General features: G+C 43.6%; 1 protein-coding gene across 2 annotated transcripts; it reads right to left on the reverse strand.

Annotated features, from left to right (window-relative positions):
• Nucleotides 1–13,624: 13,624 nt before the first annotated feature.
• Nucleotides 13,625–39,042, reverse strand: BTBD3 (BTB domain containing 3). Of its 2 annotated transcripts, XM_066610106.1 has the most exons (5): nt 38,959–39,042; nt 28,422–28,695; nt 27,876–27,966; nt 27,117–27,235; nt 13,625–21,598 (listed from the first exon to the last, which is right to left on the reverse strand). In XM_066610106.1, exons 2-5 carry the CDS (start codon nt 28,562–28,564, stop codon nt 20,566–20,568), a joined length of 1,386 nt encoding a protein of 461 aa, XP_066466203.1. In that variant the 5' UTR covers nt 28,565–28,695; nt 38,959–39,042; the 3' UTR covers nt 13,625–20,565. The 2 variants fall into 2 exon arrangements, with proteins under 2 accessions (XP_066466203.1, XP_066466197.1); XM_066610100.1 differs by lacking the exon at nt 38,959–39,042 and having other exon boundaries at nt 28,422–28,753.
• Between the last annotated feature and the right edge of the window lie 33,047 nt (nt 39,043–72,089).

Below are 72,089 nucleotides of genomic sequence, written 5' to 3' on the forward strand. Positions count from 1 at the left end.
TGACTTCACTACATATCAAATAACTCTGTAAATTGTTTATCTGTCTTAGGAAAGGATGAGTTAGGTTTACATAGCAGAGTTTGGAAGACATGGTTTGGGAGAGGGGAAGGAGAAAAATAGTTTGACATTGGCAATCTGCATACCTCTTCAGCCTAGAAAAGAACTGCCTGAGCGGGGACATGACTGAGACAAAATTATGCATGGGAAGGATAGAGTGGACAGAGAGATGCTCTTTACACTCTCTCATAACACCAGAACCAGGGGACATCCACTAAAACTGAGTGTTGGGAGAGTTAGAACAGACAAAAGAAAATATTTCTTTACTCAGCGTGTGGTTGGTCTGTGGAACTCATTGCCACAGGATGTGGTGATGGCATCTGGCCTAGATGCCTTTAAAAGGGGATTGGACAAATTTCTGGAGGAAAAATCCATTACGGGTTACAAGACATGATGTGTATGAGCAACCTCCTGATTTTAGAAATGGGCTATGTCAGATGCAAGGGAGGGCACCAGGATGCGGGTCTCTTGTTATCTGGTGTGCTCCCTGGGGCATTTGGTGGGCCTCTGTGAGATACAGGAAGCTGGACTAGATGGGCCTATGGCCTGATCAAGTGGGGCTGTTCTCATACCAAAGAGAGCTTTACTGGAAAAATATGAGGGAAAACCTCACATCCTATCTGGTTAGCTTTCTAGCTATATTGGCCCCTCCTGGTGCAGGATGCTTGTGAAATATATATTTTTTCTATAATCATTATTTTTATTTTAACCAAGCTGATCTTTTACATCTGAGTGTAACCATACTCTCTTTAGAAAACAATGGGCTAGTACGTTTATCAACCCATTTATAGGCATATTTATGCATTAACAAATTAATACCCTTTTAATTTCCCCAGAGGGCCTTCAAAGTGGCTTACAATATAAAATCACTTTAAAAACAATATAAACATTAAAATGTTCTTTAAAAAAAAGTGAGACAATCTTACATATATCCAATTCAGTAAGAAATTCTTGTATTTGGCAACTAACCTACAGTTATGAGAAGCAATATAGAAACCTACATTTTAATTTTATGAGAGGAAAACATAACAATTGTATGAATTGGCTCCCACTCTGATGGTGAAAAGCCAGGAAACATAGAACTCAGTGTGGGATTGGAAATAAGGTGTGCCACTTAGTTGATTTTACTACTCTGAATCCTAAAGACTCCTCCTTTCCATAAGATCCCACGTGGCTTATCATTAGCAACTAGTTCAATGATGAACTCTGAGTGTGCTTTGTGCGTAGCCTCTCTGCTGACTAGGGAACTTGCTTTGCCAGAGTTGTAAATAATGTAGAAGTCTCAAAAGTAGTTAACAAACTCAGGCAAGCTTGGATTTGACATTTCTCCACCTCCTCACCCCCCCCCCCAATCCTGCCACAAGATTAAATGGGATCCTTGGCGAGGCAGAAGACTCCATGACTTCAAAGGCTTATGTCTTAGTTAAAAAGAAACAAGTTGCTTCTCCAACGACTCCTCTCAAGGGAGTAATGCAGGATAAAAACTGGGGGGGTATCTGAGGTAATTTCATCTTTAACTATAAACGTAAGGAGATTCTATGCTCAAATATATATACCAGTACACTCATGTTATTTAAATGGACTGACTTTAAACTGAGACTCTTCCAAGCCGAGGGAATTCTTCGTATTTGATATATTCTAGCAAGATGTGCATTATTCCATAGCATGCATAGAAAAGAGATTACAGAGTTGTTTTGATGAACTTTCTGTCTGTAAGTACTTTGATCCTGATTCTCATTCCTGTTAATTTGCTCAATTTAGTGACAACTCCTGGTGTTGAATATCTTTGATTAACAGACTTGGAGCACATGGGAAAGGGTTGGTGGTTGACTATTGGAACAGACTACCAAAGAATGTGGGTTATTCCCATCATGTTTCTTCTCCACATCAAGGTTATTCAGCACCCTTTCAATAAAATATGCCTTGGCTAAAAAAAAAAAAACTTAGTAGGATTGGTTTGCTAAGAACACAAGAAGATTCAACGCCAACGGGGCTGGCATAATGTAGAGGATGGATTAGTAGAGCTAAAATTGAATATTTGGTCAGCGTATTTGGCAAGATCATAATTGCGTTTTCCCATTTACAATAATCAAGGTCCAAAGGACTACTTAGGCATGATCAAAGGGTTGGGAAGGCCCAGTGAGATTTTTGACTTCTTTCCTTTGAATAGCAGATAACCCAATTTCATGCCACAAACTGCTTTTGAACAAGAACATAAGAAAAGTCCTGCTTGATCATGCCAAGGGGCCCATGTAGTCCAGCTTCCTGTATCTCACAGTGGCCCACCAGATACCTCTGGGAGCACAGATACAACAAGATGCCTGTTATCCTGTTGCCACTCCCTTGCACCTGACATTCAGAGACAGGCTACCTCTGAAACCGAAAGGCTGCGTATAGTCATCATAACTTGTAATCTGTGATGGACTTTTCCTCCCTAAATTTGTCCATTCCCTTTTGAAAGGCATCTAAGGCCAGGTGCCATCACAACATCCTGTGGCCAGGAGTTCCATATATGAATGTATCCTCAGTTTCAAAAGAGGTTTCTTGTATGGCTGGGGGGGGGGGGGCTGCTGTTTGAGAAGCACAATCCCAAAGCCCCCTGATGGTTCTTGGCTATTTTTAATAGAAAGTTTGCAGGAGCTTGGTCATTTACACTTTTCCAGAACACAATTCTTCAGCAATTAAATGTATCTTTAACATTGGAGTGTTCTGTGTATGTACACAGGTTTAAAAAAAAAAAATTCTGAATGTGACGGTCATGCAGCTTACTCACAGAGGATCTCAGGGTTCATTCCTGTCCCCAGCTGATTCTCTGATGCTTTCTCATCTCCAAGTGGTGCTGCTCACTCTTCCCTGCATCCCATCGCTGGTAGGCAGCAGGCAGACATAGCACAGGAAGATGCTCTCACTGTCAGCCAGCTGGAGGTTAAAGAGCAGGCATCTTATGATTTACAAAGCATTGATGGACTGTTGGGCCTACCCGTGGACAAGTGAAACTTGCATTTGAGAGGATGAAAAAATAAAAAAAAAAAGTTCAGAAAACCAGTGCTTTGCATTTGAGACGCAAAGGATACCTTTCTCATGAAAGTGATCAGCACTGTGCCACAGTGGTCTGTGGGCACCAGAGCCAATGTCAGTATCTCTCCTTCAAGTGGACAACAGCTATGGCAGAGTGCTTGCCAGCTTCACCTTCAGATGTGACAGCATCAGCATTAGGTCACAATGGCCATTCTCTTTCTCTCTCCCCCCCCCCCCCAAGCTGGCAACAGAAGCAGTATGTGGGCAAAATCTGTTGCTCAGACAGAAGCAGGAGCATGTGGACACAGTGTCTCACTGAGGTAGGCATTTACAGGATCACACGAGCACATTATCTCTCTCTGTTACTGAAGTTGGCAGAAGCAGTGCTTGAGCACAGCAGCCACGAATGACTCTTTCCCGGAAATTATTATTAATATTAACTTTATTTATATCCTGCCTTTCTCCCCGCAGGGACCCAAGGAGGCTTACAACAAAGGTTAAAAACATAAATTAAAAACATAATTTAAAAACCAAGACAAAACATATTTGCAACACATCTTAAAAACAGAAATGAGCTGCACTATATAAGCAGAGAAGCCAGAAGACTGGCAAGCACCCCAACTCTTACAGAAGAACTTACCTTCTGCTTATAGTGATTGCTTCAAGGTGTCTGGTAACAAAAAAAGATGGAAGGAACTCTGGCAGCACCCCAGATATAACATGGTGACCAATTGGCAGGATTTGCCAGAGTTGGGCACAGCTGGAGAGACAAAGCAGCTTCAGTTGGGCAGAATAATAGCTGCAAGCGGTGTAACATCCCTGGTGCTGTGGGGCTTTGATTTTTCCAGCATGTGCTCCAGAAGGGCAAGATTAGGAGATGGTGACATGATGGCAGCAAGTAAAGCAGCTGCATTGGAGAGAGGCAGGCAGTGTCTGGCTACAGAAGGGCAGCAACTGACTGCAGGTACCTACTGTGAGAAGGCAGATTAGGAGGCAGAGAGATTAAGGGTGCAATTCCAACCCTTTATGTCAGTGCTTTCCAGTGCTGGCATAAGGGCAATGCAGCTCTGGTGTAAGGGAACAAACATTCTCTTACTTTGAGGAGGCCTCCGTGAGTGCAGGATGCAGCACATGTCCCATTGGCACCGCTATGCCAGTGCTGGAGAGCACTGACATAAGGGGTTAGGATTGCGACCTAAGTCATGCTTGGTGAGAACACAAACAGTAAAATATGAGAGAGAAAAAGAAAGAAGAGAGGGAGTTTGGTAGGAGTTAGCCTGCATTTGGAGCAGGATTAGAGGGCTTTTCACCTCCCTGGACCCCTTAGTGGGAGACTCACCTCGTCACAGGACAGTTTGCAAAATTGCAACAGCTAGTTAGGGGATTAGGAAGAGCCAGGGATAGGGATAGGGATAGCCACATAAAAACAGGCTGACTAAGACGAGGAAAAATATTAGAACAAAAACACTGTGAAAAAATCTTCCAGTATACCCGAAATCACTCTTTTAGCACCGGGACCCACATTTTAGAATGAGAATCTATCAGGACCCACTGGGAGTGATGTCATGACCGGAAGTGACATCAAGCAGGAAATTTTTTAACAATTCTAGACTGCAATCCTACCCGCACTTACCCAGGAGTAAATTCCATTAACTATACTTGGTGAAAGCATCTTCATAGTAGCTTGTTAAAAGTACAGGTCTGTAACATTTCCCAAAAATGCAGTCACATATCATGGTAGTATCAAATCTAACATATTAAAAATAAAATATTTAAATGAATGGGGGCCCACCTGAAATTGACTCGCGACCCACCTAGTGGGTCCCGACTCACAGTCTGAGAAATACTCCCCCAGAACACACCTAGATCAAACTGAGAAAGGGATGAGATGTAGAGACAAAATGTGAAGGATCAGTGGACTTGGAATGGAGGAAGGCGATTAGAAATTCAAAAATCTGCCAGGCATTCCACACACAGAATTAGCAGCAGACAGAAGCTCAAAGCAACGCTCTCCTTCACTGACAAAGTGCCTTCCCCTTGAATTCCCTGACTGGATATTACCAAGTTTTGACTCCATCAAACAAAGCCCTTTAGTAGAGTACAGAAGCACATGCACAGAGCTGCCTTGTGAATTTGCAATGCCATTGGCCAGCATGGGTGTTGATCATCATGGTTCTTGATCCACTGATTTTCTTCATTCTCCCTTGCCCCCTCTGGTGTAAATTGCTATGGAGCGTTGCATTGCCACCTCATGGCAGAAAGCAATACAAAAACTAATGGTTCAATCCTGTCTAACTCAGGAGCAGCAGTGTGCAATGCTCACCGTTACATCCTGTGCTGCAACTGAGCAGGTCGGAGGTCTCCTTGGGGGAAGGGGACATTTGTAAAGCCCCAGCCTTCTCAGTAGGGCTTTTCAAATCTGCACCAATTGCTGGAGCAAACTCAAGAAGCCCTGTGTTGGGCTTTCGAGTGAAAGCAGTGAAGGAAGCCCTCATCCCACAGCTCATGCGAGAGGTCAAGCAGTCGCCCGCACACTGAGAGCAGTTGCATTGGGCCAGTGTGCGCCCCAACAAATCTCCGGAGGGCCAGAGGCTCATTTTAGACTAGGGGCTCCCTGAGGGCCGCATTGAGAGGCCTCGAGGGCCGCAAGTGGCCCCAGGGCCGGGGTTCGGGCACCCCTGCCCTATGCCATCTCTCCACCCTCCCCCATCCAAGTATGCCTCACCCCAAACCCTTCTGCCACCCTCCCCATGTCTCTGTGCCACTCTGCACTTACCTCTGCTCCTCAGGTGGCTGGGGTGTCAACTGTGGCATCACTGGGGCAGCACAGGCCTCCCCGCTGGTGCCGTTTACTCGCTGGGGGCACAAAAATGCCCTATGGCACATTTGCAATATCCAACTGTAATCGCAGTGTCAGTGCTAGGGCAGTATTGGATCGGGCTGTAAGCCTGAATGTGATTTGCTTTCTGTTTTGTTTTTGTTAATTATATTTATTTTTCACATTTTTATACTACCCTTCCTCCAAGGAGCTTAGGGTGGTGTACAGGTTCCTCCCCTCCTTTTATCCTCACAACAACCCTGTGAGGCAGGTAAGGCTGAGAGAGAGTGACTGGCCCATGGGCACCCAGGAAGCTCCATGGCTGTGAAGGGATTTGAACCTGAATCTTCCAGGTCTAATTCCTGAACTACTACATCAGGGGTGTCAAACCCATTTCATGTGAAGGGCCACATAGCATTCATGATGCCTACTGAGGGCTGGAAGTGATGTCATTAGGCAAGAAGTGATGTCATTAAACAGGTCATAACCAAAAATAAACATTTTTTTCTCACATAGGAGCTCATTAGCTGCAAATAACAAAAGAGAAAATATACGGATCTTGATCATATTTCAAGATATGGGAGAGCCCAATTTTCATGTGGGATGCCCTTTCAGCAGTAACACCTCAGTACTACTCAGCAGCTGAAAGTCTGAGGGCCATATAAAAAGCTTCTGTGGGCTGCATCTGCCCCCCCCCCAGCCTTATGTTTGACACCCTGCACTACACCATCCTGCTCTCTTAATGCAATCATTAGCATAAATATACATTTCCACTGCCCTTCTAAGATTCTAATGTGAAGGCATGTTGTAAGACTTTCTGTGGCCACTGAGGTGTCAGCTGGCTCAATCAGTGTCACAGCTCAGTGTATCATGAAGTGCTCAACTGACTGCATTTTTGGGCAAACAGCTCCTTGGTCAGAATATACTACTCTTGTTACTAGTACAAATGTTTAGATACTACTTTTAAAAAAAAAGTTGACAAAGCAGCTGATTATTTATGTAAAAGGTGTATGTCCCGCCCTTTCCTCTGAACATCAGGGCTCCTAGGGTGGCTTACAACTAAAAAAGGCATATGTAGTAAGTTTACATAGCAAAATTGGTCATATAGGGAAGCCCACAATGTGGGGGGAAAGCAAGATATAAATGTATTAAGTAAATAAATATAGTGCCTCATGGAGGAGCCAGCCTAGTGTGTGTGTGTGTGTGTGTGTGTGTGTGTGTGTAAAAACATGAACAAAATAGTAAGCAAGGGGTGTTATATAATATGTTTTGCTTGTGTATTGTCACTTGTTGCAAATTTTTGTATCAGCCCTGATCTGGAGAATTGAATGGTTGAAGAAACTTGCTTCAGTACTTCACACCAGTAATCACTTATGCAGCGGGAGACCAGGGAGTTGACTTCTGCTCAGACATTATTGCTTCTCCTCCTTTTTTGACGTAACTGCAAGAGAAAAGGAGAATCAGCAGGAGATGAATGGAAAAAATTGCCTCCTAATTGAGCAAGGCTGTTGCATGAATCCACCTGTATGTGACTGTGAAAGGGGACTTGATTTACTGGTGAATTCTACCTCCCTCGTTTCTGTTTTAGCTGAAATTCTGACTTTGCCCAGTCAACATGACCTCACAGGTTGCTCAGTGTACAATGGAGCCTCTAATGTTTAGTCTTCCAATAGTTCCTTCCTGTAGAAATAACAGTTTCCAGTGTAGTAGGCAGTCAAAAATTACCTTAGGAGAGTCTTTGGATTTTTTTTTGAAGGCTGTAACAAAATATTATAAGCCAGTTTAAAACAAGATAATTCCAACCCAGACAATTGGGCAACGGCCTTCCCATTTATTTTTACTGGCTTACAGAATGAATATTTAGCCCTCTGTTTCCTACCCTTTGCAAACATGTTTTTTTTTTCCACCACTGTAAGCTCAAAAGAGAGAGTGATTTGTGGTCAGGGAATTGGAAATCTGACACAAATTTAATTTGACCACTTGGGGCCAGCACCAAATGACAGAACAGCAGGAAGCAGTTAAAAGCTTCCCCTCTACAATCAAAGCCCTGTAATTTTCTGCCTTTCTCCAATCAAGTGCTGCATTGACAAGACCAGTTCCACTAATGACCTCCGAAAGAGCTCTCATTCTGCCCTTCCTTGGGTAATTTGCTTTTCTAACTAGGGTGTCTTAGCAGGAGCTCAACAAGAGCAGGTGTCACCTGCCCACTCATTCTAACAGCATGACAAACAGCCGAGATTTGCTTTGTTACGTTATAGAGGGGTTTTATTTGGCTGTCCAAATTCCCTTTCTGTTTATGTAAGGGTCCTTATCAGCTCCTGAACATATGGCGAAAGCCCCCCCTCTGGATACATCTCCTATTCTTCTGACTCTCTGTACTGGAACACAGAAATTAGAGGCGTAGAAAACCTATTAATCCATCATTTCTATCCCACTTCGGCATTGTTCCCCAAGGTATCTTTTTCTATATCATTTTTAGCTCTCAAGGTGTAATTACTATCAGTCTCATTCCCATTCCAAGTAATGTGCTCATCATTATTTTGCTTGGAACTTCATTTCGGAGAACTTGATTTGGAAAGGGGGTTTAAAACTAGACTTCACAGATTTCATTTCATGGGCGCATGCACACATCCCTTCTGTGTATATATATTCTCTTCCACACATCCCTCCTTCTAATAGTTACATGCCTTAATGAGAGCTATTCTGACCTATTCTACAAATACAAATGTTTGAGGGCCCAGTCCTGTCCAATTTTCCAATGCTGGTGCAGTTGTGCCAATGGGGCATGCACTGCATCCTGTGGTGGGGAGACAGTCACAGAGAACTCCTTAAGGTATGGGTAAATTTGTTCCCTTACTTGGGGGCTGCATTGTGGCTGCACCAGTGCTGGAAAGTTGAATAGGATTGGCTCTCAGTTTCTTATCTAATTGAGGAATACTTCAGTTCAATGTGCAAGTGGGGAGATGACATTTTTGAATGCCCTACTACATTAAGAAGGCCCTGCAACATAGGAAACCAGTACTGCAGTTGAAAGGGAACATCTTTTACAGTGCAATCCCATTCATGTTTGGATGCATGAATCCATCCTATTCAGACATTGTCCCATTGTGTTCAATTGTGTTACTCCCAGAAAGTGTTATAGGATTGCAGTCTTCGTTTTCTATGGGCAAAGAATATTTCAAAACATAGGTGAGCATTTAGGGGGAAAAAATGTAATTTCCCCCAAATGCACCTTAATTGGTATAGTAAGTTCATTAGAGCTGAGATGCTACTGGAGATTGGCAAAACTGTAGTGCCCTCAAACTATAGATATCTTCGACAATCCCATGGGGTGTTCCCAGAACATGTGAGGGGAGAAGCAGGACTCCATCAACTAGCCCTACCACCTACCAACCTTATGTTCACCTGTGAAAGGGACCTAGATCTGTTCCACAGTACACATGTAGGATAGTTTCATGTGATCAGGAACTATGAGGCAATCAGGATTCCTGATTGAATGGTTCAGGTCCAGGAGGGGGGTGAGGATGGCAAAGGAGGCCTCCACTACATTCTAACCCCCCAGCCTGAAAGCCCTACACGGGGCTACTTGGTTCTGCGCCAGCGATTTTCTGGCACAGCTCCAAGTAGACCTGAAGAGCTTCCATGGGATTTGTTCCCTTTCCTCAAGGAGAACTCCAGCTGCCTTTCTGCCCATGCAGGATACTGCGGCGGCCATTTTGATACCACTTTATCACACCACAGGCAGCCTGGTTAGGACTGGGCTGTAAGACTTCCTGACTTAAAGCATCCACTTACAATGTTGCATGCTTTGGGCACTGGACGGAAAAATCTCCCTATCCAGGGACCAATCTCCCTGTCCAGCTAGGCAAGTTAACCACAATTTTCAGCTTGGCTTGACTGGTATCTTGCAAAGCCCCCCTTACATCTCGCATCATCCACTCACCTTGCTTCCAAGGCTCCATTTGGCATTTGAAAAAGGAAAGTTGTATGTGATATGCGTGATACGTAACCTGGAGTTCTGGTCAGAAGGGAGAATATGTGCAGCTTCTTCCTAGGTCAGCCTTATACAGTATATACTTAGTATATACAGAGCATTGTCCTTTGGAGGGAAAAATGGAGTTTTCTCAGGAGTTTTGGCTCATGACAATAGTGATTTTTCTGTTTCTTTAGCTGTGAAATAATTCAATTTTTATCCGAGGTTTCATTTTTCTGAATTGTGATGGGGGAAAAAAACAAGAGCTGGGATGAATTGGCAGTTGTGTGCATGAGTTTCTTGTTCCGGAGCAGATAATCCCTGTAAACCAAACCCCCCCCCCCCCATCAATGAGCACAGTGCATTACTCAGAGTAAGACGACAGGGCCCTGCCCTGAGGATCTTACAGTTTAAATAGGCAAAGATATCAATTGCTGCAAATTGTGTTCCTCTTGCACATGGGTCTGTTCAGATCCCTCTTCCCATGACAGCCCACAACACTACTGAAAAGCCCCTCCCCCAGTCAGGGGGCCTCTAGAGCAGCACTCCATGTATTCTGCTCATGAGAAGGGAAAAGGCTTGGACTTTGCTCAATACATTTGTTAAGCATTAAACTTATAGTATTTTAACATCTCTTAGAGCTCAAATGCACTTCCCCATTGTATCACATTGGCCTAAATTCAGCTTTAAAACAAAAAAGTTTAATAACTTAAAAAAATTATAGCCTTTCTGTAAATTATGGCTCAAAATAGCTTATAGTGTTAAGATATATTGCAAAAAAACAACAAAAGAACCAATACAGTGGGCTCTTGGTATCCATGGGGGATCCATTCCAGGACACATATACACCCTGTGGATAATGAAATCAGCAGGGAGGGCGGCAGCCACCAGCAATCCGGAAGTGCTTTTCAGAAGCGTCCAGGAAGCCTTTCTGAGGTGTGAGGTTGTGTGTGACCTCCCGACATAAGAACATAAGAACAGCCCCACTGGATCAGGCCAAAGGCCCATCTAGTCCAGCTTCCTGTATCTCACAGCGGCCCACCAAACGCCCCAGGGAGCAAACCAGATAACAAGAGACCTCATCCTGGTGCCCTACCTTGCATCTGGCATTCTGACATAGCCCATTTCTAAAATCAGGAGGTTGCACATACACATCATAGCTTGTAACCGTGTCGAATGACTTCTGAAAGTCCAGATATATAACGTCCACGGGTTCTCCCGCATCCACATGCCTGTTGACCTTTTCAAAGAATTCGATAAGGTTCGTGAGGCAAGACTTACCCTTACAGAAGCCATGCTGACTCTCCCTCAGCAAGGCCTGTTCGTCTATGCGTTTTGAGATTCTATCTTTGATGAGGCATTCCACCATCTTACCCGGTATAGATGTTAGGCTGACCGGCCTACAGTTTCCCTCTTTCCCTTTTTAAAGATAGGCGTGACATTTGGCTATCCTCCAATCTCCTGGCACCATGGCCGTTTTGAGGGACAAGTTGCATACCTTAGTCAAGAGGTCTGCAACTTCATTCTTCAATTCCTTAAGAACTCTTGGGTGGATGCCATCAGGGCCCAGTGACTTATTGATCTTTAATTTATCAATGAGGTCTGAAACATCTTCTCTTTTAACCTCTATCTGACTTAACTCCTCGGTCAGGAGGGGCCGTTCGGGCAGCGGTATCTGCCCGAGGTCTTCTGCCGTGAAGACAGATGCAAAGAACTCATTTAATTTCTCTGCCATCTCTAAGTCTCCTTTTATCTCCCCTTTCCCTCCCTCACCATCCAGAGGGCCAACCGCTTCTCTGGCGGGTTTCCTGCTTCTAACATATTTGAAGAAGCTTTTATTATTCCCCTTAATGTTGCTGGCCATGCGTTCCTCATAGTTTCACTTGGCCTCCCATATCACCTTCTTATATTTCTTTTGCCACAGTTTATGTTCCTTTTTATTCTCCTCATTAGGGCATGACTTCCATTTACGGAAGGAAGCTTCCTTGCCCTTCACAGCCTCTCTGACTTGGCTGGTTAGCCATGCGGGCGCCCTCCTGGATTTAGTGGAACCCTTCTTTCTTTGCGGTATACACCTCTGCTGGGCCTCTATTACTGTTGTTTTAAGCAGCCTCCATGCACTCTGGAGAGATTGGACTCTTTTTACCCTCCCTTTCAACCTCCTAACCAGCCTCCTCATTTGAGGGAAGTCCGCCTGTCGGAAGTCAAGGGTTTTTGTTAGAGATTTGCCTGGTATTCTTCCCCCAACGTGCACGTCAAAACGGATCGCAGCATGATCACTGTTCCCCAATGGCTCAGTAACGTTTACATCTCTAACCAGGTCCTGCGTACCGCACAATATTAAATCCAGAGTCACCTGTCCTCTGGTGGGCTCCGTGACTAGCTGATCTAAGCCACAGTCATTTAGCACGTCAAGAAATCTGGTTTCCTTATCGTGACCAGAACACAAATTGACCCAGTCAATATGAGGATAATTGAAGTCCCCCATGATTACAATCCTGTCCCTCCTTGTCACCTCCCTGATCTGTTTCCTCATTTCAAGGTCCCCATCAGATTTCTGGTCTGGAGGATGATAGCACGCCCCCAGTATTACATCGCTGCACAAGCCTGGTAATTTAACCCACAGAGATTCTACGGTGGAGTCGGACCCACCTTCAATCTCTACTTTGCTGGATTCTATCCCTTCCTTAACATAAACGGCCACCCCACCTCCAACACGCCCCTGCCTGTCTCTCCTGTAGTGTTTATAGCCCGGGATTGCGGTATCCCACTGATTCTCCGCATTCCACCAGGTTTCTGTTTTGCCCACTATGTCAATGTTTTCCCTTGTCACCAGACATTCCAGTTCTCCCACCTTTGCTCGTAGACTTCGGGCATTCACATAAAAGCATTTGTACACAGAATGCCCCAGGATGCGCTGCTTATTCGCTCCTTTGTCCCCGCATCCTCTCATTGTGTCAAACCGTCTAGCACATCCCATCACGGTACCTTTCCCAATTTCTTCTCCTACTCTGCCTTTGTCTTGTTGTTCTCTAACCTCCCCATCCTCATCCCATAGGGATGAGGAGTCCCGAACCGGATGCCCCTCGGCTCCTGTCGGCCTTCCCCCAGGAATCAGTTTAAAAGCTGCTCTGCCACCTTTTTAATGTTATGCACCAGCAGTCTGGTTCCATTCTGATTCAAGTGAAACCCGTCCCTCTTACACTTCCAGCACTTAAAGCACTTCCAGTCATGTCCAGGAGGTCCTCTAGCTGTGGGCTCTGTATCAGCGGATATTCAAATGCATGAATGCCTAGCCCACAGATAAGGAGGGCTCACTGTACTTAAAACAGCAAACCACAACATAAAAGCAATGGATAAAGAAAACAAAACATGAACAGGAGCAGCATCCAGCATTCCCCATTGCAGGGCCATGTGCCTTGTGGATAAATCAAGTCTGAGCAGCTCACTGGGTGGCAGATAATATGGAGGCCAAGAGGGTCTCCAATTGGCAGTTCTGAGGAAACTACACAGAACACCCCTGGTCCTAGTAGATGTACCCTTTGCTTCACTGGATACCAGGTACCTGGAGTAGGGTTTCAGATGTAGAACAAAGTGTACAAGGAGTCACATATTTACTAATGTATTCATTATCCTTCCTTAAGGTGGCACTTCTTTGGAGATTAAAGTATCTTGACCTATCAAAATCCAGCAAAAATTTTGTATAACTGCGTAGATCTAGGAAAAAGGGAAAATGTAGAACAAGAAAACCAAACCTGTTTAAAATTCTTTTTGCCATTTATTCATCAACTTTTCAAGAGCAAACTAGGAAACAAAGTTAAGAACCAGTTTAAGTTTTATTTGTCTTTTAAATGTGATTACACACATTCATATGTCTACTAAAATTCTGCACTGTTACATTAAAGGTACAGTACAATAACATTCAATTTGAGGTACTTCATATCTATATATATTTATATATCTGTCCTTCATAAATAATGCCATCATTTGCTATCGTCAAGCACTGTTCCAAGCCCAACTTGGATGCAATCATGTCTGAAATAATGGAGTTTAACCATTTTTTTTAATTCAGTGCAATAGGTACTGTAGAAATGAGAACATTTACTTAAATACTATGTCAGATATGCTTAAAGTATATTACACCAGAAATCCAGTTTTCCTTCTACCTCCGGCTCACCATGCAATAAGATGTTAGACATATTCAAATGGTACCTATAGCATTTTCTCATTTCTTAGGTTCTGTTCTGTTCCATATAGATATGTGATACTTTAGAACAGGGGTGCCCAAACCCCGGCCCGGGGGCCACTTGTGGCCCTCAGGGATTCCCATGCGGCCTGCGTGAAGCCCCCAGTCTCCAATGAGACTCTGGCCCTCCAGAGACTTGCTGGAGCCCATGCTTGCCCGATGCGAGTGCTCTCTGCATAAGGGTGACGGTACAACCTCTCGCGTGAGCTGTGGGATGAGGGCTCCCTCCACTGCTTGCTGTTTCACATTTGTGATGTAGCAGCAGCAGTGAAGGAAAGGCCGGCCTTGCTTTGTGCAAGGCCTTTTATAGGCCTTGAACTATTACAAGACCATCATTCATTCCATCTCTAATATATTCATTTATGTAAATTTATTCAAATTTTAAACATAAATTAATTCATTTTTCTTCCCAGCCCCCAACACAGTGTCAGAGAGATGATGTGGCCCTCCTGCCAAAATGTTTGGACACCCCTGCTTTAGAAGAATAAACAATATACTCAGTACATACATTGAGGACATCCATGTTCTATTTAGAGTGTGTTTGGGAGCAATTCCATCCAGTTACCCCAGAGTAATATCATACTAGCAGACATAGCTAAACCCACAAACCATTTAAGGCATCATACTTTTCTTTTAAGGACTCCAACCTAGCTTGGGTAGTTATGCTTCACAGGCACCAAATTAAAGGCCCAATTCATTACCAACTGAGCCAAGACTTTTGCTATGGTGGTGGTGGTGGTGTGACCAGCAGCACCTCAGTTGAATGGTACAGTTTAAAAGTGACTTCAGGAACTTAGGCTGCAATCCTAACCACACTTTCCTGAGAGTAAGCCCCATTGAACAAAATAGGACTCACTTCGGAGTAGACCTGGTTAGGATTGTGCCTAGTGCTACATTAACCTATACCTCTAGCAGCAGATTTTGGGCACTACTTAACAGACAGAGGTCTGGGGTGTGATGGGAAGTCCCCTGGCATTCTGGGACACTCCTGAACTGTACTCTGATAGGAAGTGCTCCTTACCTGCCTAGGGATTCCCTACAACTTGAGTAGAGCACTCTCTCAATCACAGAAGAGAACAGGAAGACCTTGCATACACCCATAACCCCTCAGACACGCTGAAATAACAACCCTGTAATTATTTTTAATTTGGTATTTTCCTCTGTTCCACTGGGCACTTTGTTCTATTCAGTCTAAAGTGAATTTTGTCCTCAGACACGAGTCCTGCTCAAACATTACGCTCTGTTTAAAAATCTCAGCCTGGTAAGAGCTTCATGATCCATGCTCTCCCTGCCTTCAACTTCAATCCAGGGGCAGATCGTGGAGCAACAGACATTCTGCATTCAGATAAATGCAGGACAGGCTACTACACATAGCCTTCTCTCAGTATGTGTGCCCAAGATTCTCATTGGGTTGCTCTCCAGAAAATGACCAGTACTTAGATGAATAAGAAATACAATCTTGGATGTTCTGGTCATCTCTTCTTCATGAGCCATTAATACGCATAGTTAATTAAAATGTGACCTTAGATAGAAGAGTTAGTTTGGGTGAATTTCAGGATGTTGTCCAAAGATACTGGCTGTGAAGTCATTCCTGAACCACCCTCAGAAAATGCATGTTTACCTATTAGTTCTTAGGGTGCAATCCTAACCAACTTTCTAGCACTGGCATAGCTGTGCTAGTGGGGCATGTGCTGCATCCTGCAGTTGGGGGGCAATCGTGGAGGCCTCCTCAAGGTAAGGCAATGTTTGTTCCCTTACCTCAGAGTTGCATTGCCATTATGTCAGTGCTGGAAAGTTTGTTAGGATTGCTGCCTTAATATGTTCAAGAATCAAATAAAAAACAAAACTTTCAAAGAGATGGCATCCCATTAATAACATATTAGCACCATGACATCATTTTGATCCCACTTCTACCTTTCACAGTCATGCGTCTTAGAACTGGGGGAAATTGTAACTTCAAGAGAATTGAAACGGAAAATGGACAAAAGCTATGCCATGCACGCTTTAAATGCCATTGTTTCAGGCACCAAAGATAATGTGCACCAAGCAGAACACAAATATGCAAGGACAAAGGAAGCATCATTTACTCAACCTCACAGATTTCCGAACTCACAAGAAAGTTGTAAATGTGTTTAGCTCTTGCAGTTATAGAAAAAGGCTTTAAATATCTCAGAAGTACATGCCTTGACTACAAGGAAAATGTTTTAAACAATTATAACTCATATCTGTTCACAGCCAAATTTCACCAAGTTTTCAACTCTTTTAAAAAAATGTGAAATGGGTAACTCCAGACCTTGTGATTAGCTTAAGTGGCTCAGATGCACCAACTATATTTTACCTTCCACAGATCTTAGCCTCCTTGAAAGTTTCCAGTTTATCACCTAATACAGAAGACATACATGTGGCACCAGTTTTTGACACCTGGTAATACACTTTATTCGCACTGGCACTATGTACTGTGCAGTAAAGAGAGAGGTGGTGCATTCAAATTCACAGCCAAGAAAGGAATGTCATTTACCATTGCACTACAGTCTAAGAACCACTCTCACCACCAAACATGTTTTTACTGTTGGTATAAAGGTATTGAATCATTTTTTTTTCTTTCATTGTTATGATGGATAAGGGGAGGGGTGCCACAGTTGTGGACCTACCGTAAGGTCCGATGGGGCGAAAGCCCCAGGCGCAATGGCCCTGCGGAAGCCTCTCTGAGGCTCCCGATGGGGGTGGAAACTGTGCTTCTGGTTTCCCAGAAGCACAGTTTATAGCATCAGGGAACCTCAGAGAGGCTTCCCCGACATGGGTGGAGGTTGTGCGAGGCTCCATGAGCCTCAGGTGAGTAGGGGGGATTTTTGCATGGGGGGGCGCCATCGCGGACCTTTGCCCCGAGGGCGGGGCTGGGGAGGTCTGCTGCTGGGGTGCCATGCATCTCTGTGTTGCATCAGGAGAGTCTGAGCTGTGCAGCCCAATGTCAGAGTCAACCTAACCTCCCTTCTTCATGATGGTGTTCCTGACTATAACCCATTTCTTTTTCTCACAAAAATGAATGGCAGCCATTCACATGTATGGGAAATATGAAGTGCTACACTGAGATACCATTCCGTTGGGGCAAACCTGAACTGCTTGCCAACTCTTTTCTCCTATGGGGCAAAAGTAAATCAGCAGTGGAACTATGCCACCTAGGCTAGGACAAGAAGGTGTACAGCACAAGTAGTCTCGAATGGTTTTTCTATGTTTGCTAATAGTGCAAAAATGCATTTGAAAGCAGCTGATCACTATTTTGTGACTGTCTTCTCTTCCTCAAACTACGCAGTTTTACTGCGTGATGTATTTGGGGTTCCTGAAAGACATGAAAATGCAGTTGGCTAATTCAGGGGAAGGTCTGCAGGAGCTGCACAGATTTTATTTACTACTATTTATTATTCCCTATCCTCCAAGGAGCTCATGGTGGTATATGTGGCTGCTGTACTTTATCAACTCAGCAGTGATGTAAAGAATGATAGGCTAAGAATGTGTATCTGGTCTAAGTTCACCCATAGCACCTATGCATGTCTACGCAGAAATGTCCCACTGTGTTCAGTGGGTTTTACTCCCAAGAAAGTGCGTCTGGGATTGCAGCCTTCCAGCTCAATCCTATGCACGCCTACTCATAAGTAAGTCCCATTAGAGTCAATGGGGCTGACTCCCAGGAAAGCGTGGATAGGATTGGGCTGACAGTAAGCTTTGTGACTGATCGGGATTATGAACTGAGATATCCCCTGTCTTAACTACAACTCTTTAGCCCAGCAATTCTCAAACGTGGGTCTGTGGCCCACCAGTGGGCAATGACCCAATTTTGGGCTGGTTGTGAAATGGACGGGGTAGATTAGGCTATGTACATTGATGGTTAAATAACCTGCTAGGGGATGGGAGTGGGAGAAGCACTGCTGCCCAATCACCATTATAGCCATAGTGGCTGGTAACTATTTTGGGAGGATGGGTCCTGATGCTAAAACATTTGAGAACCACTGCTTTAGTCATTACACTACACTGGCACTCAAGTTGTGAGTCTGTATCCATTTACATTTATTTGATAGGCAACTTCTATACATTCAGAGAACATTTACACTTCTAACAAAGTGTTTTGTAGTATATAAAATTAAATAATTTGAGACAATAGTCTCCACCTACCATTTCTTCATACTTGTCATGTGTTGGCTTTAACACTAGATGTTCTCATGTCCATTCTACGCCTGAAACTCCAAACCCTATTTTGGTCATTACAGATACTTAATGGCACTTTAAAATTACCAGAAGCTAGGATTTTGGCAGGCAAAATTAGAATATTATTACACAGATAATTAAGTGTATGGAAAAATATTTTTACAGTGGAGCTAATGATTACATTTACTGTTAGGTACAGTAAATGTAATCATTTGGATAATGTAACAGAAACATTCATGTTTATCCTACTGAAGGAATCACTGGGTCCTCAGCCTAATTGGGGGGGGGGGAGCCATAAGCTCAGTTTGGATACATCAGTTTCAAAATCCTACTGTAAGCAACTTTCTAGCAGAAAGAATTATAGGTTGTCTTTTCGAAAGTACGTTTTTTATTTCATGAACATGAAATTGCTCTGTACCACTCAGTTACGCTCATTTCCTTCCATTTTTACTACCAGCCAGCCTGCAGCCCTTTTCTGCCAAGAACGCAGACAGTTCTGCAGGAAGCCTGACAACCAATTTAAAAAGGGAAAAAATGCTGCTGGACAAGGAAAACCTGCCTTTCAGATCTGAATGAAGTCTGTTGATTCACAAATTAACAGACAAAATATCTGTCACAAATGTCCCTTTTACAGGCAATGCTGGCAGGTATGAATTTCATCATGGTAGCACAAAACCTATATAGAAGAGAATTTTACCCATACATAAATAGAAGTAGTTTTAGGCTGCAATCCTATTCACAGTGACTGATGCACTTCTGAATAGACATGCACAGAACTGGGTTGTCAGAGAGTCCTCTTAATAGGTATTTCAGACTGTGTAGTAATGAATGCTATCCAAAGCTACCATTTCCAGCTGTGCTACAAAAGCAGTCTCTAGTAGTTATAGAGAACATTACAAGCAGCGCTTACTCCAGCCACACTACTGTCTGTCTTCATCATTTCACAATTATGCCTACAGAACAAAAACCTGCGTCGGTAACAACTGGCATTTGCAAAACGCTGGGTGAACATGAATCACCATTCTAAGCACAACTGCATGTCCATCCTAATATATGGTGCTTAACCAGAAAAGGAGAAGACTTTGGAACCTATTTGTTTCTACCCATTTAATTAACCAATTAATTAATTTGTGCAGCATTAATAATATTCAGGGCTGAGTCAAAGGGGGAAAATATATCACCAGAGTACATTCCTTAACAATATGGTCCTCCAAAGATTTGTATTGTTTACTTGTACAGGAAAAGAGATCCCATACTAAGGATTTTGATAGTCTTTGGAAAAAGAAAACAAAAGTCACAAAATTAATGACTGGCTTCTTGCAGGCTGGGCCTGTAAAAGGCACCCAGTGTAATGACTGCTGAGCTTCGTTAAACAACAGAGCCGCTAAAAAACTCACTGCAAGCATAGTTCATTCCACTGCACTAATGCAATACTAGGCAAGTTGGGCTGCATGTACACCACTGTTCCCAGACTTCAAGTGTATCTGAGAAAGAGCTTTGAAGGATGGTGATGAAGAAAACAAGGATCAGTGTTCTCTCTTCATCTGTGCACAAACCATTTGTTCCTTGAAGAGGCTTACTTGCTGTTATAGCTATTGTCAATGCAGCTGGCTAAGTGGAATGAGTCCACAGTTTACCTCAGATCTTGCATTTTTCCCATCCCGATTAAGTTATATGACAAGAGAAAGACTAACTCAATTACTTCTCAGAACATACCCCAGCACTAAGAATGGCATGTATAGGAGAACCCCAAAGCTATGAACTGACAGGCATTCCATCAGCTAGACTTTAGAGAACGGTGTTGAGGCTGTTTAATCTGCATCAAGTGTGACCGGGCATCCTGGTGAAAGAAACCTAAAACTCTTTCTACTCTTGAGATTTTTTTTAAACTCAAAAAGTCTAAAAATGTGGAGGAGACAGGATAAAAAGTCAAAATAAGAAGGAAAAAGGAAAAGTAGCTATTTGCACCTAGCACAGAAGGAAGGCATTTGTTTTTTCTTCTCTTGCACACAAGGAATCCTGTCTGGGTAAGGCTGGGAAAATCTGGCCCTTATGTTAATCTGCTTATGCTTGAGAACTTCTGCTTAAAGTTAGGCTATAAAAATACAGCTGGCCTTAAACTTTTCACTGCATTGGTGCAGGTACATATTACCTGCATTGGTCAAATATCTGGGGACAACAAGTTAAGCATCAATTAGGTCTGAACCAGACATTACATAACCACACTCTCCTCCTTCTGGAAACCATCTTCTTTCAAGCATAAAAAATAAGTTCTGGAATCTGCCCTCCCTGAACCCCAGTGCCATTAGTGCTGTCTGAAGAGCACTGGAACTGCACAGTTACTTTGCCACATTGAACTTCTGTCATCCCTTCCTGTCCAAAGTAGCTGAGTTCATTACCATCCAAGATCACACTAGCTGTGTAAAAGGTATCTGGTTCAATCTGCACTGGATACTCAAACCAAACTGGGAACGTGTTGCTAGATCCGTCTGAGAAATACTTGCTCAAGTTTTGCCCTAGGATAACACCTTGGCGTTTGAGTTCAATCTTTGCACTGTATTCTGCTGACCCGCAGCTAGAGCCATACAGGCCAAAGCCGGCAATGAAAACTCTCTTGTCAACAGCAAACTGGATGCTGTCACAACGACCCCTGTAGCGCCACTGGTTGCTGCGGTAGGCACAGGACTGAAAACGATGGCAGCGTTGTGGGATGAGGCCTTTCCGGGCATTGCTCACGAACTGCAGCTCTGGTTTTTTGGCAGCTGTGTACCAAAGGAAGATATCGTTTGTTTCGTTGAGGGTCAGAATGCCAGACTGAGCAGCACCATTTGCAAAGTCGTCAAGGGCCATTGTAGGGATGCGGATGAGATAGAGCGCTTTCCCAAGGACTTTGCGTTTATTTTCTATGCTCGCAGGTAATTCTTGCCGTTGACACTCTACTTCAGCCCAGCTAAGAGCAGCTTCAAAAACCACAATCTCTTTGGCATTCAAGGTCTCCCTCTGGAGGATGCTTTCAAGCGTCTGAAAATCAATGTCACAGAACCCTTCTGATTTCAAAGCCAGCTCTGCCTGGGCATCGATCACTTCCCAGCAGCGTTCGGTCAGGTCTGGTTCCTCAAATAAGCAGCTCTGGGAGAGGAGTACGCAGGCATTTTTTGCACTCAGGCTCGTCTCTAGGAAGTTAACACATGCTCGGGCAAGATGAGGAACAATGTACTTCTTGGCAGCATAAAGAGTTGCCAGGACTGTATCAGCAGCCAAGTCAATTTCATCACAATATATGTATCTGTAAGAAAAGACATACATGAGATGCAGCTGTTTAGTAAATTGTAAAATAAAGAAAATAGAAGAGATTAATCAACAATACTAGAAGATTTGTGCATGGCAACACATCAACATATTCATTTAGTAACTATCAAATGCTTAAAGTCTAAAGATGTTAAATGAATAAAATTTGTAGTTGACTAATCATCTCCCTTTTAATAGGTTACTTTTAAATAAAACTGCATATTACACAGGCCAACACACATTTTGCTTCCTTAAACGTTACACCAATTCCTGGGTATATTTGGGGTGCTGATTCCAAAAATGGCATCCGTTTTGCCCTATAGTTTTGGAGACACGGCATCGCCTCTTTAGTGAATGGTTCAAGCAGCTTCCTCATGAGGAAGCCTACACCATGGTTTCCTCATGAGGAAGCTGCTTGAACCATTCACTAATGAGGTTATACTATATCTCCAAAACTAGACGTGATAGGGCAAAACGGATGCCATTTTTGGAATTGGCACCCCAAATTCATATCAAACCACCATAAAATTTGGGAAAAACTTTTCTGACCCTCGGTTTTGTATACAGGTGACTTCTTAAGATAGGGAAGGAAGATCACAATGTAATAAATAAAAGCTAGAAATTGTTAAAAAGACATCTGTAATATCTTCTTTTCCCCCAATTACACAATACTATGACAAAAGTGGTCTCAGCAAATGACTTTAATTTGTAGACATACCAGTTGATCAATCTAAAAGCTTAAGGGTGCAATCCAGAGGTGCCCTTGGGCCAGTCCAGGAGGGTTCCAAACGTGCCATAAAGCACGTTTGCGCCTCCTCGAGAGGAAGCCAGGCCAACAATCTGAGAAGCACCAGCCTGCAGTGGCTGATGCAAGCCTCTGCACTGGCTTCCTTTTTGATTCCAGCATTGGTCTGGCTGTGCCAATACAAGGACAAAAGGTTGGCCGGGGGGGGGGAGGTGGGGGGCAGGAGGGAGGTGTTCCTGGACAGGGGGAGGGTGGGCGGTGAGAGGCCCCAGGGGTGGGCGGGGAGCGGCAGGCGGGGCTGGAATCTGGCAGTTATGCCAGATTCCAACCCCCGTTCCTGGGGAGAATGGAGCAGCTCCAAGCCGCTCTGCTCTCCTTGGACTTGCGCCACCTCAAGAGTACAAGGAGTCCCATAGGGGAGTCCAAGGAGCCGCAAGTTCAAGGAGACCCATAGAGGCCAGTGGCCCTTACCCAGGGATAAGGGGAAAAGATTCCCCTTGCCTCTGGCTGAGCCGCTTATGGCTACAATCCTGCGTTGGATATAGCGCAAGCCTCTTGGCTTTCCTGTTCCACTGCAGGATAGGACTGGGCCCTAAGCAGATAAATCTAAAGTTACCAGTCATGTTGATTTATGTTTACGATGAACTATAGGTTTAAAAGCAGAAAATAATCCAATAACCACCTTCAAGTCAGAAAACAGTATCCCTCCACAGAACACACAATGTAGGGAATTATCTGCCACAACATGTGGTGATGGCCATTAAAGCAGCTTGGAAGACCAATTCTAGAAATAGCTATGATAGCTAAACTGAAGCTCCAAGTTCAGAGGAGAGCTATTGCTATCATGGCCAGTTTACGGGCTTCCCAGGGACATTTGGCTAGCTTCTGTAGGCACAGGTGCTGGACTAGATGAATTTCCTGTCTGGTCCAGCAGGGCTTATGTTCTTGTTTTCCAAAGCAGCAGCCACCAAACTCTACAGATCCTTCAAAGGGAGCTAACAAGGCTGACTCTTCCACTGAGTTCAAAGTGCTCCAGAGAATCTTCCGCATACAAGACTATGGGCCATGTCATAGTATGCAGTCTCAGTTTGTCAAGGGAGATTGCCAGTTATAAAGAAGCTTGGCTATCACACAAGGGAACTGAGAGTACACTCCAAAATTCATGCACAGAGGCATCCTCAATGTCTGTCCTCCTCCAGCTTCCAAGCCCAGCCACACAGCTGAAACTAGAGGGAATGACTGGGGCATGCGAACAAGGCAAAGGTGCTTCTCTTTCAAATACTCTATTTTGCACATTTCCAGTGCAATTCACACCAGAAGCTAAATACAACCAAAATACAGGTGCTCCAAACTGTCTTTTATATTTTATTGACCTGTGGACCGTAAGGGAAAATAAGGGAATTTCTGAAAAGACGAACTGGGGTAAGGGAGAGGAAAAACTGGTTTTGAAACTCAAGTATCTTAAAAATGCAGCACTGCTCAGAATACCAATCATAATCCACAGCCCCTAAAACAGCCTGGGTTAAAGGCAGAAAAATATCAGCCATTAGTTTGAAAAACAAACATACGTAACCAAACATTCTTACAAATGTATATTTTTGCATTTTCATTGAATGCAGTGAATCTGTTTAAGCACTACTGATTTGGTACTGGGGAAAAAAAAACAGGAGATCATCCAATCACCATTTAAAAGCCATTTGCTCTTAGCAGAAGAAAACATGGCAGAATGTGAGCAGGGTATTTTAAACTAATTTACAAAGCCTGCATGTCAATTTCATTTAAGCTCTTGTGAAAAAGAGTCATGTCTACTTATTTAGGTTTCCCTCATAAGGAACTGACTACTCATTTACAGCATAACATAGTCTCCCTAGATTGCCGAATGCATCAACCTGTACCTGTGACAGCATATAACAGCTTAGAAGTATCAGAAACTAAAAACCATGACCACTTAGCATGGCATCTACTTGTAGTAAGCAACACATACACAGGCTATCCTGTCCAGTGACAACAGACTCATTTTCCTTTGCCTTTTAAAACTAAATGTTTATTTCAGCAGTGGCATTACTTCTGGATTTTTGGATTGAGTAAAAGCAGCTGTTAGATAAATGCTGGGATAGTTTAAGTGATGCACGCTGTATGAAACGTTCATTTCTGTCTATACTTCATAAATAAAATATATGTTTTTGTGTTCAGAACACTGTGTTTTTGTGTTCAGAACACTGGGAACAAAATGGTCATGAATGGTACTTGTTCACCACAAGTATGTATAAAAGGGAAAAAAACCTATATGAAATGTATAAAGTGTCTTAACACCATATCTTTTAAACACATTTTACAGAGACTAGATCTAGGGCAGTAAAGAAGAGATTGTGACATTGTTCTGAACTAGTCCCATATGTTCCTTTGTGGTAGTGCTCAATACTTTAGTTTTTCTAATAGACTGCAATTGCCTAAAAACTTTGACCAACTTGGGTAATACTCTATAGCAGGGGTCTCCAGGGGCCTCTATCTGGCCTGCAGCCAGCCTCTTGTCCCCTCAAAGCCTTTGGCCCACTTGACCAAACGTGATTGGAGCTGTGCTCTGGTTGCATCTGGAGAGTGTTCTAAGGGCCAGAGAGATTGAATGAATGAGCCCATTCATTCATTTATTCACTCATCTAAGTTACATCTCTAATTTATTTATATAAATTTTATATTTAAATTTTTTTCTGGCCCTCTACACTGTGCCAGATATTTGATGCGGCTCTCTGGCCAAAAAGTTTGGAGACCCCTGCTCTATAAAAAGAACTGGCTATCACAAACTATTAAGGAATGAGAATAATACCAGGGGAAAACATTCGGTATCTATACAATTCTGTGTTTATTGCGCTGCAGTAAAAATCTATCCAGTTATGTTACTGGTAATGTCACCTTGCTAGCCTGTTTTGATGAAAGAGACTTAACTTGAGATGAGTGGGAAATACTAAACAAGTTGTTTGGATGAATCCATCTATTCTTAAGCTCAGGTTTTTAGCACTGAATACACCAAGCATGCAATCAAATGCCCAGTTAAACACACCTAAAGGTCCACTGAAATCAGCAGAAATTAAATTCACTTAAGCATGCAGCGTGGCCTACTTGAATATCTCCCCCAGTACCCTATAGTATATCTTTCACAAGATATAACTATTTTGCATTGTAAAGCTGTATCAAGTAAGCAATGCATTTTCCTAGGTCCAAAATTAGTATACACCAATGAGATTTAACGGGAGATCCTCTATTTAGCTAAGGCATAGATGGAGCTTTTTGAGTAAATAGATACGGTCCAATCCTATCCAATTTTCCAGTGCTGGTGCAGTTGTGCCAGTGGGGTGTGCGCTGAATCCTGTGGTGGAGAGGCAGTCACTTGGGCCCCCTCAAAGTATGGGAACATGTATTTCCTTACCACAGGACTGCACTGTGGCTACACTGGAGCTGGAAAGTTGGGTAGGGTAGGGTCCATAGCCATCTGAATACTATCCTCACACACACCTATATTGAAATACTAAACAAAGCACAAACACAAACACCTTTGAGTTTTCCAACACATCTAGTCATAAGTGACAAAACAATCATATCTGGTTAGTGTACTATGAGCCATGATCTCCCTCCTATTAAAACCTTCACTACATGTTCCTCATACATTTGTGTGCCAACTAATTCTGCAGCTACTGACAGAATCTATCATTTTAAGGAAAAGTTATAAAGCACTTCTTTCATCACCACCCAAACTATCCAGTTAAAAGAAGAACAACATGGTCAGCCAAAGTTAGAGAACCAAAGGCATACTGAAAGATCCTTACCAGATAAGGGCAAACAGAAACGGAACCCCCAGAGAAGAAACAAATGAATATTTCTGTCTAAGATGCTATAGTGATGCAGCTTCCACTTAAAACCTGAATTTATACATAACGCAGTGGCAAAGCAACTTGCTTTTCCTTTCAGCCCACTCACCAAACAGGAAAAGCAAACAAGACGGAGTAAAAAGCTACAAGCAAAATATTCCACGCATTCTCCTCAGTTAAAGTTTAAAAAAAATGCAACAATTCAATTTAGAGAACTTGTTATCTTTAATACTTTAAAAATCAGGAAGCCTCTAGGAAAAGATATTACCATTGATGACTACAGCTAACAAGCTTGCACTATGACAGATAGCTGGGTTGAAGAGAACTTTATAGAGGAATAATATATTTATAAAAGTGGTAACAAAATGAATACCGTGAGCCCTCAATTTAGTGGACTAATGGGGGGAAGGGGTGTTTCTTAATGCTGAAAGTCCATTAAACTGGAATGCGCTGAAGTCAAAGGAGATACACATCTACAAAATGTATATGACTTGTTTTTAATGGAGCAGAAAATGTCTGTTGTTTCCGAAGTTTGTTAAATCAAGGTCCATTAAATCAAGAGTTCACTGTGCATAGGAAATCAGTAGTGTGGAATTGTTTCTTTTCCATACTTTTATCAAGGTGAATCTATTCCTTCTTATTATATTCCACTTTTCATATAACATATTGATAGACAGCATGCCCAAAGTTTCCAGTTTTCTAAATTAACTTCATGCAAGACAGTATTATGTGGAGGAAGGGGGAAGAGAACAGACAATGCCAACAAAAGGTTTCAATAATTAGAATACAACTATAGGCACCATATTTTGGAGCAACCACTGTGCTTTTCCATTTATAATAACGCCCAACTTTTTAATGCGTGACAGATACAAACAATTTTACTTCCGGCAATGAAGAAGGATGCTTACTTCAGCATAGCGAGGAAAGCAGCAGGCTCCACATCTGGTATACGGATTTCATCTTTGTCTTCAGCAAGCTCTCCATAAAACATTGCATGGAATACAGAGCTTCCAACAGCTAAGACATACTGTTCAAAGAAAGAAGTGTTATTTCATGCTTTAGAACAAAAATCCACTTACATCAGAAAAAGAGAAATGGTGGAGTCACAGTGAACACACACAAAAAAATGAGGCTGCGAAGGCAATAATTGGTAACCAGAGAGCATGGCATGGCTTTACTATTCACTCCTCAATTTTACAGCAAAGCTAGCTAAGGGAACTACTGAGTTTTCCCCTTGTAGAAAATTTTCAGTTAAAAACACTGCTATCTACACTGACAGCCTGTGCCATATAGTCTATAGAAGATTACATCATAACATGGAGACCTGGATTCAAATTAAATCAAAGCTTGCTGGGTGACCCTGTGCTATCTCACTGCCCAGAAAAATGTCCACTGTCCAAGAAAAATGTGGAAGGGGGAGTCAAAACATACCACAGCAAGAACCTGAGCTTACTGGAGGAAGGATAGGATAACTGTGTAATAAAACAGCATTTTAGGAGTGGGTAAACAATCACAGTAACAAAAATGGAACTGCTAAAGCATTTCATGGGACAAATGCTTAAAACCCTTATAATTTTGTAAGTTCCAGAGTTCAAGCCTCCTACACAAAGTTGTAATGGAAACTGTAGATATTTTTCCCCATATCTGATAATGCAGCTGTTGCTTACTTTGTGTCCTGGCAACCGCTGGGTCCCACCTGGTGGCCCAACCACAAAATGAACATCTGCCATCAAGTCATTGTTGAACATCACTGCATTTCTACAAACAGAGACAGTATGTTAATTTAGGGTGCTTAGCATCCAGTTCCATGCAATTCTTTAAACTATTCTTCAAAGGCACCCAAGGAAACAAAAACACAGAACACATTTTAAATGAATTCATGCTCATCAAGTATGCCAATTTTTTTTTAAAAAAAGTGACATCGTAAGGAAAACTTGGCAAAAACTTTCAGAAAAAAAAATGAAAAGGCAAAAATTGTGAGCAAACGCAAAGCTAAACATAGATAATACAGTTCATTTCATGACAGCAACTCTAAGAGGCTGAAACAAGGCAGCTTGCAAATAAATTTTTCCTCATCGGAAGGAAAGAACTGTTTTCAGCACTTCTGTTCAGCACTAATGAACCAGAAGAGATGCTACACGAAAAAAGGACAGACATTTCATTCTGGATCATTTGAACTGTAAAACACAACAGCAAAACAGTTCACAACTTACCTCTCTCGAATGGTGGGGTATAGTCCTTGCCAGTTGGGAGCTGGGATGATGTTGTTGTTATTGATATTTTGCTGGTGGTACTGCTGGACAGCAGTTGTGTTGCTGTTAGCTGGCTTCTTTCGGGGGAAAATATCAGCAGCCATCTTCTTCTTCTTTTTAGTCTTTAAGGTAATGATTTCATAGCAAACTGGGGGTAACTTGCTGCTGCTGCTGCTACTGCTGCTGCTACTGTTTACCTTCTTGGAGCTTTTCTTGGACCTGTTCTTAACTGTCTCTGGAAGCATCAAGAAGAAGGTGAGACATTTCATGTTCTTTCCCTTATCATCTACCATGAGTATCCTTGTCTGTGTAATCAGATAGCCTATCTAGGGAACAGAGAGAGCAGAAGGTGCTAAACAGAGAGCAGCAAAGCTGAGATTGTGCTTCTTTTTTCCAGCAAGGCAAGGTGACCTTTCCCAGTGTGCTGAATCAGATAACAGCCTTAAGTTTGATCCAATACTTGATCTGTCAAACTCCTCCCCATCATGATTCCCAGTTTCATTTGCTTTAGAGAGCTTTTCCCCGAGTGCCTGGAGAGTGAATCACCTGAAACTGCTCTGCTGTGCTAAGCAAGTAGGTTAGCAAGATGTGCTGCCTGTTCGTCAGCTGGCTCAAGTTGTGTGTTGAATGGATCTGAGCACAGGAGGTGTTAAGAGCCCTGCAGATGGGAACCAGACAGGCAGTGTTCTAAGCCAATAGCTGAAGTCACAAACAAGGATTGGACCAGCAGCACAGTGACATCTACTGTAGATGTGCACAGCTCTAACATTAAAGAGCCAGTGATTGCACTCTCGTTTACTGATCGTTTTGGTAGTAAGAGAAAACTGCTTTCACAAACTGAGATTTGAATGATACAAACGTGAGTGTTTTACACAGGTCCTTGGTCAATAAGCTACCCCTCGATACCACTCCAATTTCCACACAGGGAAATCATTTCATAGCACATTAGAACAAACAGCAGGATTCCGCTTTAACCAAAATGAGAAATGTTTGCAAGCAGTGCAGAAACCAAACAAACAGGACAAAGTCTCTCCCATTATCATTAAAATGTTTAAATCAGGTGGATTTAATATCCAAATTAAAGCAGATTAACATGAACCATCAAACAGACCTATGCAGTTTAACGGTCCCTTTACAGTGCAGTTTATATTCAGGAGCTTAATGAATAGAGATGAGGTCATTGTATTAGCTTTTAACTCACTATGTTTCCTGCTAACATAATAGTCTTTGATAGACAGCCCCAGTCACTAAACTAGGGCTAATTTGCCCAAACTACAACCAAGGTCATTGCAAATGGTCACAGCAAAACTTTTGATTTGTGCACAACAAATACAAACAAATCAAATAAAATACATTTTAGAGATAAAAAAAATTTAGTCATCTGAAAGAGTCTCAACTAACATAATTATATTTGTATTATATGTTGTTGGCATCCTTCAGTCTCGGAAGACCATGGTGTCATGCTCTGAATGGTGGTTCTGGAACAGAGTGTCCTCTCCAGTGCGCGAAGCCTGGGTAAAGTAGGTATGGAGGATAGGCTGTTACCCATGCAGCAAATCCCCCCTCTCCACGTCGCTGAAATGGTCCAATGGAAAGGCAGAGGCCAATAGGGTTGGTTGCTTAATACACTCCAGCAACTGGAGAGACAGCCAGTACAGAGGGTCTCCAGTAAACAGCCTCTGCAGTGGCACAAAGGAACAGCTTGTCCCTTGTTCTAGTGCTGGGACCTGAGTCCACTTCAGGTATTTGTGTTTTTCAGGTAGTGCAGTGCAGAGGAAGGAACATCACAAGCTCCTCACCCTGTACCCAAAGGGCTACGGCAGCCCTGTCTTTCAGCACAAGGCTATGCTTGGAAAATGCTGAAGGAAGAGTTCACTGGGCAATACAGTGCCAGGCTGGTTCCTTGCTGACTTGGCCCTATTTTCCTTGCATACGATGCTGTTTGAGCTGAAGTAGCATCATAAATGTTGAAAATCAGAAGAGGAAAAAAAAACGACCCACATTGCTTTTGGCTATAAAGAATGCACAAACATCAGCCAGCCTTTCCAGTATTTTTTTTTCCCTAGCAGGCTTTGATGCAAGAGCTGCCAATTGGCTTTCTGGTTAAAAAGAAAGGTTTTGGGCACAATCCTAACCAGGTCTACTCAGAAGTAGGTCCTATTTTGTTCGGTGGGGCTTACTCTCAGGAAAGTGTGGTTAGGATTGCAGCCTTTGTCACTTTCTCCCCTCACTTGCTCCACATAATCTCCACTGGGGTGGAGAACATCACAGCATGATGACATCACATCATGCAGCAAATTTCACTAGAAGGTATGGAATGAGAGGGGAGAACGATAAGAACATCCAGCTGGATCAGGCCATAGGCCCATCTAATCCAGCTTCCTGTATCTCACAGTGGCCCACCAAATGCCCCAAGGGAGCACACAAGGTAACAAGGGACCTGCATCCTGATACACCTCCCTTGTCTTCAGGGGCAGCCCTGTTGCTTCTACAATGACTACAGATGTACCCAAGTGCAATGGAGTTCAGCTTCCCGACACAGTAGAAGCTGTACCCTCTCTTTGGCAAGCTGGGCTGTAGCTTATCTGTTAGATGTAATCATGCTGGATCTGACTCCAAAAGAAGCCATAACTAACTTTGAAGGTTTCAATAGTGCTTAGTCATGACTTTCTCTGGATACTACTCATACATACTACTTATAAAAAGTTACTTCCAAATACTGGACCATGCAAGGCTACCCAGAGCCCCTAAACAAGGCCTTTGAACCTGGCTTGAACCTAAACAAGGCTCTTGAATTTGAATTGAAATCAAATTCCCATAAAACATACCATGTCTCTATGTCATATGGAACTGTGGGTGAAGATGCACAGGGTTCACTGTAAGGAATCCCTATGCACCTCCCTAGGTTTTTGCTCTCTACAGACAAGGAGAGGTCACCTTGAGCTAGACTCCTGGTTCTCCAAGCCTGATCCTTGCAACAATGACTGGCAGTAGCTATCCAGGACTTCTTGAGCAGAAAGTACCTGAGCAATTTTGCCACCATTAATAAAAGAGTATAAAATTATCCACATGTGGGTGGTGGAATACAGTTCCCTCTAGTAAGCCTCCCTTCGAACGTCACTGTTCTATATTTATTTTATTCCCACTGTACAGTATTTCCTTTATATCCGTGCATTTCTTAGTTGTCTTTGCCACCTTTAGGAAAATCCATATCACTCTTGGAAAACAAAAGTGTCACAGAGATGGAACCTTCAGAACTGAGATTGCTTACAGGACTAATTAGCTTATAGTTATTTTGTTCCACCAGACAGTTCTAAAAGGAAGAACATCTTAAATTGCACTGTTATGCTGTATGATTTTACCAGTATGGTAATACTTATCTTCCATTGTGCATTAGAGGAAATTGCCAACAAACAACATTTAGAGTGCTGGTTATGCATAATTTGCTTCTTGACAATACAATTAACAGGAAAATACCATGATTAATCTCAAGAACAAATACAGGGATGTATAGACCTAATCCAATATAACTCAATAATGATCATTTTCATCAAGAACCACAAATAGAGTAAAGAAGAAATGGCAATCTGTTTCAGTTAGAAGGGCTTCATTTTCTAAGCCACACATCATAACCTTACTCTGCAGTCAATGAAGTTATATTCAGCAGATGTATTTACGTCCATATGTTTTATTAGAAAATCCTGCCAATGAAAAGGTTGAACATACTGAGTAATTACTTTGTACACGATAGTGGAAATCTAACCCTAAACAGAAACATAAGGAATGATTATCTTATCAGTATTGACACATAATTCTGCAGCAAAGTCTCAAACAAATTCAATGGTGGTTGACACTCCTGATGGCTACAAAAACCCCTAAAACACAATCTGAGAGGCGATGTGATGGATAGAGTTTTCAACTTGGGTTCAAATTCTTTTGTGAATCTTACAGGATAACCATGGGCAAGTCTCTGAACAGCCTCTGTTGACTGGTCAAAGAGGCAACTTTTTAGTGGCAGGTGTCTGAAATTTTAACAGGGTGAGGTAAACTATTCCAGGGCTGATTCACCCTGCATGGTGTCTTTTTGCTGGTGTCTCTTTTACATCTTTCTAGATTGTGAGCCCTTTAGGGCCAGGGAACCCTCTGTGTATTTATTTTGCTATGTAAACCACTTTGTGAACTCTGCTTTTGTTGAAAAGCAGTATGTAAATACGCCTAACAACACAATCTAACCTATCTCACAATGTTGTTGTGAAGATAAAATGGGAAGAAACGTGTGCTTGCCTTGATCTCACTGGATGTGGGGCAAGATAACACATCAATCAGTACAAGACGGCACCATGCAAGATCATAATACTGTACAGAGCTATCCATTATCCCTGTGACAACTCAAACCCCACTATTTTAAACTGAAACCTACATAATAACCATATTTTAGAATTAGGTTGCAAGTTTTGCTTACACTAGATTTAATTTGGAGCTGAGTGTAGACTTGGCATGAGCAAAGCCAATCTAGCATTGGTATGCTGAAAAGTTGCTCTGGTTTTTAAAGGAGCAGATTTCATGCTTCAAGAATTTGGGTTGGCAGGAAACTTTTGATTGTAACTCTCAGTGAAGTCTGTCATTTTCTTAATCCCCTTTCTCTATGAATAGGCAAGTAGTGCCAGAGTCTGAATAATGAGGTGTGTTTGTGTGTGTGCATTCTTGTTTATACTAGTACTGCAAATGTTAATCAATTAATTGGCATGACTAGCTAAAGCTTTAATTGCAGAGTAAAATCTGCCCCCGATTAATTGTTGGGGCTGTCAACAAACAAAGTCTCTGGAATTTATGAATCCTGAAGGAGCTGCCACAAACATACCAGCTTCATCCTTTAAGAGATTTAAAGACCCTTCCTTCAAGTTATCTTCAAAGCTGGAACATTATTTGTCTTTCAGGGTAAAACCACCACCCTCCTGCCATTAAGTGATTTCAAATAGCAATAACCACAGGTTGCTGAAGCAGACAGTTCCCAGCAAAAATACATGTCAGTCCTTAAATATGACCATTTCTACAATACCAAAAAACCCTGGACATTTATTTTTGAAGCTATTTGAATATGTTACTGTAAAGTAGGGAATAGTTCCATAAAGTTGAATCTGATTAAGAAAAGTCTAAATATGGCCTTTCTTTGAGCAACTGGTATTTAGAATACTTATAATACCACTTTCCAACAAAATTCACAAAGGGTCCAGTTTTATCCAACTTTCCAAGGCTGATGTGGCTGCAATGCAGCCCCGAGGCAAGGGAATAAATGTTCCCTTACTCGAGGAGGCCTCTGTGATTGTCCCCCATCACTACAGAATGCAGCGCATGCCCCACTGGCATGGCTGCACCAGCACTGGAAAGGCTAAATAGGATTGAGCCCATAGTGATTTACATAGCTAAGTAAATGAATAATGGTTTCCCGTCTCCAAAGGGCTCACAATCTAAAAAAGATGCAAAAGAGACACCAGCAAACTGCCACTAGAGAAAATGCTATATTGGGCTGAAGAGGGACAGTTACTCTTTCTTGCTAAATAGGTGCTGCTTTTCTCAGTTAGCAGGAGCAAACAAAATAATAAGCAAGAACCGGATAGATCTCTCACACTTAGAAGAAACTGTGTCTTTCCTTCTGGATCCACCAAAGGTGGATAACTGAGCGTTATCATTGCATAAAATTTAAATACATTTCATCAATTAATCAGTTGACAGCCCTAGTTTATGCTGTGAAAGACTGCATAAACTTCAACAGTTATCTCCATGATAAGACACAATATAGACTGCCAAAAATAAGAAGTAGGGAGGAGGATTATGGCAATGACTATAATGTTTACCCTGACATTCAAGGGGACAATCCAGGAGCCCCAAAGTAACGATCACATAGAAACCAGAAACACAGAAACTTGAAGAGTAGCAGATACATATGCAATAACACTCTTGTGCATACACACACAATATGGCACCAGATTAAGGCAATCTGCAATACCCTAACAGTGCAATCCTATGCAGATCTATTCAGAAGTAAGCCTCACTGAATTCAGTAAGTCTTATTCCCAGGAAAATGTGTACAAGTGGGGCTTCAGTACCAATGGGGGATCTGTTCTCGGACCTTCTTCGGAAACCGAAAATTGTGAATAATCAAATCTGCTATCTTCAGCCCCTTAAGCCAACCATAAGTGACCAGAGCTGTGCTTGATCCCTCTGGATGGCTTTCTGAAGCCTGCAAAGGCAGTGGGCAGATGCATGCTGCCTCTGTGGGTTTCAGAAAGCCCTCCAGAGGCCTCAAGGGGACAAATCTGGTTCAACATGTGTCCAGGGATCTGCTTTGAGCCAGATCTGTGGATGCATAATTTGTGGATACAGAGGCCCCACCTGTAAAGGATTTCAGTAAAAGGCACATATCTACTACTGTACCCTTAGATTCCTGCCTTCACTTTTTGCAAATGTTAAATGCAAGGTGAGAGAGTTTGATTGCATAGACATTGTTGTCTCCTACATGCGTTTGTGTGCAAAAATCCTGGCCTATTCCATTGTAAATTACACTTTAATTTTAACTCAGCATTGCAGAACGAGCTTTCAAATGCCATAAGCAATGCAAATGTGCCAACTGGATTCTTTTGACATGCAGGTGAAAGCCTCTGCATCATATTAACTTCATAATTTCAGGAAATTAGCAAGATTTCAAACTGCATAAATTTTCCCCATTTTTGTGGACGTTTTGTTCTCACTGAATGCTCCCAAGCCGTGATGAATATCAAGTAGAATCTTCATTAGGAATACTAGATTTGTAAAACATGGATGTATTATTGAATGTTTTTAATATTTTAGTCACAATCTGCCAATTAATTCATTTACAATCCAATCCTTCACTGCAATACTTTGCCTACTTCCTTTCGCTTTAGAAGTAAGTAGAGTATTCCATAGTAATGACTTTGCAAAGAACAATGCCTGGTTTTCTCTACATGCTACTTCCAAATGCATGAAGGTGTTTTTTCTCATTAAGAAAAAACTCTCGAGGAATGAGAAACTAACCATTTCATCATAATATATTCTATGATAGGCAGAAAGTGGCCTATGCAATTTTGGTTGCAAACCAAGAGAAAAAATTTCTCCTTGAACCTACTTCATCAACAACTTATTACTTTATTCTGGCTACTATACACACTACTTTTTATTATCAATATTGATCTTTAAAATCTGTAAAATTTGTAAAAGCTATAAAAACTAAGTATAACCCTGGCCTACATGTCTTTTGCAACTTATGGAAGGCATGGGTGGACAAGTGAGGCAAAGAGAAGACCTTGCAACCCCCTTCAGAGGACAGAGCTACACGTCCTGATTTGTAGCTCAGTCTCCTTCACATGCCAGTTTATTTTTCACATAGTCTTATGTTTCACCCCCTTCCCATTTGTGTAGACACACCTTGGACCAACTCCAGAAAAAAAGGAAAAGAAGGAATTTTGTACATGCCAACAGGTAGGTCTCCAAACCCCAAAACATACATAGTTTTCACAAGTGGCAAAAACCTGTGGCTGAGTTGTACCTGTGTAATGCTGGGGTGGGGGAAAGGGGTTACATATAACTGAATGCTCCTGTAAAACAAGTTCCTACATGTAGAACTGTAGTGTGACAGAAAGGAAGCTGGACTAGAACTTTGCTCCATGACATCTAGATACATGAAGGGAATATTTGAATGAAGGAGGATTTTATCATGCCAGCCTGTCAGCCCAGAAACAGGTTGACCACATTAGTAAGAATTAGGCTAATGGCACTGGAAGTCTCTTGTATGGTCACATATAATACGTGGAGGAAGACACGAGGGCTGGCCAGTTCAATTCCAGGAGAGGGAGGGCTGTTGGCAACATATCTGTGATGTGCCCCATCCTCCTCCTTGCCACCACACTGAGCCCAATCCTGTCTGCTGTGCCACACGAAGGGAATGGGCAAGAATGTGAGGGCAGCAGTGCTCTCTGGAGTTGCCTTCTCCTCTGAGCAGGAGACAAAGGAGCAAGAGTGGCTGCAAAGAGCAGCTGCTACCATCTCTGCTCTCTGCCTGGGTGTGGTAGCAGTTGGGATTGAATCCGCTGTGCTAGCCAGAGGAAAAGTGAGTACAGCTAGTGGCTGCTCCCTCCACCATACCTTGAGGTGACCCCAAGGTGCGGAGTGGGTTCAATCCTCTCCACTATACTACCCAAAGGGTGCTCATTGCAGTGGCCTCTGTCAAAGGATTTATCTTCTGCCGCCTCTAGACCAGTGATTTTCAACTGGTGTGCCATGGATGGTCTGCAAGTGTGCCACGGGAATTTGCAGAGGGTCATTTATTAGTAGGGCAATTGCGGGATTTGAGCCGCCTACCAGCAGCATGGTGTGCCTTGCCAATGGTAAAAAAAACTGATGGTGTGCCTTGATAATTTTAGCACCTTTGTCAGTGTGCCATGAGATGAAAAGATCTGCTTTTAAATTAGGTTTTTAACTGTTTTAACCTTGTTTTGTAAGCTGCCTTGAGTCCCTTCGGGGAGAAAGGCAGGGTAAAAATAAAGTATAATAACAAAAAAAAGGGTTGAAAATTGCTGCTCTAGACTGTGCAGTGGCTGAAAATGGAGGCAATAAGCTCAGTTTTCCCTCTGTGCTGTGCAGAGGACCAATGGAGACTGCAGCTGCTACCCTTTGTAACTGCCCCTGCTGCTTGCTCACCTAAGTGGGCAATTCAGCAGCAAAGGCTGAATCCCCACCCACCACAGAGGGAGAGGGCAAGTAAAGAGACAGGCTGTGGCTGCCCCTTTAAATCATCACTCACCTGCCTGCTTTGGGCAGCAGGTGCTGCTGCCACCTTCATGGCAGGCAGTGAGGCAGCAAATAAGAGGTGTGCCCGCCCACCAAGGAGCTCAAACCTCCCTGGGGGCCTTCACTTTTCCACCAGTAGTAGCAGCTGCTATTGCTGCCCAGTGCCAGCTAGTCAAGGTCAGTGCCAGTGAGTCTCAGCAGCTACTTGAGGGTGCCATGCTCTGGCCTTTGCAAACACAATAGATGTTATTTGCCATTGTTGTATAACTGGCAGCACATGCAAGGACATCATGCTATAAGCTTGAGCCAGGGAGAATGTCATGCCATTATCGCTGTGGCCTAGTTCTCACTGAGATGGGCCAGTCTGGGCTGCAGGACAGCTTGCAAGGTGGGAATCTCTAGGCAACTAGATAAGAGGCACTTTTTCAAGTGGGTGCTCCTTTTTTGTTTAGCAGGGAAGGGCTGGAGAGTACTTCCTTACCCCAGTAGTGTCCTTTTTAGTGGCTGTTTGCTGGTGTTCTTTTGCACAATTTTAAGATCTTGAGCCCCTTAGGGACAGAGAGCTATTTAGTTATTTGATTTTCTCTGTAAACCGCTTTGTGAACTTTTAGTTGAAAATTGGCATATAAATACCTTTGATGATGATGATGATGATGATAAGAGGCTGTGGCAGAAGAAGACCAAAATGATCCCACTGGTGCCCTTGGTGCTATTCCAAAACACCTGAACAGCAGAGGGGCCACAGAAATCACCATGATCAACTGCAAAAAGCTGCAAACTGGGAACATTTTGTGACAGTATTTAAAGGATACATTTTGTGATGGTATTTACAGGATAAAAACCAGGCATCCCAGGTCTTTGAGGACTTGATGTCTGGATTAAACAAGCCAGCCAAAATACCTGACTGTGCAATAAAATAATAATAATCTCTCCCAAATGAGCAACTCCCAAAAGTTCTTCCAGGCTGGAAAAAACAGCCTGTCAAGAAGTGGTTCAGGGCCTGCTGTTCTCCCTGACAAGCCAAGGGCACAATCCTAACCAGGTCTACTCAGAAGTAAGTCCTATTTTGTTCACTGGGGCTTACTCTCAGGAAAGTGTGGGTAGGACTGCAGCCTAACTTTCTAGATCGGTGGTGCCTGGACCCACCAGTAGGTTGTGATGCCATTTTTGGTGGTTCACAAAACTGACAGAGTGGATGAGGCTATGTGCATTAAGCTGCTGTTTGGGCGGGGCGGGGAGAAGCACTGCTGCCCTATTTCCATCCCAGCCATGCCCCTTGGCATTTAGAAATCAGGCAGCAAAAGTTTGGGAAGCCCAGTTGTAGGTGCAAAGAACTGGGCAGGGAGGAAGAAAGCATCCAGAGGAGGAGGAGGGAGATCCTCCCCACCTGTGGCTGCAAGTGGTGCAGCAGCCCCCACTGCAAGCACACTGATCCCCCCCTGCAGTGGAAACTAGGCCCCAAAGGAAAGTGCAAGGGGGAGGGAGGGGAGAGAGAAGGGCCTCCGGATTCCAGCCCAATGCAAGAGGATCAGCTCCAGCCAGCCCCCTCCAGCCAGCGCGCGCGCGCGCGCCCCTAGCCACGTCTCCAGCCTGGGCCTGCACAGCTCCACTGGGCGCGCGCTGCCAGCCCCTCTCCTCCGTCCCGGGCAAGCCGCGCGCGAGGACAAGGCGCTGCCCCAAGCTGGCCACCTACCATCGCCGCTGCCTCTCCCAGGCTTCCTCCTCTCTGGCCACGGGCGGCGGGTCCCCTCCCCGAGCAGAGGGGGAAGGGACGGCAGGGCTCGGCCACGGGAGCGCGCCCGCCCTCTGCACGTGCCCGCTCCCGTAGCTGGAGGAGGAGGAGGAGGCAGGCAGCTGGGCTAGGCGGGGAGGCTGCGGAGGGAAGGGCCAGCTGGCGCGGCCAAAGGCGCCCCTGCCTCTCCAAGGCAAAGCCACCAGGAAGGAAGGCTTCGATCTTATGCATGCTTTCCTGGGAGTAAGCATTAATGGGACTGACTTCTGAGTAGGCATGCATAGGCTTGGGCTGTCAGGCTGCAGTCCTAGCCACACTTACCTGGGAGTAAGCCCCATTGACTAGAATGGGACTTACCTATGAGTAGGCATGCATAGGCTTGGGCTCTTAAGAGTTGCACTGAATCTGACTGGTAAGCACCATCCCATTGTGTAAAAAATGCCGGCTCCTTGTTGCTAATGGGTGGCCCCTTTGCCACCCATTAGCCAGAAGGCTGGAGACAGGGTGACCAGATGCCCTCTTTTTTTAGCCTAGTGTCCTGGAAAAGAACTTGAAGGTCCTCTTTTTGCCCTGTGAGTGGCCCCTGCAGGCAGCGCATAGCCTTCTTGTAATTAATACCTTCTATGTAATAAATTATACATAATATAGCTTTGAATTTAATAAGTAATATAGTGTTTAAATTAACCACATGAATCAATATACAAAGGTTTTCAACGTTTGTTTTGCCATGGCCTCCATTTTTCCTGGAAGTCCTACGTTTTGGGGTGTCTTGTCCTCTTTTGCAGCTATGACATCTGGTGACTTTGGCTGGAGAGCAGAAGTGGGTGGCCTCCTTCCTTCTCTCTGTGCAAGGGGTTCAAGGCTGCTGGCCAGGTGCTTCTCCTTCTGTCTCCATAAGCAAAAGGGGAGGGAGAATGACTTAAGAACAAACACTTGGACTGTTAGGGAAGGAGCCTGGAGTAGCCCCAAGTAGGGTCAGCGGTCCTTCTACTACCCCACTCTGGCACCTCTGCAAACTCTCTGTGTAAATATGCAGACAGCACCAGGGGCCATGAGAGGGGGTAGAGGGGGTCATTTGTACCCAGTTCCAGGGTTAGAAAGGGGAGTCAAAGGAGGGGGCCCAGAAATTTCCTGGGATCTGACATTTTCTTATCTCAATCAGATTTGTTGCCGTACAGGATGCTGGGGGTGCTACCACAAGTGTGCAGCTGCAACTACTTGTACTTAAACCTTATGCGCTTGGCTGAGGAATGCATGCATGACCCTCCTTAACACAGTGTCAAATCTGGGACTGCTACGGTAGCTCTTTGGCTTGTGGATCCACTTGCCATGGAGGGGAGTTTATAGGAGCTCAGGGCTACAGCTGCTGCATGTTTTGGTACATCTAGGACATTTCCCATTCTAGTGTGAGCCTAAATACGATGATGCAGATTTTCTGCAATCATCTACTCAGAAGGAAGTTCCATTGTGTTCAGTGGGGTTTACTCTCAGGAAAGTATGTATACAAACGATTGTAGCCTAAGTATTCTACCACACACACACACACACACACACACAAAGCAATCAGACCTCAGAGGCCGGCTACCCTCTTTTTGTTTTGATTTTGTATTGCAGTGGTGGGCTGGAGGGAGACCACATCAGATTTGGGGTGAAGGGTACCCCAAATCTGCTGCTGATACAACCTGCATCACCTTTATCATGGATGGGTCCTGCCTAGGTCCCTGCCTAAATGGATCAATGATCTGACTGATTAGACAGTCTAAAACACCCCTGCATCTAGTTCCAGTTTGTCCCTATTCTGATTGGAAGAAGCTCTCTAGCACTCTCTTCTGAGATTCCTATGCTGGAGACTTAAACGGAGGCCTTCAGCGTGCAAAGCAAAGGATTCATCTCTGTCTATGAATGGATCTTATTTCAAATGGTCTCACACATGTTTCATTGCTTTGGTATTTACTTGCACTCTCTTTGTAGTCTGAATGGTGATTAATAAACAAAAAAGTAACTGGTTTATTTTAGGCATCAGTGATACTCTGTCAGAAGTTTGATAGACCTTAACTGCTATATTTCTGTCATATCACCCACCTTGCAGGTGGCAACATCCATGCAGCCCCTATTTCCAGAACGTTCCTATTCTGGAAGGCAGTTGGTGAAATCTAGGTTATGCCTTCTGGATTGGTTTGCTGCCAGCTGATTTCCCCTCCCTGCTTTTTAATTATGAACAGTATTCTTAGTTTTTGTTGAATATAAGAGCTACCTTGAATTTATCCTGGTGGAGAAGCAAAGTGACATAGCAATATTTTAATCAATAAATATGTGGGCTGTTGTCCAGCAAAATGAATAGTTGTAAAATATAAGAATATTTGGGGCTGAGGGCTGCTGTTCTCCTGTAAATGTCTGAAGGTTTGGAGTACAAATAGAGAGCAGGAACAATGCTCAGCTATAATTAAGTCAGTAAATGTAAATAGAAACTAATAACAATAGAAGGAAACAAGTCCCTTCCACCACCAGGATCAGGCTCCTAGTTTATTCACAGTCTTTTTACAGACACTTAAGACTGCTGATACTGTCTAAACACAAGGGAAATTAAAACCTGCTGCTGGCAATGTATATTGAAATACATGGCAAAATGATTTGCTTGTGGATTCATTTCAAGAAGCATTTGTTTCTAGAATGAATGGCCCTCTTAATTTAGACTACAATTGGCAGTCACTTACTCATAGTACGTATGGCAAATTAGTGGGTCGGTTTAGCAATATGGAATCATGCAACACTATGGATAATCAGTACCTTCTTCTGTTATATCTTGTCTGTTTAGAATAGTCACATTAAGCAGAAACAGAAGTACAGCTCTCGCTCTCTCGCACGCACACACTCGCACACACATGATAGCTATTAAGGATTTTTACTAGAGAGTCTATGTTTTCAATCATAGAATAAAAATGATAATTGAGGATTGGAAAGCTTACAAAATACTCATTGTTTCAAACGAATTTAAACTGCTTGCTTGACTTGAGATAACCACTGTAATTGTGCCTTATTTTCTGACTGAAGGTTAAAACATCATCTTATATGCAGGAAAAAGAGCCCCCTTTTTGTACAAGATGATTATTCTGTCACATAAATTTTCACTTAGTGGAGGGAAAGATATATGGCGCAGGGCTTAAATTAAAATATACAAATATTGTATTATCCCCTGTGTGCTGAAAATCCTTGATTTTCCCCTATTTTTTCATGTATTTTGAACTTTTCCAACCTTCCTCCCTTAGGGCACAATCCTATCCAACTTTACAGCACTGATGCAGCGGCAATGCAGCCCCAAGGTAAGGGAAAAAAAATTCCCCTACTTTGAGGAGGCTTCCATTACTGCCCTCCCACTGCAGTACACAGCACACACCCCATTGGAATAGTTGCATCCTGCTGAAAAGCTGGATAGGATTGGGCCCTTAGTGGTTTGGGATGTCTTAAGGACATCCCTTACAGATCACCACATACAGGTCATCCACATACAGATCACCATTATCCTTTGTTAGGTATCTTATCTTCTCCCTCTTAACTGGTACCCAAAGAAACTTGACCCCTTAGCAGCTGGTACTTAAAGAAACTTGACCCCTTGATGTCCAGGAGCAGAAAATTCAAACATTGCAGGTGATGCCCAAATGGTCAATTCCACAGAGAAAGCATGGCTTACACTCACTAGCTATAAAACCTGCAGTTGCCTGGGTCCAGCATTAGACTATTAGTGTTCGATGTGGGTAACACCAACTTGAATGCCCAGGGGATGAATGGTCTGGGAAGCTGGGCAATGTCAGTAAGTTGAGGTGGGAACTGTAAGTTGTTTAGCCTTGTGAGCCTTTTTAAAGATATATTCTTACTGATTTGTCTGCTTAGTTCACTCACAGCCTGATCCCACCTAAGTCTTCCCCTACCAATGCAGTTGCGCCAGCAGGGACCACACTGCATCCCACAGGGGAATTCTGTTCCTGGAAGTCTCCCTGAGGTAAGGGAACATTTGTTCCCCTGCCCAAGCACAAGCCTCTATGGCCCCAATGGGTCTACTCAGATCTGTGCCAGCTACTTTGCTAGGGAAAGTCCAAGTGGACCCAGGTACAGGGGTGGATCTACTCTGAAACGAATGGTGCTTAAACTTCAAGGCCTTGAAGGGGCCCCAGAAGTAACTTTAGTCCACATGGCTTAAAACACCTCTTGTGACATTGCTTCCTATTATTTATTTTTTTATTAGTAGAATTTATATCCTGCCTTTCCACTCCAGAAAGGAGCACTCAAGGCGTCTAACAAATAAAATATGAAAACCATGAAAAATATAAATAAGCTTAAAAAATCAAACATTTAAAAGCAATAAACACAAGCAAAACAATTGGTTCCCGCCCCCCAAAAAGAAGAAGAAGAAAAGGCCATGCCCCCTTGTGTCAGCATTAAAAGGTTTGTGTAAATAAAAAGGTCTTAAGCCCCCGCCGAAAGGACTCTAGAGAGGGAGCTATTCTCAGCTCTAGGGGAAGGGAGTTCCACAAACAGGGAGCCACCACCGAGAGGGCCCTCTTTCTTGCCGCCATCCCCTTCAACTCCACTGGTGATGGCACATTCAGAAGGGCCCCCTCTGATGACCTGAGAGGACGGGTCGGATTGTATGGAAGGAGGCGGTCCCTCAAAAACCCTGGACCCGAGCTGCGTAGGGCTTTAAATGTCAAAACTAGCGCTTTGAATTCAGCCTGGAAATGAACTGGCAGCCAGTGTAGCCGCCGAAGCAGTAGCCCGACTGAGTCAAACCGACAGGCCCCAGCAACCACACGGGCAGCCGCATTCTGCGCTAATTGCAGTTTCCGGACTGTCTTCAGAGGCAGCCCCATGTAAAGCGCATTGCAGTAGTCTAATCTGGATGTCACTAGGGCATGGGTCACTGTGGCCAGGTCTGAGTGACCCAGGTATGGTCGCAGCTGGCAAATCAGCCGAAGCTGAGCAAAGGCTCCCCTGGCCACAGCCGCTACCTGGGAATCCAGAAGCAGCTGCGAATCCAGGAACACACCCAAGCTGTGAACCTGCTCCTTCAGAGGAAGTGCAACCCCATTTAGAACAGGATAATAGTCCAATACCTCAGTCTTGGACTTCTGGACCAGGAGAACCTCTGTCTTATCAGGATTCAATTTCAGCTTGTTTGCCCACATCCAGCTCCTAACAGCCTCCAGACAGCGGTCCAGAACTTTGACTGCCTCCTTGGAATCAGGAGGAAAGGAGAGAAAGAGCTGGGTGTCATCAGCATATTGATGGCACCCTACCCCAACCTCCGGATGACTTCTCCCAGCGGCTTCATGTAGATGTTGAACAGCATGGGGGACAGAATGGAGCCTTGTGGCACCCCACACCTAAGAGGCCAGGATTCCGAACAAGCATTCCCCAACACCACCTTCTGGGATCTGTCGGCCAGGAAGGAGCGGAACCACTGCAGGACAGTGCCTCCAAGCCCCAACTCAGCCAACCGACCTAGAAGGACACCATGGTCAATGGTGTCGAAGGCCGCTGAGAGGTCCAGCAAGACTAATAGGAATGCACTCCCCCTGTCCATTCCCCGACACAGGTCATCTACCAAGGCAACCAAGGCAGTCTCTGTCCCAAACCCTGGCCTGAAGCCAGACTGAAAAGGATCCAGATAATCAGCTTTGTCCCTCTGGAGCTGGGATGCCACCACCTGTTCAATCACCTTGCCCAGAAATGGAATATTAGAGACTGGATGGAAGTTGTTTAAGTTAGTAGGATCCAGGGAGGGTTTCTTCAGGAGGGGGAGAACCACCGCCCTTATTACTGTACTGTACACAGTATATTCTGATATACATTCCAGCAACCACATTTTAAGTACTGAATTGCAAACATCTCAAAAGCAACTAGGTATGGAGCCTGCCACTGCAGTTTGTGTACACATCTTAGCTGGTATTGGCCCCATCAACTGTGTTCAGTAGTAAACATGGAATCGCCAGCCACCAAGACAGGCAGTGCTGCAACACACTTGCACAGCTGCACTTTGGGATAACAGCAGTACAGTTTTGCTACAGCACTCTTTGTCCTGAGTGTAATTTTTGCATTTGCTTTTCTTGTAAGCACGAACAAGGTTAAAATACGTACATAAAAACTTTCAAAAGTGCAGTGCAGAAAAGTACAGCTGTCTGTGCTGTGCTTTCAGGCAACAGAAGCTGCATATTCTGGCTAGGGCTGCATGAACAAGAGTGGTATATTCTGGTTAGCATGGGAACTGTCACTTGCTACCTGGAAATGCTTTGAGAAAAGAAACAGCAGGCAAGGCAATCTACCCTAGATGCCTTTGGGCACAATCCTAACCAGCTTTCCAGTACTTACACAGCTGTGCCAATGGGCATGTGCTGCATCCTGCAGTTGAGGGGCAGTCACGGAGGCCTCCTCAAGGTAAGGCAATGTTGGTTCCCTTACCTCGGAGCTGCATTGCCCTTATGTCCGTGCTGGAAAGCTGGTTAGGATTGCAGCCTTCAACAAGAAGCCTGTAGTTCCGAAGGATGAGTCACAGCCTCACTCATTCACCTGGGAGTAGTGCCTCCCATCCTCCTCCTCCGTTGCTGTGTAGGAAGAGTGACAGCAGTTATTCAGTGATCAGTTATATAGTAGGCTCTGACGTAACGCACTGGCGAGTACAGTATTGTGAACACATCCGCACTGTATTATAATTTCTTCCTGTAGCACACTTTCACACAGAATTGTGTTTTCAAGGAAGATATCCACAGCCCTATAGGAGGCATTATGGTATAACATTCCTGCAGAAAATCCAGTAAAGCACATTTTGTTGGTTCTTCAAGATTGGAACAGCTGTACCGTTCTAATTCAGAGAAAGCAATATTCCTGAATTGGCTGGAGATTACGAGTACTGAATTTGCTTTCTCTATTTTTCTGAGAAACCTATCTGATTTACTATTGGAACATATGGACATATCTCTGTTAGGGCGCAATCCTAACCCCTTATGTCAGTGCTTTCCAGCACTGACCTAAGGGCAGTGCAGCTCTGAGGTAAGGGAACAAACATTCCCTTACTTTGAGGAGGCCTCTGTGAGTGACACCCAACTGCAGGATGCAGCACATGTCCCATTGCTGGAGATTACTGACATAAAGGGTTAGGATTGCACCTTAAGTCATTAAGTTAACGTTCAGCCCAATGTTGTGTAAACAGACACTCCCTGTCAGACACTAGCTGGCTGCTTGGGCGACTAGAGACTGATTGCCTTTTCTTTGCATTAAGAGCCTCTGTTGTGTAAACAGACACTCTGCTGCAGGCTATGGGAGAACTGACTGACTCATTAAGAGCCTTTTTGTTGTGCTTTGACCACCATTGTATATGCAGTCCATTGTTAAGCGGAAGGTTGTTAACCTACCCACACTTACCCATAACTAAGTCCCATTTAGGTTATTGTTAAAAGCTTATACATATTAGGGCGCAATCCTAACCCCTTATGTCAGTGCTTTCCAGCACTGACATAAGGGCAATGCAGCTCTGAGGTAAGGGAACAAACATTCCTTAACTTTGAGGAGGCCTCCGTGAGTGACACCCAACTGCAGGATGCAGCACATGTCCCATTGGCACCGCTATGCCAGTGCTTAGTGTCTCAAAATCTATGAATGATAGTTGCAATTGATAGCTAGATTAATTCACAATAAGAGGATCTTGTCTATGTAATATTGCAATCCTAGGCACATTTATTAGCAGAGACAGCAAATCCTGTTGACTTCATTGGGAACTATGAAGGTTCCCAGAGGGTTCCCAGAGGGAACTATGAGGGTCGCCCAGAAAGTAATGCACCACATTTTTTTTCTCAGCCTACAGTAATGGTACGAATGCGAAACTTTAGATATACATTATTTAAATTTTCAGGAGTGCGCAAACAAATTTTTGGTTTCTTCAGACAGATAGCGTAGCTGCAGCAGTGTTTCGAAATGGCGTCTGTAAGTGATGTACGTTACAAGCAGTGTGTCGTCATTGAATTTCTCACTGCGGAGAAAGAAACTGTTGGGAACATTCACAAATGTTTGTGTACAGTTTATGGATGCATGGAGAGCATGTGCTTCTTGATTTGGAGGTGGATTACATGCTTTGTTTTGCTTTTGTTTGTGCCTGGAAGACAGGCACTTTGTTTTCTTTGCTGTCTGCCCCCCCCCCCCATTATTCAGGGCAGCTGAGTGAGACCTTCCCTGGTTCCTTTAGCCTTCCTTCCAAGGCAGTGCAGGGAGGCAGTCAGATCCTGCTTCTGTTATTACTTGCAGCAATTCTTGGGAGGGGGTGGCAATTCTCTTTTTGAATGGCTAATCTCCCCTCCTTTTAGCAAGGCCTGCCAAGATTTTGGACTGACAATCAGCCTGAAGAAAACACAGGTCATGGTTCAGGATGTGGACTCACCTCCCTGCATTACAATCTCTGAGCATGAACTGGAGGTTGTCCATGACTTTGTGTACCTTGGCTCAACGATCTCCGACACTCTTTCTCTCGATACCGAGCTAAACAAGCGCATCGGTAAAGCAGCTACCACGTTTTCCAGACTCACAAAGAGAGTCTGGTCCAACAAGAAGCTGACGGAACATACCAAGATCCAGGTCTACAGAGCTTGCGTCCTGAGTACACTTCTGTACTGCAGCGAGTCATGGACTCTTCGCTCACAACAGGAGAGGAAACTGAGCGCTTTCCACATGCGCTGCCTCCGACGCATCCTCGGCATCACCTGGCAGGACAAAGTTCCAAACAACACAGTCCTGGAACGTGCTGGAATCCCTAGCATGTATTCACTGCTGAAACAGAGACGCCTGCGTTGGCTTGGTCATGTCGTGAGAATGGATGATGGTCGGATCCCAAAGGATCTCCTCTATGGAGAACTCGTGCAAGGAAAGCGCCCTACAGGTAGACCACAGCTGCGATACAAGGACATCTGCAAGAGGGATCTGAAGGCCTTAGGGATGGACCTCAACAAGTGGGAAACCCTGGCCTCTGAGCGGCCCGCTTGGAGGCAGGCTGTGCAGCATGGCCTTTCCCAGTTTGAAGAGACACTTTGCCAACAGTCTGAGGCTAAGAGGCAAAGAAGGAAGGCCCATAGCCAGGGAGACAGACCAGGGACAGACTGCACTTGCTCCTGGTGTGGAAGGGATTGTCACTCCCGAATTGGCCTTTTCAGCCACACTAGACACTGTGCCAGAACCACCTTTCAGAGCGCGATACCATAGTCTTTCGAGACTGAAGGTTGCCAATACAAATACAAATCTCCCCTCCTTAGTTATTCAAGACTTGCTCCTTTCACCCCTCTGCTTCCTTCCAAAGCAGTGCAGAGAAGGGGCTGAATCCCACTGCCAGGCAGCACTGCCTGCCTTTGTTATTACTTGCAGTGATTTCTTGCTTCCAAGTGTTCTGCTTGGTCATTGCAGGAGTGGGGTGGGGGTCTCTTTCAGTACCAGAGCCATTTCTCTGCAGGTTTCCCTACTAGTTGGAATAACAAAGGGAGGCTCCTGCCACCACCCCTCCAGCCACAAAGAGCTTCCTGATTAACTTCCAATTGAGCCACTACAAATCCTATGCAGATCTGCTCAGAAATCTACTCAGAAGTAAACCCTACTCTGAGTTCAATGGCTCTTGCTCCCAAGTAAGGTGGATCACACAGATACAAAATACTGGTGAAGAAAATGGCCATGTATGTGTCAATGTGGGTGTGTGTAGAGGTTGATTCTGCAAGGATGGCAGGAGGATACTGTAATATCATATGATGCACATGGAGAACCTCCCAGCAGGTCCCTGCCCCAAGGAGCTTATAAATAATTATCATAGCAGAGACAACAGAGGAAGGCAGGGGGCTTCCTGAGTCTATAAACTTATGCACACTTGCTTTTGTATAAACCCCATTTATCTTTGTGAGACTTACAAGTGAATTTGCACACAACTAGGCTGCATAACACCCATGGCAAAACTCCAGCTTTTTTTTTTTAACTTGAGAGTTAAATTTAGGAATTTAACTATTAGTATAATTTGACCTCATCTTGTCTCCACTTAGGTGAAGTGTAAATAGCCTACTGTGGATTCAAATATTGCTTGACTGCTTTTTCATTTGGCTTCTTGGAATAGGAACAATAAAATGATTCACTTCAAAAGGGGCAGTCAGACTGCAGGTTTAACTTTTTCTTAAGCAAATTAATGGGGGGGAGGAGAACATCCATTCACACAAGTTGGAGCTGCAGTGTGATGCTGAGTGGTCCATGTTGTGATACTATCCCCTTTATCTGGCCACCCCTTTTTCTCCTCTTTCTTTTCTTCCTTCCTTTCTTTCTTTCTTCCTTCCTTCCTTTCTTGTTCTTTCAACCCCCCCCCCCTGCAATGACTGAACCCTGCCCTCCAGCCCTTCTCATCCCTCTGTCCCCATACCCTTAGACTGCAATCCTATGCACACTTTCCTGGGGGTAAGGAGTAAGCCCAACTTAACACAATGGGGCTTACTTTTGAGTAGACATGCATAGGATTGTCCTGTTAATACAACATGTGCATAGTATGCAATACAACTCTAAGAGACTGGTTGGTGTCATTGTTAAGAGATTTATGTGGAAATATGCATCTGTTGCAAAGAATGGTCTCTGAAATGCAAGGCAGACAACAGTCCTTCCTTGGGCTCTCTTTGCAGCCTGCTTTTTTTTTTTGGCTTTTTTAGTTGTACTAAGCAAGACACAGTTTTCTGAGCCTGACTTTCAATTTGTGGCTTACTGTGCTCTGAGAAGCCATTGGTAGCGGGGGTGCGGGGTGGGAGAATTGGACTTAGCTTCTGAGCTGCCATATTTTATTTTATCATTTGCAATTTGAGTTCCTAGGTGAGAACAGTGGTGTCACTTCCTACTTGATGACATCATTTCAGGCTCTGGCACAACGATGATGGCACTTCCTGTTTGATGATGTCACTTCCAGTCATGACATCACTCCCAGGTTGATAACATCCCTTCTGGTGGGTCCCGGTCAGGTTGTCATTCTCAGAAGTGGGTCCCGGCCTAAAACATGTGAGAACCACTGGCATAATGTACGTATGTTGAAAATTTACATAAGCATTATAACATTTCCAAAAGTTTTTTAATATTTAATTTATTCTTACAGAACATGTCAGCTGGTAATATCCCAGAAAATAAGATGTACTTCTCTGTGACAGTTCTGAACTAGTAGTTGAGAGACAGCATTCTTAGATTTTCTTGCTTGAAGATCTATTTGTTTCAAAGGTAGGTCTGCATGCTGGGCAGGTTTTCTCCAAGTGCTCTGGGGTATTCTAATGGATTTTTTCATTAAACTTCCTTCTCGCACTGGCCAGGGTGTGGTATTTTTCTGGTTTGTCTTAAAGCTTTCATGAATGCCACTGTGCTGGCATCCTGGAAAGGTTATCCTCCTAGGTTTAATAGGGAAAAAAGACAGAATGAGAGATTTACTGCAAATGAAAGCCATTACCAGAGCAGTTATCAAATAAAAAGAACAATATATGTTGAGCTCTATAGAATATGAAATGTTGCCTGCTTGAGATAAACACCTGACTTGTAACAACTACCTTGTGCATCTGCTGCTCTCTTTTTTCAGTGCTGTTGGATGTTGTGAATGCAACATGCATGCAGAAGAAATAAAGCCAAAGTAAAAAGAACACTTATAGGATACTTTTCTCACAGCCCAAAGGTGCTAGGAATTTACAAGAAACTGAGCCATAAATTAAACAAGAAAGCAAATGAAAGACTTTGAGAATATATGTCTATCACCAGGCATGTGGTGAGTGACATGCAAAGAGACAGTGTGGTGTAGTGGTTAGAGAGTGTTGAATCCAAGCTTTAGTCCTGTCCCCCCACTCAGCCTTGAAGCTCACTGGGTGACCCCAGGCCAGTCATTATCTTTCAGCTTAAACTATATCTCAGTCACTATCTCTCTCAGCCACACTTTATCCCCACAGAGTTGTGGTTTAAAGTGTAGGGAAATCACCCTGAGCTGTTTGAAGGATGGGAGTGTGTGGTAGAAATGTAACTACTAACAACAGTATAGCAATCTGACATCAACACTTCTCCAGACACCATGCAGATAATCACAATGCAAATCAGTAACCTACTCCATAGATCTGGGTAGATCTAGGTTGGGTTCACAGGCTAGATCAGGGGTGCTCAAACTTTCAACTTTAGGGATCCTGGACCTTTAAAATTGTGTAGGAGAGATAATTTCAGCAGGTGCAGCTTGTCATCTGTGGGATGAAAAGTTGCACCTGCTGAAATTCTCTCTTCTATACACTTGTTAAAGGTCCAGCATCCCTAAAGTTGAAAGTTTGAGCACCCCTGGGCTAGATCATAGGCTGGGTTTCAGAATGGCTGGCAGCTGATGAGGCAATCCAGATTTTTAGTAATTTCTTTGCAGTTTTTCATGAACGGGGTAGTTGGGAGAGTGAAATCCAGGGGCTTAATGGGAGCTGAGGATATTTTCTGGATTCTATGACGATAAAGCCCTTTGACAGTGAGGCTGAACTATAGCAAGCAACCCTGGCTCCAGTTAACCCCCAGGCTTAATTCTGGGGAGTGGAGTAGGGACTGTAGCTCAGTAGAGCACCTGCTTTGCATGCAGAAGATCCCAGGTTCAATCCCTGGCATCTCCAGGTAGGGCCGAGAAGCAGCCCTGTCATGTAGCAGCGCAAGATGCTGCTTTGGGGAGCACCCAAGGCTTTTGGGGGGCCTTGGTGCTTGGTGGGAGACACACAAGACTGTATCTTGTTGCCTGAAGGAGAGTGTTAAAGCAGAAGCACTCTGAGGGCTTGAAAATTAGAATTTGAGGCAGCAAAGAGTTATAGCAATGAATAAAACAACAGACATGTATAGAAGCGAGATGCAGAAGGAAGGCCAGATGCAGAAGGAAAAGCTGGGATTCAGCCTTCTCTGGCTTTTATTCCCTCTCAAACAATACACAACAGGCTGGGGTTTTCCATTCTCTGATCTTGTTTACAATACTAAGCTATGAGTCAATAGTCTGCATAATAGGGAAATTACAAGGGGATGCTGAGATTCACACTGGCTATCACTAGCCGGCTCTCTAGCTTAACTGCAATCTACATTCCTAGATATGATTCTCTATAACAGGGGTGCCCAATATGTCGATCGCGAGCTACCAGTCGATCTCGAGGCGAAATGAGTCGATCGTAGGCTTCTCTCCCGTCCACGCATCCCTAGGAGTGAGCCCCTGGCAGGTATGTGAGCCCAGGGAGTGAGCCCAGGGAGTGAGCACCTGGCAGGCTCCTCCCTGGGAGAGGAGCCGCTGGCAGCCTTCTCTCCCGTCCACGCATCCCTGGGAGTGAGCCCCATTGACTCTACTGGGGCTGACTTACCTTTCCCCTGTTTTTGCACTGGTATGTATGGAGATCTTGGCCCCCCCCAACTTCCATCTGTTGGTTCTGTGTGCAAGGGGTTTTGCACTGGTCTTGCTGTGATGTCTATACAGAGATCTTCGTTCCCCCACACCTTTCCCCTGCTTTTGCACTGGTATGTATGGAGATCTGCCCCCCCCCAACTTCCATCTGTTGGTTCTGTGTGCAAGGGGTTTTGCACTGGTCTTGCTGTGATGTCTATACAGAGATCTTCGTTCCCCCACACCTTTCCCCTGCTTTTGCGCTGGTATGTATGGAGATCTGCCCCCCCCCAACTTCCATCTGTTGGTTCTGTGTGCAAGGGGTTTTGCACTGGTCTTGCTGTAATGTCTATACAGAGATCTTCGTTCCCCCACACCTTTCCCCTGCTTTTGCACTGGTATGTATGGAGATCTGCCCCCCCCCCAACTTCCATCTGTTGGTTCTGTGTGCAAGGGGTTTTGCACTGGTCTTGCTGTGATGTCTATACAGAGATCTTTGTTCCCCCACACCTTTCCCCTGCTTTTGCACTGGTATGTATGGAGATCTGCCCCCCCCAACTTCCATCTGTTGGTTCTGTGTGCAAGGGGTTTTGCACTGGTCTTGCTGTGATGTCTATACAGAGATCGTCGTTCCCCCACACCTTTCCCCTGCTTTTGCACTGGTATGTATGGAGATCTGCTCCCCCCCCCACTTGTATTGGAATCAAGGAAGATCTGGTGAGGAGGTAGATGTGGTGTCAGCAGTGGCCCCTTTAAGGGTAACGCCTGGGCATCCAGCAGAGTGTGCTGCACAGCTGCAGCCACTTGAAGGCAATAGGGCCCTCAGGGATATAAGAGCACCTGAGGCAGGAAGGGCTCCACTTATTTATGTGAGTCAGCCTTTTCCTACATGAAGATCATTAAGTCCAAGTACCCTTCCACCATGACTGATGAACATTTGGAAGTGTGCTTGAGGCTGGCTGTTAGCAGCTACTGTCCAGACTATGCATCCTTGGCTGATTCACTTCAGTGCAAGTCATCAAAGTAAACTCAAGTAATTACAAAAAATATTTATAGTTAATTATGTTGTGTTGTGCAATATTGGCTCATTCGGTTATGCAAGGTACACCAACATACATTGTACACATAAATGTTATATATTATGATGGCGCGAACATTGTAAAAAAACTCTGGTAGATCTCCGGGCCTTGCTGGGTTTCAAAGTAGCTCTCGAGCCAAAAAAGTGTGAGAACCCCTGCTCTATAACATCTTCTTGTTGACAGGCTACAGAGCTTCAGACTCAGCATGTCACCAAGGCCGCACATATTTGCTCTGTGCAAGTGCAAAGTGTGCTTTGCTTTATTGCCAACATACTAAGGCTTTATTGCCTTTGCTTTATTGCCAACATAAACACTACACTGTCTGAAACGCAAGAGAAAATCCAAGACTGTTCTAAGTTAAATGGACCCATGATCTGACTTCGTGTAAGGCAGCCTTGCGTGTTCATATGATTGAGGGAACAGAGCAAAAGGAGACAGCATTTTGCACTTGCACACATGTTCACGGTAGAGGGAGCTGCTACAATCACTAGCATGGGGAGACGTCTTCAATTGCCTCCACAGGCTATCAGCCGAATCCTGGCCTATATCCTGCAGTTAACAAAGCGATTGACAGAGATTCCACTGACTGGATATGGACTCTGGAATTGAGCTCTGCTTTAGAAACACAAAGACTAATGAATGTTTAAGGGCCCAAAATGATCCAAATTTCAAATGCTGATGCAACCATGCCAACGGGGCATGTGCTGCATCTTGTGGTTGTGGAGCAGTCACAAAGGCCTCCTCAGGGTAAGCTTACCTCGGGGCTGCATTGCAGCTGAATCAGTGTTGGAGGATAGGATTGGGCCCTAAATCAATCAAAAGGCATATATCTTCTTCTTGACTATTTCTGACATAAGAGTAGCAGCTAGTTATCTGTCATGGCTTGAGAATAGCAACAGACCTACATTACATTTTTTAAAAACTGGGACTAACAGCACAATCCTATGCGTGCCTACTCCGAAGTAAGTTCCATTTGGGTTCAGTAGTGCTTCCTTCCAGGAAAGCATGTATAGGACTGCAGACTTAATGAGGTTTTGTTGAGTTTACTTTTAGGCAGCCAGAATATTCTTGGAAAGAGAAGAAACTTTAAAGAACTACTATCAATCTCTATCCTCCAAGGCAGTCATTTCTCAGTCTTTTGGTGTCTGGAAAAAGCCCCTAGAAGATGTGTTATGGATTCATATATACTTATATATAACTATTACGCTATGCTCAGAGCAAAACCTTCCTGCAATAAATGATGCAAGGGACAGCCAGGAGACCTCTGCACAGCTGCTGGTGAATCCTTAAGACTAAGAACATAATAAATGACTGGCTGGATCAGTCAAAGCCCCACCTAGTCCAGCATTCTATTTCCTAGAGTGGTCCACCAGCAGTCTCTGGAAAGCCCAACTGGAGAAAAAGGCAAATTTCTTTCCCATCAGAGGTATACTGTCACTGAACTTGGAGCTAGCTGCTGGTGATTATGATTAGTAGCCATTGCTAGACGTCCTTCATGAATTGATCTAATCCTCTCAAAGATAACCAAGTTATTGCCACATCTTTTAGCAACAAATTCCTCAGACTAAGCTTGTACTGTGTGAAGTACCTCCTTTTGCCCATCTTAAATCTCCCGCCCCCCCCCAATCAATTTCATTGGATAATTGCCTGATTCTAGTATATTGTGGAAGAGGATTCTGTGCCATGCAGAATTCTAAAAACCTCTATCAAGTTCACTCTTAATATTTTTCCCCTCCAGCAAAACAGCTCCAAATGTTGTAACCTTTCCTTATACTGAAGTTGCTCCAGCTCTCTAATCATTTTGGCACCTTTTCAAGCTCTGCTATATCCTTTCTTGAAGTGTGGTGACCAGAACCGTACGTGATATTTCAGATATGGCAGCACCAGAGATTTAAATGGGGACAATATAACATCAGCAGTCTTATTCTCAATCTCTTTCCTAATTATCCCTAGCATGGAATTTGCTTTCCTCACAGCTGGTGCACACTGCATGATTGAGCTATCCACCATGAGCCCAAGATCTCTTTCCTGGTTCATCACTGATGGCACAGACTCCATCTGTGTATATGTGAAGCTCATATTTTTTCTTTTGTGCCTCAATGTGTATTGCTTGACACTTGAGATTGAACTGCATTCATTATTTGATTGCTCACTCATCAGTTTGGAGAGGTCCTTGTGGAGCCCTTCACAGTCTGCTTTGAAGACTTTTTAATTATTATGCTGAATAGTCTGGTGTCATCTGCAAACTTGGCCACCGAGCTTCTAACTCCAGATAATTTATGAGGGCGAAATCCTAACCAACTTTCCAGCACTAAATTAAGGGCAATGTAGTTCTGAGGTAAGGGAACAAACATTCCCACACCTTGAGGAGGCCTCAGTGATTGTCACCCAAGTGCAGGATGCAGCACATGCCCCATTAGCACAGCTATGTCAGTGAGGGAAAGTTGGTTAGGATTTGGATTTGAATGAGTTAAAAAGCACCAGTTCCAATATAGATGCTTGAGGGACAACTTCCTCTTCTTTCTTTCTTCCACTGTGAACATTCTCTGTGTAGTCCTACTCATTGCTTCCTGTTCTTCAACTACCATAGATACTTGCCTATAGTGTAAAATTTTTGCCAAGTAATCAAGCTCAAACTATCACTTTGCCTTATCTCTGGGTCAATCAGAGGGCAGAGCCTTTCAACTCTGAAAAGTTTCATTTCTTTCTCCAGCAGCAGGCAGGCATGATCATAGAAGAGATGCAGAGATCATTTGTTTCTACAGTAACTTTCCTGGGAAATTCCAGCCAAAGTTAATCTTTTATTCTCCTTCCTTCTTTCCCTTTTGCAAATGCTGCTGCAGAGGAGCAGGTCTGTATTTTTCAACACCAGGATGGGATCCTCCTTTCCATTTGAAACAAAGTCCCAGGCTACAATTCAATGCACCATTTTTTTAAGAATAACACCCAAGGAAAGCAGTGGGTCTACTTCTGAGTAAAAAGGGTTGCAAATATCTCATCTCACTGCTGTGATTTGAATTGCACAGTTATGTGTTGTGGGTTGTATGTTACATGTAGAACTTCTGGCTTAACACACCAGACACCTTAAAAGTGGATTTGATTCCTGGTTCTCCTGCAGTGGTTCCCAACCTTTTTCACTTGCATATCCCTTGGCAGCCCATTTCCATAAATTGTACCCTTCATATTAGCAAAATGTTTGTAATAATACAAGCCCTCATCTCCTCTCTATGAAAACCCAGACTTCATGTATTCATCACATATTTTCACATATTTTCATCTGCTTGACGAACAGAAGACTCTGTCTTTGCACTGTTTTGCACCAGAAGTGTGCTGAGAAATTCTGGGTGATTGATCACTTTCCATATTATGTTTCAGCTTTTTTATTGTGCTGGTTTTCAATCACTGGTTCATAGATGAATTGATGACCAAAAACTAGCTATTGGTGGGGCTTTCACAGCCAACTAGCTACCTCCCTTCCTGCCTTGCTGGTTCTTGCAAGGCATTCTGGAGCACGGCCTGCCTTTTTCTGCCATTATTCCATTCTTTTTCAAGTACCCCTAAAGGTCCTGTTGAGTGTCCCTGGGAGTACATGAATACCAGGTTGGGAACCACTGTTTTACTGGTATGTAGTTTACAGTGCACTTACTCTGATAGTGTTTACAAAAAGGTGGTGAAGACCAGAATTTAAAAAGATTAAAAATGTATCCTATGATTTTTTACCATGTTTTTAATAAATTAGAGACTGTACAGTTCTTAGGTAACAATTACTGAAGGTTATTTTTCAGGATCTGGCCTCGGATAAAATCAGACAAAACTATAGTCAGACACCCCCCTAAGTTTAACCCCTGACTTATCCAAGGGTCATAGAAAATTCCATGATTGTTTGGCTCAAAACCTGCCCTCGACTTCTGTGGGCTCGACTTATAGGCAAGTATCTGCAGTAATTATCAGTCTGTGGCCTCTTATTCCCTGACTGCTGAGTAGCTTTTTGAAAGTCCAAGTGTACAATGTCAACTGGATTGCCTTTATCTACATGCCTGTTGGCACTCTCAAAGAATTCTAGGCTAGTGAGGAAAGATTTACTTTAGCAGGAACCATCTGGACTCTAATAGGAACTGGAGTGGACACCTTGTTTTCTTATGACTTAAAATACCAGGGTCAGCAACTATATTCTTTATTATGGAAATAATGATCTGGAAAAAAATAGTGGATCCTTGGATCCCTGGGGTACTAGGTTGAAAATAGGCACACTGAGATGAATTGTTCTGGCTGGAGCATTTGCCCTCTGAGTGGGAGATATGGACACTAGAGGATATTGAGTTCAGTTGCTCCCCCTTAGACCAGCTGGGAGTTAGACCTGTAAGAATGTCCCTTTTGCAAGCAGTCTGCAATCAAATGGGCATAAAACACAATAATCACGGATGAGTTACATCATAACCTGTGACCGCCACTACTTTTAGTTAGCTCAAGCTGATCTTTACCAGCACTACCGCAAGCAGAGGTGGTTGCATGACGGATGAGTCGCATGAGCCAGAAGTCTTTTGATTAGATTTTGCACTGAAAGGCAATGACAGCTTTTCCAGGAGTTGCAGTCAAATGCCAAACCCAGTTTGTGTGGACCTTTGTACACTAGTCAGCCATGACATGGCTGCCTTAGCCTCTGGTGGATAAGCTTCTAAAAGTCAGCACAGGCAGTTACTTTATGTGACTGGGCCCTGAATTAAGCTAAAATCAGGCCGAAGTCTTTGCTTCTGCCACTGAAGATAGTGCAGAGGTCCCAAAGGCTCAGTAGGAAGATGATTTGTAGAGTGAAGGCCAAACAGAGAGAAGGACACACAGGTAGGTAAACAAAGGGATTCTCAGGCAGGCAGGCATGAAGACGATGAGAAGAGAGATAATCAAAACATATGGGCAACAAATTATGTGAAAAATGCTGACATCAAGCAGTCAGCTTTAGCACCTAATCTGAAAGTCAAATGCGTTTTTTTGTGTGTTTAAAGATTAGCAGAATGTGTGTGTGTATGAAGGACCGAACAGAGGAGATTTTGGGGGAGAGGAGAGGCTTTCTTTTTTTTTGTATAAGACGTGCTGGAGGCTAACCATTTTATTTCATCAACTGGGAACACTGCTGATTAGTGTTAATACAGAGCTAATAGAAAACTGCCATTACTGCCCTGGGAAAGGCCTTTCCATCTGGAAAGGTCCCATACCTCCCATAATTGTGCTGATGGGACAATTTGGGAAAAATACTTGACTGGAATAAATAATGCTCCATGTGTACCACAGGGGTTACAGCCTCTCCCCGCTATGGTTGCATAGGCTGTATTTAAAATGTCAAAATCAAATTCCCCACAAAGCCTGAGTATGGATGCACTAATCTACTTGAAATTAAAGAAAAAAAAATAGATATGATCATAGGTGGAAAAGTCTTCAGAAAGTAATTAAAATAAAGCCATCACTCCTCAGCTCATTGTGGAGCAGCTCAAAGGACATGTTGATCTCTTGGTTCTGCCACTCTGACCAGGTTTGCACCTAAGTTGCCAATCACATTCTAGGCATGGCTTGCAATATTCTCAGTCTAAGATTTCATCTGCTACCCAGAGACCTTGTTTTCTCTGAGGTGTGGTCAACCCATGCCTGGGCTATAGACTGCAGTTGTTGGGTTCACAATCCTGAATGCTTGTCAGGTCCTGTCTATACCTGGGCTACTTCAGAGGTTTCTTCTGAAGAAGAGGAACAGGATCCTGTGACAGACTGGGACCCACTGGAGAACTGCTGTAACCGCTGAAGATTATCCCATGAGATGACATCCCATTTAAAGAGGCTAAGATATTAGGGAACTCAATGCTTCCCATCTGGACTCTCCCCCTTTCACCCTTCCCAATCTCAGGAGGGGTAGCAATGATGGGCCTGTGTAAAAGCCCAGAACTGGTGATGCAGCACTTATTTTGCTGCTTGAGACATCCATTTCTTCAGCCCTACTTGGGAAGAGGAGGCAAACAGAAACAGATGTTTTGGTTCAGGGCCAGTTGAGATTCAGAAACAGGTGGCTCAATCAGCTCCACTAATTACTGGTGCAACAGCTCAGTGGGGAAGGTCCTCCTTAAGCCTTCTTCTCAGAGTGAGCCCAATCCTATCCAAGCCTTAGGTTGGTGGCTCTTGCAATCTGCCACTGTAAGGCCCATGCTGCTGGCATGGCAAGCGCTCCACCACTCTGCAGGCCGCTGCTGCCATCACCAATCCCCGGAGGCTGCACATGGGTAACACTGGCTTGCAGAACCTCCGCTGTCACTCCGCTATCAGTGGCAGGGTGGATTAGGGAAGGATTGAGGTGGGAAGTGGTCTGAGGTGATGGATCTCTGCAGCACCATCCATGCTGGATCCTTTCCCGGCCTGGACTCATCCCCTGTGTCTCCTCAGACTTACACCAGCTAAAGAACTAGTGTAGGTCTGAGGAGACACATTGGACACCAGGCGGCCTTCAGAGAGGTAAGTAAAAATGTTCTTTACTTATCTCTTGTTGGCTGGTCCATAGCATGCAGCATGCTCTCCATCAGTGGTGCCGCATGGCTCTAGGCCCATGGGGATAGTATGGGCTGTATCTCCTATACTAGTTCTGGCCTTGCCACCATGCCTTATACAACTTCCATCTACCTCTTGGGGTAGGCAGTGCTCTTGGGGTAGGCAGTAGGGTACAAAACATTCCCTCCATGGGAAAACAGAATGACAAGGAGAAGGCGTCTAGCCTGGCAGTCTCCCTGACATGATAAGTTTTGGTGTTCCAGGAATTTGTATAGGGGAGTACTCCACCTGCAATCTGAAGTGGTATAGCCCAGACATAAGTTTGCCATCTCGGTAAGAACTAGGCCACTGTCTTGAACTTTAGAGGCAAAATAGCCTGTTATTTTAAATAGAAAATTGAAAGGAAAATGATTATTCCATTATACGACAAAGTCCCAAGGCACAATTGAGGAGCAGAGCATTAAACTTTGAATGAAATTAAACTGGCAATAAGAAAGGGCAGAGTGTTAATAATAGCAGATTTATCAGAACTTACAATACAATAACAGCACATTAATTTTCAAATGTCATTTTATAGATCACAATGGTCTTATTCAGAACTATCTAGGCAACTTGGCTGTTCTTTTAAGATTAGTTTTATTAAGAGATACTAAAAATAACAGAATGTAAGAGTTGCTTTGCTGGTTCAAACTAGAGGCCCATCCATTCCAACAGTCATTTTTCAACCTCAGCCAATCAGATGTATTTGGAAGTTCAGAAGTAGGGACTTGAAGGCAGCTGCCCTCCCCATACCTTGTGCTCAGAGGTATATTGAGGTATATCTCAACTTGGAGAATGGCATGTTCTTTACCTGTCATGTCAGTGGACCCATCATCCATGAAATTGTCTCATCTTTTTAAAGTAAGTGGTAGTACGAACAGGGGAGTGGACAGGGAAGGGAGAGAGAGTTGTGTGCAGCGTAAATGACACACATTCTAAGTAGGAGAAGCGTTTTCCATTCCAACCCTCCTTTAGTTTCTGAGATTTGGCCAAATCTACATGCCTGGTTTGATCCTTTCTCAATCAGGAGGGCTAGAGATATGCTTTGAAAATGAAGATGAAGATTTTCAGGAAATCAAATTCTGTACCAAACCAAACATGCTTGTGTGGGGAACTCACACAGGCACTCACACACACATCTCTGATTCTGAATAGATTCTTCAGACCATCTTTTTTCATCGTTCAGAACTTCCATGGAGCTCTGCACATATGGTATTTATTGCACATATTGCTGATACAACCTTGTGGCTCACTCCATTAGCTATTATAGCAGTCCACACAGTGGAATGCCATTTGCGTTGGTAACTGACACAGTCTATATGGAGAACTATAGCTCTGCCCTAGATACTATGTTTAGGCTGGGGCATAACAATTACAAAGCAAGTGCAGAATCACAGGTTTCTGGAGCTGTGCTAGCGTCACAAGGATGTCACAGCAGTATAAGCATCCGTTGACACTACTATGTAGCAACCACCAGCATTTCCAGATATAGCATAGCAATGTTGCATTTAGATGTTGTGCAAGTGTGACACAGATTTGGCTAGAGAGGCGTTGCAGTAAGTAACATGAAGTGAAGCCTTGCCCATGCACTGTCTAATAGGCCATCGTAGAGAATGCAGCATCAGCTAGCCCAAACTTGGTTGTCACCTTCTGTAATGACATTGCGAATAGCAAGGAGGCAGGGATGAACTGGTGACGTTTACCAGAGGATATTATTATTATTATTGTTCTGATAGGCAGCTCTTTGTTTCTATTATAGCCAGATATCTCTAGGTACGGACCACTAAGCTGCAATGCTGTGCAGAGCTGCTAAGAGGAATTTTATCAGGGGGTACAAAGTTTCTTTTGGGTCCCTTTCCTTCTCCCTTCAAATGTGAATTTGGCTCCCAGGCCCCCTTTGGCTTCCAGACCCAGGTATAATATACTCCCTGCAATCTCCCCCCCCCCCCAAGGCACCTGATGCTGTGTATGTTGATAGAACTGAGGCAAGCATTTGAAAAGACTCCACCTTTGTCTTCATTGGATTTACGAAGTCCTGTGCTCTTGCCTTTAAACTCCTCAGCCTGAATGCTCATACATCAGATAGAGAATTTCATATACGAGAATTTCATACGCTCGTATGATGGCTAAATTAGGCATGTAGAGTACTCATGTGTCTTCCTCTTTCCTCCATGTGTTTCTGTACTAAGTACTACAGAAAAGTGGACATACTGATGAGGTGAGCTGAACACTCCCTCCTTCCATACCTTACAGTTGCACATTCAATCATTTCTGGTTTCAAGCCTGGGCTAGGAGAAAAGCACCTGGGGTAGAGGAACAGGAGGAAGGTGGGGGGAGGGAGAGGGTTCTGCCCTCCTTACCCAAGTGTACTTTTTATGTCAAAAATTAGGTCATCTACCTTGACGGTATGTGTGAACATGACAGACAAATAAACAATACACCTGGCTGCCAAGGTCACATCTAGTCTGACCCTGTGACTTAAGCATAACAATAGCGGGCATTTTTGGGTGTCATGCTAATTAGACAATTTGGTAAGTTAGTTCAGTTCTTGAAGTATAATTACTAAGGCCCTCTAGAACCTGGCCCTGCTGCTGGTGTAGGAAGACTGTTGCCAGGGAAAAGGTTGTTTTTCTTGTCTGTGAGCAGAGCAGGATTTTGCCCTTCATAAGGAATTTAAGAGGGGGGACCATCTGGCTATCATTAGTCTGATTTGAAAGGACTGAACAAATGTAACAATTAGCGTAGCAAAAACTCCTAATTAAAAAGGGGAGCCTCTCCAGAAAAGATGGGCTTTTAATTTTGAACATAAGTGAGAGAGAGTTAATTAAAATGTAGGGTTATGAATGTGTAGTTCTCTCTGTTTGATTTAGTATCTCCAAAATTTGGAGAACAAATATGCTCCCCCAGCGACCACTTGGGAATCTGACCTTAACTTTGTAAAGGGCGCAGATTCTGTGAAAAACAGAAACTTCTGATCTGGAAAACAAATGTCTATTAAGAGTTTGGTTTGGATTTCACGTTTGCAGTCTCTGCACCATGTCTGGACCGTATGTGTAAGGCAAGTTGGTGCAGCAGACTTCAATAAGAAACTATGCTGTGATTGTAACTGGTAAATGTCAATGCACCCAACCTTACCTCACACCTGCCATCTACCTATCTACCCAGCAAACCATGGGAGAATCTCTCTCTCATGCACACCTTCTCCCTAGCCCTTTTGTCTACACACCAAATAAAGACATGAGGCAGTATGCTTGGATCAAAACTGGGCCACAACTCTACTTAACACAATAATTGGCAAAAAGCTCTATCTTAAAACTTTTTTCCCCAAAGCAGTGTGGGTTTAAACCTATTCTGGGTCCAGGATGCTGCCATCCCTTTGCCCTTTTCTCTAGGAAAATCTGCTGTTAGCCAGAGCTCTTGCTCTCCTCATACTTTTAGATAAGCAAGTTTTATTTTTGTTTCACCTCCCCAGACTGAACCATTGAGGAAGTGATTGCAGATTCAGCCCAAGGGTATGCCCACTCTCCCCTGTGCCATGTAGTGTCCAGTGATGGTAACCACAAGTGAGGAATTCTCCCCACTCTGAATACAGGGTTGTTACTAATTATTTCTTCCTCAACCTGCATTGCCTCTACCAGCTATAATTAATTCATTCCTAAACAATTCCAGTGGTTTCACAATATGGGGTAGGTAAATTCCATATCACATCTATCTTGGCCAATATAGCAGAAAAACAAAACATATTGTGATGGCACCTGATTTAGATGCCTTTATTGGGCAGTTCTATGGAGGCAGTGTCCATCACAGGTTTCAAGCCATGACGACTATATGCAACCTCTGGGTAGCCTATCTCTGAATGCCAGACGTAAGGGAGTGCAACAGTGCTCCCAGAGGCACTTGGTTAGCCACTGTGAGTTACAGAAAGTGAGATTAGATTGACCCTTGGCCTGATCCAGCAGGGTACTTATGTTCTGACTGTTTCAAACATCCTGTTGTGTGTGTTTGGTTTGTAAAAGCTTTTAAACATTCAATGACAGTTAGAAAATATATTTTTATTCATTTAAACAGTTGTCATGCTATTCATTTCACAGTTATACTGATGTGATTCTGCATGAAATGTATCTGACCACTTCAAAAAATGCTTCAGATGTCTGAACTGGTTACCAAGTCATTTTTTAAAGTTGTCTGAAGTGGAAGTGAACTAGATAATTTAAAAAAAAACACCATCAAACTGAACCAGAACTAAATGGAAATGTTTAATGGTTTGACTCCCTTGTTGGATTCCCAACTGTTTTTTGAACTGCACAGCAGTTTTTGGCCACACTTTTGATTTATACAAAGAATACTTTCATTTAGCCAAGTGTGAATAGGTCACATGTGCTTAGTGGAGAAAAAAGTTTGGCGTGAGAGAGCATGAACTAATTGGGAGGATTTGTTCAAGATTGGAAGTAGAAGAGTAGGAGGGAAAAGGTTTGACTGGAGATTTAAGTCAATGTTTGTACAGTGTTCAATGTGTGTAATTTGTAGGGCATATGAACCTAACTTTCACTGTGCATAATTTTTACACTGTGTTAATAAAATGTAAATATGTATTAGCAACTTATCCACTAATTCCACTAAAGTCAGAAGGCTTGCAGCTGTGCAAGTGTTCCTTGAACTGCAGCCCAATACAATCTAACACCCCTCTCGATGCAATCGTGCCACCAGTGTGTGCTGCATCTGGGGAGGGGAGCCAGTTCCAGAGGTCGTCTCCTGGTAAGGGAACATTTTTGCCTAGAGTGGGTCTACTTGGACTTGTGCTAGCGATTTTGCTGGTGGAAATCCAAATGGACTGGGAAAATGGATTGAGACTGGAAACAAAGAGGATATTGGTGCTGCTTCTGCTGCCAGCAATACCACCTCCTTCTGAGCCTCCTCACCCCTTCCCATCCCAATTTCCACCCTGTTTCTCCCCTCTGCCCTGACCACCCTGCCCCTCACCCACTCCCTGTGTTGACTTACCAGCACTGGGGCTTTTCCTTGCTACTTGCAGCAGTGGCCCAACTGTTCAAAATAATAATTTACTTTCCCTTCCCGTAATATTTTTTCCAGCACTTTCAGTGTATGCATTCAACACATCAGGTCCGTGCCCTGAACAGCCTTGTCAGTACTGTGTATTCCTTTACATCACATTTCATAGATGGAGAACTGAAAAAGAACATTTTATAGATGGAGAACTGGAAAAGCCAATAGATAGTAACTTGTTAGCTAATTCCATCTTGACTCAACAGTAGTGTATCTTGGGACAAAGTGTCCTCCTCTATCAAGCGGCTAGTACAGTTCCCTCAATCACAACTCATTTCAATCAACTCCTAAATTTCAATGACAGTGTTATGTGTAAAACTTGGGCTCAGTCTGAGGAGGACCTGAGGGAAAACTGCTGCAGGACAGGAGGCTGCAGTACCAGTGGAGGGAAGGTAGAGGCTGCTGTGTGCAGAGGCCTATAAAAGGGGCTGCACAAGCAGAGAGCTGAGAGAGACCACCAGGGAAGAGCTGCTGTGAGGAGCCTTGGAGAGCAAGCTCTGTAGAGGAAGAAAGATCACCAGGCGAGCTGGGAGAGAAGGAGCTGCAGAGCGGAGCTGAAACCTGAGAGCTGAGGAGAGAGAGCTGCAGCAAGGAAGCCCCTGGGGAGAGCCACTGAGAGCCAGGGAGCAACCAGCCAGCCTTTGCCTCAAGTCCTGCTGCCTCCTGCCTGCCTAGTGCCTGCCTCAGTTCCTCAGTCAATTGGGGAAAATTTCGAACAAGGTTATTTGGTTCGGTTTGGGTCAGGTTCCATTCCTCACAATAAAAGCCTTAAAGTTACGTTGGTTTCAGTGGTGTCTGTCAATCCTGCATAATAACAGCAAATCCAAATGTAAAAACAGTGTGGAAGGGAAAGGTGTGTGCAAGAGCCCAATCCTATAGGCACGCTGCACTGCCACAACTTGCATTCCAGTACCACAGTATTTTTTGCAGTGGTTGTAGAAAATATGCCATTTTCAACAACTGAGCATAGCTCTTTGCCACAACTGGAGCTGGCTTTCCATTACTGACAGAAACATTAATTTCTGTTAATGTTTATGAAAACCTGCCATGAATACGAGTGTGTGACTGTTCACATTCATATGGATAACATACTTGTAATAATATTTTATAGAAAGCAACAGCTGGTTAGAGAAATGCACTTGAATGTTCAGCAGGGCTAGTGGGTTCCCCCCCTGCCCCATGTGAAAACGAAGGTTTTCACTACAGAATTGTTTGACCTGCAGAAAGCTGATGTAGCAACTGCTGAGGAGTCACCTCAGTGAACAAGTGTGTTTATTGATGTGGTTACATGCCTGTATATATACAGTGCACTATATCATTTCATTCAGAGCTGAATCCTATGGCTTCCCCTGCCATAGTTTGCAGCTGTACCAAATGTGCTGCATGCCATGGTAGTGGGGGGAAGAGACTGGGGAGGGGAAAGGCAAATTATTTTCTCTTACTCCTCTTGCCAATGGGTTTCTTTGTACCTGAGCCATCTCTTTAGCTGGCATAGGTCCGAGGAGACAAAGGCGGTATGCTGGCCGCTACTAGAGGGGACAGCATCCAGTGCAAGCCACCCACACCAACTGCCACTCGCTCGTGCCTCCATTGAGACATACAAAATTATGCATGGGAAGGACAGAGTGGATAGAGAGATGCTCTTTTCCCTCTCACAACACCAGAACCAGGGGACATCCACTAAAATTGGGTGTTGGGAGAGTTAGAACAGACAAAAGAAAATATTTCTTTACTCAGTGTGTAATTAACCTGTGGAACTCTTTGCCACAGGTTGTGGTGATGGCATCAGGCCTAGGTGCATTTAAAAGGGGATTGGACAAATTTCTGGAGAAAAATCCATCATGGGTTGCAAGCCATGATGTGCAATCTCCTGATTTTAGAAATGGGCTATGTCAGAATGCCAGATGCAAGGGAGGGCACCAGGATGCAGGTCTCTTCTTGTTTTGTGTGCTCCCTGAGGCATTTGGTGGGCCACTGTGAGATACAGGAAGCTGGACTAGATGGGCCTATGGCTTGATCCAGAGAGGTTGTTCTTATGTTCATCACAGCCCAGCCCTACCCCTATCCCAACCTGTTCTGCCATCTCCCCCTGCCACCCTCCCTGCTGATGTACCTGAGCTGGCAATCAAAGCAACTTAAATGCATGGTGAAACAGAAACATCTTTGTCAGACATATAAGTGGGTGGGCCTTGGAGGCAAATCCCCCCCCCCCGGGGGCCTGGGCCATGTCAAAAACTATGCAGTACAAAACAAGTGTATTCAGGGTTGCATTTCCACTACAGTTTTAATCCACTTCCAGTGCACTTTTGTTGCCCCAATGCATTTTTGAGACTGTTTAGGGCAGCTCTCAGATACCTTCACTGCAGCCCCCCCCCCCGGAATGCATTAGGGCAGTGTGGTTAGGAAAGAGTTCATGCAGGAAACAGTAACTGTCAGTCAACCCCTGACATGACTGAAGACTAACAGTGCAATCCTATGCATGACTGCTCAGAAGCAAGCCACGGTCTGTCCCATGGGGCTTACTCCCAGGGAAGTGTGGATAGGATTGCAGCCTCAGTTTTTCAAGTCCAGCAAGAAGGCCTTAGAAGGCCTAGAAAAGGCTTGAGGTCTTGGAAAGAGCTGAAATGCTGTTTCCATCTTGAAGGAAAGAGCCCTAGATCCAGCTTTTGATCCAGCCTTTTAGCAAGGCTCCCGACAGCCTGAGCTGCACCACTCTATTCCTGGGCCTGTTTGCCTGTTCTACAGCTTCATCCTGGGCAGCTGCTGAAGGAATTACAGGCAGTAGCTAGCATAGCTGAGACTATCTTTTGAGATTCTGTCTGGAAGTGTAATGTACTGTACATTACGGGCTCGTTTCTATGCTAACTTCTTAATGTATGACCCCAATTTTCCCAACAGGAGTGATCAGATACAATGGAGGACAGAATGCCTCTATCTTTAACCATTGCATAGAAAAGGGAACCATTGCCTCTACCTTTAACCATTGCATAGAAAAGTTTTTAAACCCTTCCAGGTTGAGCTGCACCTTCCCAAATTCCCTCTTCTATACAATGGTTAAAGGGATAGGCACTCTGCCCTCCACTGTATCTGGTCACCCTGCATTACGGGAGTAAAAGTTCACTGAAAGGGGTTTAAAGCTGTAGTAGTGGAAACGGAGCCCAGGTCTTTTCCCTAAGCACTAACATGTATTCATACAATTCAAACATGGGAAAGTGAAACTTACACTTCAGACCAGAACTACTAGGCCCCAGAAGTAGTTCATTGAATTCCTAGGCCCCAATAGTCAGCTGCAGCCCTTCTAGTTTAGTATGTGTCTATGGCCTTGGATCAAGTCTGCATGTGTTTTGGCATTGTTTGAAGGTGAAATGAACAGTATGGAGTGCCAGTGGCATACAGAGGTCATTTGGCACCCAGGGCTCATAAGTTTTTTGCACCCTCCCCATGACAAAATTATTTTTAGTAATAGTCATGATATGAAATGAAGAATAATAATAAGGACCACAGAAGAAGCAGAGACAGTGAACATTTTCTTTTATTGAACTTATATATAATAGATTTCAAATATGTAGTGAACTTTAGAGATCATAACCCAGAATAAAACAGGGAAGGAATGCCTATCAAATGCAGTGGTCTATCACGCAACAAAACTGTTTTTGTATGTAATAGAGAAGAAAGGCAAAACACACATACATTTATGAAGAATATATTTTGTTTTCTGGAATTCTTGCAACAAGCTATTTATTTCCAGTGGTAATCCCAGTGTAATCCACTTTTTGTTACATATGGCAGTTGTATTTTTCTTTTCTGGTTTTTTTTTGGCTATAACTTTTGATAGAATAGAGATTTTAACTTGGGCTATTTTATTGCATTCATCATGAAATTACACATCAAATGATATAACACAATGGTATTATTCAAAAATACTAAGTCTTTAAAAATTGAGAGGTGGCCTCTGTCACCCCCCTGCAGCTTGGCACCTGGGGCTTGCTGCCCCTGGCCCCCTATTTGTACACCACCATGAAATACAGATATAAGTCTGGAGCACAGAAAAGAAAAAAAGGGGAGGGGGAAGAAAACAAATGCCAGGCAAGTCTATTTCACCTGGGGTTTGTTTCGAAAATTATCATACCATAATATGGAGAAAGCCAGTTCTTGGATGCCCCTGCATTATTTGTAGGAAAATTTAGGAAGGAAGGCTCAACCAGTCATCTTGCCCCAGGCCCAATACCAGCTCTTAGCAGCCCTACTTTGGGGTGCTTCCTCTGTGGTAGGCAGAGGAAGGAATCCAATGCTAGAAAATATAAGAGATACTTACAAAATCTTTGCTTTTCATCTGAACTTTTCAGGGACACCAGTTATTCCAAGCAATATATCAATTCATCCAAGGATCTGTGTATTGCCTGAGAAGCTGACATTCTGGAAAAGAGGTATGTTACGAACAGGGACTTTTGGAGACTACAAAAAAATTCTCTCATGGAAATACACAAGCTACAGCCCTGTGAGTGCACCATTGCTACAGTCTCCATGGGAGTGTTTGTTGATGTCATCACATGTTACTTCAACCTCATTGCTGAGTCAGGAATTGATCTTCTGCCTTAGTTTCCACTGATGCAAAGAGTATGCCATAGAAAAGGGTGGAAATAAGCATCTAATAAGTTCTGAGATTCCATTTCAAGGTAGATTTTATGCTACTGATAGTGTGCATTAGAAAAAAATAATGGGAAGATAACATTATCATCCCCACTATGGTTGTGCAAACAGTGATCAGGCTATAATCAAAAAGGGGAAAGGTGACTGAAAGTGAACAGTGTTAATCAAAAAAAGTTGCAGAACATAAGAGGTAGAAATGTGTTTTTGGTTTTAAGATTTCTTTTCCTAAAAAAGTCTAAGGTTTCAAGGAGGCTGCAATCTAGACGTGTTTACTAGAGAGTAAGCCCCAATGAGCTCAGTGAGACTTCTAAATAACCGTGTTTAGGATTGTGCTATTAGAGACCATAAATGTTGCACGTGCTCCTTGAGTGTGCTGAAGGATAATCAGCCACTCTGTCTTATATTGTCCCCTTTATATCAGTCCCAGAAATAGCTCTTACAGGGGTTCATTGCAATAATCTGTGCTCTATAGTCAGACAGTGATATGTTTGCTATTTACAGAAAGGCATTGTTTACTGTAGCTCAGAGGTTCTTAAACTTTTGTGCCTCATGCATACTTGGTGCTCATGCATCTCCCCCAATATAATAATAATAATAATATGAATATTTATATACTACTCACACACACACTTTTCACTATTTTATTCAATTATTATTATTTGCCATTTTCCTGAAATTTCAATGAACACAAATGGCAAAAAGTGGAACTTGGGGAAAAAAAAATTTCAATCATTTAAAAAAAAACTTTAATTCTGGGATTACTTTACACATCCCTTGGACCCTCTTCATGCACTGCCCCTAGAGATACAGGCCACAGAGGTTAAGAACTCCTGCCTTAATGAGAAAAATTCATAAAAGCTATCAGGCCATAGTGTAAATTGTGAATTGATTTAGGAATACAAATTATATTCTTTGTTTTCCTGGAGGGATCCTTTTATAGTATATATATTTTATGCAGGATGGTTTGTATCTTTCTGTTTGTATGCTTGCTTTCTTGTTAAGGCTGCATTGCAATGACCAAATGTCATAAGCAATAAAGGATGCCGCAAGGAAAACATGAGCTTAGATTCTGTATACTCCAGTCTGCTAGAACACACATTTTTTCTTATTCCCATAAATGGGAAACCTCACAAGAGAGACAACAACAGCTTCGGCAGTACAAAAGACTATCAATATTATAGACTTCAATTCCATTTACCTGACAGCACAGAAATAGATATTAATGTTGTTTGTCCCTCTGAATAGGAAGCAACGTTGAAAGTACCAGCAGTTGCAGCAAAGTAGCTCTCAATTCTCCCATAGACTCAGAACATGAAGATGAAATAAGTGTACATGGAGGGAACGGCACAAGAACAAAGCAATTGCCTTTACCCTTACAGAGTTGGGCAAGTGGTTAGTAGATTCAGGGGGAAAAAAAGAAATTGTCTTTCTTATCTGCTGTAGGAAGATTAGAATCGGAGGGGGAGAAGAAGTATCTTCTCCCATAGGTGAGGAAGAGGGGACTGTGGTCTCTGAAAGGAGCTACAAACAGTTCAGTGCATAAGGAAGGGAAAATGAAACCATGCTGGCCCACAATGAGTTGGTTTCTAAGGGTTCATTTCTCCAGATGCTCTTGACGAAGGAAACCTTCAGATCCCACCCCATCTGTTTGTGCAGTGTAACCTTGTACATGTTTACTATGAAGTCAAGCTGCAATCCTCGACCCATTTACTAGAGAGTAAGTCCCACTGAACACAGTGCGATTGATTCCTGAGTAAATATGTACAGGATGGGATTGTGCTGCAAGTCCCACTTATGGGAAGCCCACTAATCGTAGGCATGTCTACTCATTGCGTACAATGGGGCTAACTCCCATTGTGTACAGTGGAGCTAACTCCCAGGAAAGTGTGGCAAGGATTGGAGCCTTAATCCCATGAAATACCATGTAAATATATTTAGGATTGCAGACTTCACACATTTTAATATAGCTCTTGTAGTTTTTCTCCTGTCACAGCTAAGATAGGGGACAGATTTGGCTGCCTTACAAGCAGTGAATAGGCTCATGGATTCGCTGGCCCTCCTGGTGTATTCAAGTAGGCTGCTATGATCTCTTACCCACACTAGCAGCAAGAATCTTTGGTGCAAACTACAGTTTTCATAAACATATGAAATTGCTAAAGCTTGGAATGGTAAAGCTTGGAAGTGATTTATGTTAATAATCTCTGATATTTTTTGAGACTAATTGGGTTGTGCAATGGTAAGTACTTTGCACATGCTCAGGAGCATTGTTTTATTTTTTCACATGTGACAAGGAACTAAGAGAGTCCTCTGAAGGCTTCTTGCCAAGGACCCAAGAAAACCTG

Source organism: Tiliqua scincoides, chromosome 1, assembly GCF_035046505.1.
Source record: "Tiliqua scincoides isolate rTilSci1 chromosome 1, rTilSci1.hap2, whole genome shotgun sequence".
Classification (NCBI taxonomy): domain Eukaryota; kingdom Metazoa; phylum Chordata; class Lepidosauria; order Squamata; family Scincidae; genus Tiliqua; species Tiliqua scincoides.

Bases quoted from the DNA above. Each gene is read 5' to 3' on its own strand.
- BTBD3 (XM_066610100.1), bottom strand. From the start codon at position 28,753: ATGGTAGATGATAAGGGAAAGAACATGAAATGTCTCACCTTCTTCTTG. The intron at 27,236-27,875 runs GTAAGCAACAGC...TTCTTTGAACAG, and splicing joins AGCGGTTGCCAGGACACAAA to TATGTCTTAGCTGTTGGAAG. The intron at 21,599-27,116 runs GTAAGCATCCTT...CTTTTCTTACAG, and splicing joins GCTTTCCTCGCTATGCTGAA to ATACATATATTGTGATGAAA.